The sequence below is a fragment of the Lichenostomus cassidix genome, chromosome 3 (genome assembly GCF_008360975.1).
Source record: "Lichenostomus cassidix isolate B80296 chromosome 3, HeHo_3.0, whole genome shotgun sequence".
In the NCBI taxonomy this organism is placed as follows: domain Eukaryota; kingdom Metazoa; phylum Chordata; class Aves; order Passeriformes; family Meliphagidae; genus Lichenostomus; species Lichenostomus cassidix.
This window is the reverse complement of record NC_139483.1, coordinates 23,728,220-23,800,308: the sequence shown is the minus strand read 5'-3', so window position 1 is coordinate 23,800,308 and position 72,089 is coordinate 23,728,220. Positions and strand designations below refer to the sequence as shown.

Sequence of the window (72,089 nt, the reverse complement as noted above, 5' to 3'; positions counted from 1 at the left end):
CAATGTCTTATAGAGTTTCCTCTAAGCATGACAAATTCAATTATCTTCACACCCATATATATAATTAATTTTGCAGCAGTTGGAGTGAGCACACAAAAATTAGAAAGGTTTTAAGTTTTCAGTTTTCCTCCTTTTCAGATTTCAACAGAACAGAAGAAATAAATTCCATATAAACTTGTAGATCTTGGAAGAGCAACAAAGAAAACCAAATTAAGGAAATTTGGGGCTTATTATTCAGAAGACAGGTAGAAAAGGAGGAGAAATTCTTTTTCCACTCACACATACAGTACCTAAGGGGAAGTCTGAATCAATATTTTGAAGAAATATTAGGATCACTTGCAAAAAAATTATAAAACGTCCAAATATTCTTTGTATCCATTGTTACATGGGAGTATAAATGTTTTTACATTAACCAACTCAGAAAAAAATAAGTAGCAAGGAGGATAATGAGAACAAACAAGATTTCACTTTCAGGATTTTCCTCATTGGAGAAACAATTTTCCTTTTTTCTTTAACTTTTTTGTATTTCAAGTCATTCTATTTTTAAACTGAAAACTTCCTGACTTTACTAGAAGATGAAACTTCAGAATTTACCTAGAATTACATTACTAACTCTGGAGATGTTTAGTATATAAATACAACGCCACTTTAATCAAGTCATCATACACTTGGAATTAATATTGGACAAAATTTATTTAGTTCAATTTAATTACATTCTAAAATAAATCCTATACAGAACAGGGTGATAATAATGCTACAATCCTATAGCATTCTGATACTGCTAAAGCACTGCTTATCTGCAAGTAATCTGTTGTGAAGCTTGGGTAAACCAAAATTGGCGGAACAAATACCTCAATTTATTACCTGTTTGTTTGGGTTTTTTTTCTCTTTTAATTGAATCTTCAAACACAGGAAAGGTAGTAGAAGAAAGAAAAAAAGGTGTCAAATACATGGGAAGAATCTAGGAAACAAATTCTGTCCCCAGGGTATCGTTTCAGGAAGAAAAGGTGAAAAACACTTTTGGTTGGTATCTAAAATAATGAGTTTTGACTTTTTAGATCTATCAGGCCTCGCTGGTCAAAATCAGTGACTGTTGACTTTGTTCACACATAGCAGGCTGCCAAAACAGAGATCTATTTTAACTGTGGACAAATTCAGCAGATGTAAATATGGATGGGGTGGGGGTGAAGGGTAGTCTATCATTGTGACCATGAGTGTTCTGGCCAAAAGGGCTTTGGTCTGGTTTGTCACATTCATGAAATGAACCTCTTTGAGAAACAAGGAACTACAAGAATTTCATAATCACAGAATAGAAATTCTTGACTTGGTTGCAGCACCAGCACCTCCACATTTACTGGAAGCAAGGACAAACCTAAGGATTGAACCACTAAGTTTCAAAAACATGGTGCTTCATGCAAAAACAACAACAACAAAAAATTACTTTTGTCTACCTCAGTTCAAGACTGAGCAGAACTAATTTTCTTTTCCAACCACAAACTCTCTAATCATTTGACCAGCTGCAGTGTTCTCACAGAAAGAATAATACGTGGAATAAGGACTAACATTTATTGGTGTAAAATGATCACAAAAATCTGTTAATACATCTTGATGGTTATTATATCCCCTAAAGTTAATTTGTCCCAAATTTACAACAGTTTGTTTGGATGTTCTTTTTATTAGCTTCTCTTGCATGGAGTTTGTCCAGAAGCCACAGAGGTCTAACAGTGCAATCAAGGTTATAGAATAGAAACCTGTCAAAAATCTGAACTTATGTTCAAGATGTCTTTTTCATTATATTTTCTAGGGCAACGTATTTCTAATATATCTTAACCATCTGTATGAAAACCTTGATAAATGCCCTAAGGAAAAGAAATTTAAAGATGGATTGTGTTGCATTTTCAGAGAGCATGGGGAGACAAGAGATCACAAAGAAGTCTGTAGTAGAGTTTCAAATTTAAGAATTTGCAAAAGTTCATTTAAAAAAGTATCAACTTATCTGAATTGGTGCACCAAAATAAGAAAAAAAAAAAAAAAAAAAAAGACCATTCAGTGCTTGTTGTTAGTTATGAAAGAAAAGCTTCACAAAGGTCCCAAAAACATAATGGCCAAAAAAACCCAAAAAACCAAAATCCCACCACCACCACTCAAGCTGACCCCAGCAAAAACAACAAGAATATACAAAAGCACGGAGAAAAAACAACCAATAAATAGTGGTTCTGCAGCGTCTTTCAATTTGTGGAACTTTCTACAGAGATACAATTCCATACAGACACACAATATAAGCAGAGAAAATCCATGCTGACCAGGCGTGTTTGCACAGCTCAGACAAGACACAGCCAATACTGAGCGTCTGCCCTTGCCTAGCAGAGCACAAACTCCAGCTCTGCCTCAGCACGCCAACAAGCAGAGAGGAGCACTCTCCCAAAACCTGTACTACCAACAAGTACATGCCACCAACCATTATGAGAAACTAAGAAAAAAGTGGTTTTGGCTGGTTTAAGAAGAAAAACTAGTAAATCTGAACACTCGGCACAGTAAAATAGCCTGTGTCATATAATCTGAAGAAATTACATCTGAATCTAGTTTTATTGCCTTTTTTTCAATGAAATATTTGCATATTCAAGCCCATTCCCACAGTTCTTGAAGATAAACAGCTCCTGACATCATTTTGGAGTTCTATTTTCAGAAAACTTTATTTATTTCTAAGTGGTTTAATGTGCATCTGTTTACATAAATATTTAAATATGTGAAAGCACATCCTGCTCAAGCTGCTCTGATAAACAAAAGTCAGCTGTTACTCCTTTTCCACTCCTGACTCCACTTGGAGCTGTGCCTATTCCCTAGCTCTGGTTCATAATGCAGCCATTGTGCTTAGAACCAGGAGTTTATAAACACATGCTTGAAAAATGTAGTCTGGCTTTCCAGCAATGTATTTCAATGGCTCTTTTATCATTCAGTTGCTCTACAGTTGGTGTGTCTCAGTTTACATTTCTCCACAAGGCCTCACATGAGAGATGTATTGACAGTATTAGCAAAGCTGGGAAGTGACAGGAATAGTGAACATTAGAGATGATGGACACATTTTTATTATTTTATGTTTAAGGGTTCTCTCCACAAACTACTTCCACCGATAATAGAAGCAGAGTTTATGGGATATGGGATGAAATACCTAAATCTACCAGTGGCTCATCTGTTTGACTTACAAACTTGTTGTTATTCCTGCTTAACTCATAAGAAAACAGTAGAGGAAGATGAGGAACAGAGAAAGAGTGAATGCTCCTGCAATCTGAAGACTGAACTAGGAGTCAGAAGATCCGGACTAAGCATCCACATTTGCCACACAGGTCTCCTGCGAGTCTGGAAAAGTCTTAGATCCTGGGCCAGTAACATACTTAGCACATCCCACTGACTTCAGTCTCTGGCAAGACCTAAATCATATGTGACATCCTAAATCTACTGAAATTTTTCCTGTTACTCTAGGCACTGAATGAAGATTTCCTTTACTGCAGAAAAGACAATATAGGTGTTCTCACTTTTAAATAAATATATACACGCACACATGCATATATGTATTCTTAATAAGGACTAAGCTTTTTTTACCATGAAGAATTACACTGCACACTTTCTTCATTTTAAATCAGCTCCTGTCCAGAAAAACTTACCAATTCTGTACAAATTCCCTGACATCACTGCTGCATTCATTTGTAACCTTTTGTCAAACATATTCTAGTTAAATTTTTGTATATGCCAAGCTTCTGGAGGTCAGCAGTTTACAACATTTTGCAGTCCAAGAAGTTAATTACAGATAGGATTCTAGAAAACTTTTCTCATACTCTAATTCATTTAAAATTAAGACCACCATGAAACTTTTGCATTAAAAAAACAAAGACACCTGACAATGAGGATAGGCTATAAATACTGTTCATGATTTTGAAAAAGGAATCCTAAATTCCACAGGAAAAGTGAAATTAATATGTATACCGAGCTGCATATTTTCCAAAACTCTTATTTTTAGATCACACTTGTTTACTAGTAATAAAAATCTTCAAAACAAGTAATCAATGACCTAGGCCAGTTGTCACTGAATTCAGTAATGGGCAGTCAGTCTATTTACTTAGATTACATCTCCCAGCTGTCCCTGCATAATGACTATTGATTTGGAGCATGAGAACTGGATCTCTTTCAGCTGAAGTTAAACTAAATACACACTCCAGCCACAGGAGTATGAGCCTATGGAACCCCATGAGCACTAGGCTGAAGTAAATAATCTAAAAATGCTCACACTGTGTCCTCTCTTTTGTTCTGCAGTTCAATCTCTACCAGTCCTCAATATTTCTCAATGAAGACAAGATCTCAATGAGACTTTAAGGCTTTGCTCCAAAAAAATGAGCACACAGCTAAGTTTTGACCTGGTTATTTTTCCCTCTGTTTGGAACAGTTATATATACAATTAAATCAGAACAATTATTGTGGAGAGAAGAAACATTTTCCAGCTCTCTACCTTTTCAACAAACTGTTTTTTTCAATTCACAACCCTTCAAACTTTCATGCTCCTAAAAAACCACCACTAACAATATGTCCAGGCTAATACTATTTTAAAAGAGTTAGAAGACAAGGCAGATTATTTTTTTTTTTAGTAAAATTTTGGGTTTACATAACTATATTCTTCGTTTGTTCCCAGTAAATCCAAAAAGCTGTGTAACAGATATGAGTTATGCAAATGACTATTTAGCTTTCATTTTTTCAATCAAGTATGACAATTCAGCATAAACACATTAAATTAGAGGGGCTTAAAACAAACTGCAGATACTCAACTTCACCAGTTCAAAAATTTGTGGTTTTTTATTAAAAAAAACCCCAAAATAGCAAACCTAAAGCCAAAACTCAACAAACAAAAAAACTCACACAAACTAATACCCAACAATCAGTATCTTCCTGCTGCTTAAAAATATTAGAAACAACCAAAATACACATGTGGAAGCCTCTAAACATAAGTTTTACAGTGAAAGCTAAATCCTGTGACTGGTACTGTCTAGTTTCTGACACTCCAGCAGAACACAGAGGCAGCTGCTAGACCTACAATGTTATCTCCCTCTAAGAAGTATCTCTGAGTAGCAGGAAGTCATCGAAGTATTTGCCTCCCAGTTTCTTTATACAGAGCATGCTGCTGGGGAAAACGATGATGCATAATATTTTTCTTCCTCCAACACTTGCTGAGTGCTCAGCCTGACAGGGAATAATTCACTAAAGGTCTGATGTTGAGCAGCATCAAAATATTTCAGGATGGACCCCTATTTTGTTACAGAAAAAGTCAAAACAAAAGGAAGATAGATTAAAAAGATAACCATACAAGAAGTTTCCACATATGTCATCATACAGTCTTGAAAATTATGCCACTGTGGTCATTCAGAAGTAACTGACTCTAGCAGGGATTAATTTGTCCCATCTTCCAGATGTCGTGAAGCCAGAATGTGCCAGATATCCCCAGAACGGTGTGGTACCAAGCACCAAACTCAGCAGATATCTCCAACAAGTCACAATAAAGACTCAGATCTGAGAGGCCAGAAAGGAGGAAACCTGACAAACTGGAAAGAACAGACAGAACTGGTACTGCTTCTTCTCACTGCTGACCTCTAGATCAACTGTATTCTTACAGAGAAATAGGAGAGGAAAGCCACAATGCAGGACAAGAACATACATTAGGAGAACCAGCCTAAATTGGGAAATTTCAGTGACTGTGTTGAGGCCTAGGTCAGTTTTACCACTTCTTTGAAAAGCAATTAATTTTATGTCAAACTCCATATTTCTACACCAAAATATTTACAGACATCCTAAAATCCAAAAGTTTGTTATTTGGTGACTACAAAAAAGGCGGTATTATTTTAAGTGAGTATTTTATTTCAAAGCATTTATACATGAGCCTGTTGATATTTTACATTTTTAATAGAAAATATTTCCGCCAGTGGATATCATTTGCCAATCAGAGACTTTCTGTCTCCTCGCTTTCTCTTAGCTTTCAGAATCAACATCAAGAGAGATGTGCATCTCACAAAAGAAAGAAATCTCAATCAGCACTTGAAGGGACCACTGGGAATCTTCCAATGAGTTCCAGATGTTTGGCCAGTGATGCACTAGTGCTTGCACATGGAAAATCTTTCCAGGTGTTTGCAGTTTCATACAGTGTTGCACAACACGGATCATAAAGCTATTTCCCTGAAGGAAAGCCATCCTTTATCAAAGGCATGCACGTGACAGAATATCCAGACTAACCACAGCCATGGCAGAAACAAAGAACCATCCCAGCACACCATCACTGCTCCATGTTTGTTCAGAGCATGCTGGACAAGAACCTTGCTGGCCCAGATGCACTGAAGCTCATGCACAGTCCAGGCAGCACAGTTTAAAACTACAGATGAGGAGTCTGGAACAAGCCAACCTTGCCAAAGACAGCATAGTCCAAGATGCTCATTAACCTGAGCTTTATCTCTAATTCAGAGGCAATATTGACTGTAGAGGCAAATGTTAGTTTGAAATACAATGTATTCCACACTTCTGATTTGGTAACCTCAACCATGACTTATGCCATATTTACAATCTAAATGACAGCTTCTGGAACCTCCCTAAGCCGCAGTGACAGATCCAAAATTAAAGGATATTTACATGTTTATATAAATAACATGAAATTTCAAGTTAGTGCCAGAGCTTGAATCAGCATTTCCAATATTTTGACATATTTTGCCAGTTTCCACATACCATCCCTAAAATGCAATGGACACTACACTCATGGTGTTCAGCTCCTTCAGGTTAAAGCCATAAGCTACATATATTATTAGTTAATGTTCTGAAAATTATTTTGTTTTGTCCAAAACATTGAAACGCATGAACAATTAAAAAGTGAATAAGATTATGGTTAAGTTTAGGAACTTTTTTAAAAATGTGTTCAAGAAGCACAAAAGGAAAAAACAACTCACAACTCGGTTTAACTGCTAAAGAAATGTTTTGTTTTTACTGGATATGGTTTTTGGCTTAAAAAACAGATTAAAAATTATGGGGCAGAAGCACCTAGTAAAAGCGAAACCTGTGGAAAAGACTTGAAATTCTGACATCTGCAGCGGTCTCTTATCTAAAATGGAAGTATTTACAGCCACCTAAAATGTTTCAGTCACTTTTTTTTGTTTGTGCTTTCCAAGTGTGCTTGTTTCTGTATTGCTAAGTTATCAATCTTATGAAAATCAGAAGCAGGTTTTTACATTTATACTACAAAGCAGTAAATGCAGCAATAACAAACCAGTAAACTGAAAACTCTTGAAGCTGCATCTAGGATAAACTACATAAAATAATTTAAATAAAGTACCATTCAGCCTAGGCCAATAACTGATCACTCCATGCTGCAATGTACATTCAGTATTTATAAAGCTTGACTGCAGCTCAAATCTCTATAAACATATTTTGAATTCCAAATCTGAGTTTCGCAGCACCAGCACTTACCAGTGTTCATTAGATTTTAACTATGTACTTGACCAAGAATCACCTTGCCTTCTTTCAAATGTCATTTCTGTTTAGGCTCACAAACAGAATTTAAATTTTTTGGGTGTTTATGGTTATCGTGCAAATCCTCTCTCCAAAGTTTTAAGTCAAATTTTGGTTGTGGGTTTGTTTTTGTTTTTTTTTCTAATTTGAGCACCAGGCATGTATTTGATAAGAGAACAAAACACAGCACTCAGTTGTGAAACTACAAAACACAACTGTGTGATTGGATCCTGGTTAGAACGTTGGAAAACAGCTATGGACAGTTCTGAGGGCAAACAGGAGCATCAATGGAATGGAATTGTGTCAAGAGGATGTAGGTGTTTCTATCACAATTAAATAAATTCGAAATGTTTCAAAGGCAGCTAGTAATCCACTTCATGATTATCTCCTAAAGACATGATCTCACACAAACTGCAAGTCATTTGCATTCTCTGAACAACTATTTTAATTACATAAGTTATGAAGTACGGTAAGCATAATTTAGAATGAAAGTATTCTTGAATAATACATCATTCAAGCATGTTTAATTCAAAATAAGAAAGTATGAAAAGAAAGGAAAACATCAAAGATCAGAGGCATAATTTGTTTTGTTTTCCTTACTCTATATTTCTTAGCTTACTCATGACAAATCAGTATAATTTAATGGTACTTCTATTTTAGGACTGTTTGAATCTGTTTGGTTCCTGCTTAAACACAAACAATGGATCTCTCTATTTTCAAAAAGGTAACAATATCAGATTTCTATATTTATCAGTATTGACCTAAAATGACAGTAGTATTTTTCATAATTTAAAGAACCATTAAATTCATAATCACAGGACGATGATACATGTTTCTGACGACATTCAATCAAAGTCATTACCTAAATCCCTTTGGTTCCTTTGAAATAATTTTTAAAAGGTAGATAAATTTTTGTCCTATTGTGCTTTTATGCATAGGAGAGTATGACCATCATATGTAACAAAAGTATCAACATCTAGCAATAAGAGCAAGATCACTAATTCAACATGTGAATGATTCCACTCATTCAAGTCCAGAAAACTCAGTTAATATCTAAAATTTCTCCTGTAAAACCAGCCAGTTTCACTTCAGACACATTACTTCTCCATCCCTGGCCCAGAAATTTCATCCTGGTAAATATCTAAATTTTCAGAAGACAAACAGCAATTTCAAGTGCATCAGTTTTTGTTTGCCCTCTCTGAGACACCTCAGAAAAAGCTCCTTGATTTTTACAGGGTGATGAGCATCTATACTGTAAAACTGAATCCTTTTGCAATAATGAGGATTCCAAACTTCGGACATTTTAAGTTAAATATTTTTTTAAATCTGTGGTAAATTTTCTAAGCAAACATATACATAACCATTTAAGAGAAAAAACTCCTCAATGTCTTTGAATGTAGGTATTTTTTTTTACTCTGTATTTGAGGCTGTAATGTTAACATGAACTGAATCTGTAACAGGATTGACCAATCTCATTATGTTCTGTGAGAAGCATGCCTAATTGTTTTAATTATCCATGCTCTCATGCTCCAAATACACTAAAGCAAATACTCAGTATTTCCCCACTCATTTTCCCCCACCGTATCAGCAACGCCAGTACCGTGGGATGAAACACCATGCCATGTCCCATACTTTTACGGGATTCTAAAGCAGCTTGCCTCTTTTGGTATTGTATATTTGATGAAGTATTACTCATCCTGAGCACACAGAGCACACAAGGACCTGCATCAGCCATATTTGTTAGAGATGGGTTGATTCAGTACCTCCAAAGTACAGATCCAAACCAAACGGCAAATCTCTGATTCACTGTAAGTGTTCAAGAACATTCCAGACTTCTCATTGATACAATACAGTATCAATCAATTCAAACAGCCAGCATTTTAGAAGGTAATATTTTCACAAGAAAGGCACACCAAAATCTTAAGAAAGCATAAATTGTCTTAACAAGTACTGACCATAGAAGAAAATTAAACTAGTCTGCCCCCTGAGACTGATTTCTCTTGTGTTAACTTTTAAAGTGATCAGAAAAATTAATGAATTTTTAACAAATAAGATGTGTAATAATTAGTAGTTTCAGGTATTTATTGATTTTTTTCTTTCACATTGTACATACAAATACATAAATCACATACTGTAATTTCTAATCTGACCAAACATACTCCTTTTATTTTTTTCACATGAAGTTATGGTCACTCCTTCAGCCCAAATTTGCATTAGTAGAACAGTATTCAGTACTTGTTCCCTGTGAAATCCAAGACAAATTGAATTTCCTTCAAAAATCCACAGTGAACTTTAATTAAACTGTCATTTATCTTATTAATTATAATTTGTGACAACTGTTACAAATGATAGCTATTAAAAGATATAGGAAGGAAGAAGCAAATTATTCTAAAGGATGCATTTCATAATGTATGCTGAGCAACCTTCTCTGACAATCTTGCATTAAAAGATTTCTCTTATCCCTTTTTTTTCCATCATTGCTCCACTTTTGTTATTAATTCCTCTCTCCCTCAGTCTCTCCATAACCATTTGACCCTTTGCTTGGCATTTCAGTCAGATAGCCTCATTTATTCAAGGGTGATTTCTTTTTTTTCACAGATGCTATGGTACATTCAGATCACAGATCTAAGCATGTGTTGGTGTCCTGGATGGCATCCTTGATGTGAATTTATTGGCTGTTTTTGTTACTCGTGCACACTGGGGCTGTCCTCCCTCATACATGCCGTTCTCCTGCTGTCAGCCTTGGGGAGATTCCCAAGGCAGCTGTGATAGGTAGGGCTCCATCCTCCCCCAGCGTGTCAGAAGGCAGATTATTGCAACACACCGCTAACCTCCGCTGCCAGGGTTTCTGACAGAGCAGACACAGGGCCAAATTCTTCTGCTCTCATCAAGTACCACCACTGAGCTGATTTACAGCACAAGGCAAAGACCACGAGCTTATGACAGAGATTTCTCCTTGTGATACGGACACGGACTCTAATTCTGTTCTCGCTATTCAAGAACACAAGGAAAGGTTGTGTGTTGAAAACAGAATTAACTGCATTACTGTACTTCATTGTGAAAGCAAAAATTGGCACGTTTGGAAAAAAAAAAGCTGATGCATTACAACAATATCAGCTCATAGCACACAGCCCAAGGACACCTCTAAAATTTCCATTACAAACTTCATCTTACCTCTATATTCAAGTCAGAGAAAACTTTTCAAGAAAGATTAGTCCTGACCTCCTGAGCCCAGTAACATACTTTGACTAGATATGAAAGTTACTCCTTCTTTTTAAAGAGAGAAAAAAAAAAAAGGGGAAAAAACCCCAGCCCACATCTTAGTTTAAGTTTAAGCAATAGGTATACATCTTTATTTAAAAACACTGTAAAGATATATTTAGTTGAAACTACATCTGTGCATCCAAGCTATCCTACTATTCATATCCATATTAGCCTCACAGCATGATACACTTTAGTGATGAAATATAGGTACCTTGCCAAATGTTTGTTCCTTAACCATGTTTAGAGACTATTTACAGATTTGAGGTCTTTTGGTATTACTACATAACAGTTATAAGGTACTGAAAATTATCTTAAAAGTAACATTTTGCAGATGTTCCAATGTATTACCTCCATGCACATTACCTAATGTTTAGCAGCAACACTGAACATTATCCTATCAGTTAACTTATAAAAAAATTTAGAAAAATAAAATATTGGGAAACCCAGAGTATGAGACTGAAGCCAGTAATGCTTCTGAAATTAATAGGGGGTTTATCTTGGAGAGCCAATATTAGCACCTTGCCTGTCCTGAGCTGTGTAAGTGTACTGTGACAGAGCCTGAGACTACCAGCTACTGATGAAGATCTCAGCTTGCTATGTGCTTTACTAATGAAAGACAAAAGGACTGCCAGTTCTGCCAAATAAAAAGTGTCAATGTAAGCTGACAACAGTGTCACACCTTAAAGATATGCTGGCTGATCTGAAAATATTTCCATACATATTTAAAATCAGACCTTCCTAACTTTATCTTAACTATCAACTTTATCTTAACTATCTCCCTAGCCGTTTTCATGGATTTCAAGCTTCTCAACTTCAGCAAAATCTACACTTAATCTTAACTGGATTTTTTTTTTTTTTTTTTTTTGCCCTGTATGAAAGTCTGTTTTGGTTTCTGCTGATGAATAAGCAACTCGAGAAAACTGCTGAAGAGTGAAAAATAAGGAAATTAGGATTTCTGAGGCTAGGGCCAATAATAATTTAACGATTTCATCATGTGCTATATAGATTTTTAAAATGCTGTAAACCTAAAATCATTATCTTATTCCTCTATTTTTGCAATATATGCTTAATATATGTGAGGTCCTCATTTTCTGGTAATTCTTCATAGAAAAACTCTTAATCTCATTTGCCTGCCCAGTCACATAAAAGCTGACAATTCATTTGTGGGGAAAGCTTTATGAGATCTGGAAGAGAGAAAGAAATGTTATTTTTCTCCTACAAAAGATTAAATCTAACTTTTCCCTCTCCAAAAAACCCCCAAAAAACCCCAACCAACCAACCAACGCCAACAAAAACAAAAACAAACAAACAAAAAACACCCCCCTCAAAAAAAAAAAAAAACCATAGAATCATAACTTCCACAAGTTGGGTTTTTTTTTTCCATGGATGAACTATAAGTTATGCATGGCTTTCTTTAAAATATGTCCTTGATATTTTTGTGATACCAGCAATTTGTGATGACTTTGGGTAGTATAACAGATAATTAATGCTGGTTGGAGGAATGCTTGGATAGGAAGGATGATTCTACTAATGAGGAACATTTGAGAAGCATATAATACAAACAGGATGTTATATATTTTCTATAGTTCTGATTACACACAAAAAGTAATTCAGCAATTCCTAAAAATATTAGCTCTTTACATAATAGTACATTAAATGTGCTGCTTTTTTTTCCCCCAGGTGGAATGAACACTTTCCTGCTATTCATTAAACCTTGTTCCCCCACTGTTTGCATAAAACAGCCTCCTACTGTCATACAGAGAATGACTGCATAAATTTAAAGAGGAGGTATCAAAACAAAGGGTATAAGCAGGTCGTCTTCCTTGAAAATGACATATAAATGATAAAACATGGAATATTTAAGTTACACTTTCAAAGGGATAGTACATAACAAATTCAGTGTATTATCAAAATATCAGCAAGTAGCTTTTAAGCCATTAAAAACATAATTGCTTCATTGATTCTAACTGAAGTTACCCAATTACCCTTCTTGCTACCCTCATGTCCTAAAAATTTTACACTTCCAGTGCAAAATATCAATTTATTTTTCCTTTTCAAAATACAGCTCTAGTTCAGTCTAACCTAGGGTATTATAAATATGTGAACTTGGCAGTAAGTTGACTTTTTTAGACAAGTTAAATTATCCCCTACTGCAGCATAATTAAACTATGTCATTCAATAAAAATAAACGTAGCAGGAACTCAACCCAGTAACTGTAATTTGCCCGTTCTCATGTCACCAACACGTCTCAATCTTAACACAAACATACTTTTCGTTATGACTTCTTTAAAGGAGATCAAATCTGAATTTTTAAATAGTGCCAGGCAGTTTCATGTTTGGCTACAACCCAAGGGTTGATTCAGGGTCAAAAGGAGCAGGCTATATATCTATTTTGTCCAGTAATTTAATTCCCTCATTGGCTCTTGAGCCCCTGCTTATTCACACTACAAGCAACACCATTTCCCTCTAAGCTACTTTGTACCACAAGCAAAAAGAAGAAAATCTGGAACTTGCTAATATGGATCACTCAAGATTCCTGACATCTGGGACTGGGTAAGGCATGTTTCAGCCCCGTGCCAGGGTCAGTCTTTCAAAAGTTTCCATGTAGTCTTGTCCCTTCAAACACCTCATGATCTACTCTTGGCACACAACAAAACCAAAATTTCTTCAAGATGGAAGCTATTTTTTCCATTGCAGGCTCTCAGAACCAAAAAGAATTACAGGAACATCTTTGGGAACTACAAGCCTTGATGGAAATACAGGCTGAGTGGAAGGCAGTGAATCTGCACCCAGGGTTATGGGGCAGACCAGCCCCATGGGAGTGGTTGTCACTTTCTGCTCTGTCACATGTACCAGGGGACACCTGCTTTGGCACTACAGCAACTCTGCTTCAAAATGCTATAAAAATTAGGTTCATACAGAGATATTGAGGGCATTTCTTCCAGGGAGTGGAGATGGCTTATTCTAAGTTCGATTGCTGGAATGTTGCACACATTATATGATTTGTGAAAAAAAATTCCCATTGGCTTTGTATGTTTCCATCACATGCTTCATTTTACCTAATTATCCAAGTGTATGCAACTTCATCTGAAACTTTTATAACTCTTTGGTGAAGTCTTAGTTCTGGAACACTTTCAGGGCCTGATCTCCCTGAATAGAGATATTATTTTGAGTAGAAAATGTAACTTTCACTTGACTATAATGCTTTTTGCCCCAAGAGTGCTTGCATTTCAAGGTCAAGTCTAGCCCCCATTGAGAGCACCAGCAAAGCTACCAAGTGTTTCAACAGATTTTGCACCAGACTCTAAATTCAAATGACAATTTCTTTTCCAACTGAATTTACTTCAAAATAATTTTTGTCTGCTATTCAGAGATTTAACTTTAAGTTTACAGATTCATAAGTTTCATTTTTCTGGGAATATAGATTTTTCTTCTGAAGGACCTTAAATATGAGTTAACTAGCTTGAAGATGTACAAAACCATCTGCCAAAAAGTTCAGAACACAAATTTGAAAGTCTGGGAGACATGCAGCTCTGACTGTACAACATTAAGGGAATTGCTGCACTGACCAGAGTGCAAAAGTTGAGATAGTTCTGTTGATTTAAAGACAGAATGCCAAAAGAACACATAATATACTGTTATATCTCTGGCTTAAACTTGAACTCAGCATAAATTATTTCAGGAATGTTTTGCATAGTCTCTTTTTATATCTCCAGCACAAAATCTATTTTGATTGCATGGCCCTGGAATAAGTCTGTTATTTTTCACATTTTATCATTTTTGGAACCAGTATACTACAACACAGTTTTCTTATCTTTCAACCCATGCCCCCCTGCCCCTTAAGTCAAAAATAAAACACACTGCACCACTTGTAAAAGCAGAGAAACAGGCTAGAGTGGAAATCTCCATTCACTGAGGGAAGGTTTTTGCATCTCCAGAGGAAAACAAAACAGAAGTTTAGACTGTGGTTAAGCCACCACATATGCTATAGCAGTATTCCATAGCTCAGCCTCCTTCTTTAATGCAGCAAATATTCAAAAGGCAAAGCTGAGAATTTTTGAAAAAGATCAAGGATTTACAAAAAAGATCATATACACAGCTGACATAGAACAGCAAGAACTTGAGATGAGATTTATGTACTCTAATTCCAGGTCACCAGCATAAACAAAACCACAAAAAAAGATTCACATATATGAAAGAAGGAAAAGCACATTTCATGTAGTAATTTAAATGCTGTATACATGAAGAACAGTAACAAGTAAAGTCAAAAAAAAGCTCAAACTTGGTAGCAGGCAGGAATATCCATTTAATGTGCCCTTTGCTTCTTCATGTTATTTTTCTGTTCACAGAAACAACCCCTAAGGCCCTTCAAACATGAGTCTTTTATTGCACGCTATTAAATAGTCAAACCTAAAGATAACAAAGGAAATGTTTTTTCATTACTTTTTCGATTTCTAAAGCAAGAAATCAGCAAATGCAATGCTTATACCAGGAGAAGGACTAAATATATTTGAATTTCTAAACACCTTGAGAACAGGCCAGATTTAGAATAAGGTTAAGATGAGAGGAAAATAAATGGACCCAAGGAAAGCAATGAAGGATATCACTGGTGGAATTCCTTCATCTTTCAAGTTTTCTAAGGTAGCAATCCCAAAGACCAGGAAAGTGCCCACAAAATACACTGCTGATGCAATATTAGGAGATGCTGAGAGCACACAGGGGGTGAAGGCTACACTAAGAAATAACAGGAATAAATGGATTGATCCAAGATTTATCTTTACTCTGTGAGTGCTCTGTTTATGGAGATACCTGCAATGCTAGCGAACCTCTGCCCACAAGGAATCCCACAGTTAGGAGTGACAAGGAAATGTGGAAATAATATGATTTATTCCATGTGCTTCCAGACCAACTCAAAGCACTCTGCCCATGCTGCTCAGCCCTGTAGGGTACTATGACTGTACACCAGCAATGAACAATAAATTCAGCCTTGAACGCTGCTCTTCTCCACATCTGCTTTTCCTTATCTCTGTGTTGATATATTTCTGTCTTATTTACCCTCACCCTAAACTGTCATACATTTTCTTGAAGGGGCAGACCCTAAACAGCACATCATTCTTCTGACATGTAAGCAGCAAGTCACCTCCTCTGCAATGCAATCAATTGAAAACCTTAAAAAGACAAACAAAACCCAGCATCCCCAGACATATTTATCTGTGGTTTTGCTGATCAAACATCGACATGCATAAACAACATCAGGACCAGCCAAAGAAAATCAGATGCCCTACAGAACTTGGCAGAACTTCATAAAATGTTTGGATTGAACTGTATCATAATTAATTTTAATTCTCTGCTACAATTTCAAATTAGCTCGGTTCAGAATAGTTCTTTCTAGTTTGTAGAATCAAGTCATCTTCGTACTCTGCACTGATTTGCCATCAGTGTGTAAAACTGGATTATTTAGTAAAACTTAAAGAATCCTTTTTTGCCCCTCCCACTATATAATGTCATTACAAAGCTTTAAAGAGATTCAGGTTTTTTTCAATGCTTTAAATTCCCATAGGCTGCAATAGAGATTACCATTGGAAAAACAAGGTTCAACCTTGGAACAATCATTTCACTTCTGAGTCAGTCCTGAAGCCATTCCCTCTGAGGGACTACTAAGGTGAGTACAGGTTAGACAATCAAACCAGTTATTAATCCAATCTATGGGAATACTCTTTATCATGCAATTCAATCATGAGACATGACTCAAGACTTTGGAGCAATATATACATTTGCTATGGCAATTTTGGGAAAGGCAGAATGAAGGTGTTTAACCTTGCTAACTTTGGAATGGATATGTGACATTTTAGCTTATAGACATGCAGCAGCTGAAAGAGGATAGTCTCAGACAGGCAAACATGTCTTCTCCCATTATAAGATTTTTCATAGTTTAGGTAAGTATATCTTTGTCTTATTTTTGCAATTCAGCTCATATTTACAGAAGTTTGTATTTTCTAGGTCTCAGGCCATCCATTCTCTGTCTTTGATTATTTAGGATTAGTAATCAACAAAAGATTACAACAGAGATTGTTTCATTGGCCACCCCCACCGTTGTCCGTCATTCACACACCAATTGCTCCTCCTGAACAAGGACTCTAATCCAGCAAATTTAAAGCTGCTTAAAATCTTCAGAGCAATTAATATATTTGTTCACACTCAAGGAGGAGGTTTAAGGTTTTGAATAGACTAAACACTATGGAAAAATAGTAGATTCTGTTGGTTACTATGCAATGCAAAAATTTCCCAAACATCAGCAACGTAATTTTTACAATAGGGAGCAGTTTTTTAGCATTTGATCAATCAATCAATTTGATCATAGCATTATTTAGCTAATGGAAAGAGAACATTGTTCAAAAATTCCTCTTCTTCCTTGCATATATACATACTAGTCAAGAGTTTTTTGCCCCCTGATTTTTAAAATCTTTCTCTTGATGATGGATGAGCTACCACAGAATACACTGAACCTGATACCTTTTTCCAGACAAGGTAGATAGCAGCTAAATACAGGGTTTGAGTGAATAAACCTGGATATTCACACAAGAATAGAAAAGTATGCACTTAAAACTTGGTTGTTGCCTTAGGGCTTTTATCATCATGTAGCAACTGGTACAAATTTGCAGACTATTTTGGATACCATCTTATTATTCATGAACTTTGGGGGGAGGACGGGACAGGGGACTGTTCGCATTTGCCTCTGAGTGTAAAATACTGAGCATGTTCTATACAATCTAGCTGAAGTTGCCTCATTTTACTTTAACTGGCTAGTCAGAAGTGGCATAGGTGAACAATACTTATTTGTAGTTTCAATGGCTTGTTTCAATTTGAGGTTTGCATGGACATTGAGCATTTTCTGTACTTCAGGGTAGTTACAGCTGTCCTCTACTTAAGGTTTTTCCCTTTCTATGTACACACAATACACATATCATTTGGAACTGTATAATTCCTTAAGCACCACAATAAATCTCACTTATCAAACATTGTGAATGTCTTCCTGAAATCTGATCTGTCTTGACCACAACTACATCCAACATGCTGCAGGAATTTTCAGGAAACAACCACCTTCGAAATAACCAATTGTTGATTTTAGTTTTGTAAGTGGAATACCATTTTTGAGGCATCATTAATACACACGGGAACAAAAAGATCTGTTATAGATGCTACTCCTGGGTTAATGGAGAAAATACCACTGCATGCTTATATAATAGAAATGTATATGGAATTTATATTTTATACACACACACACACATATAAAAACATTAGACTACGGGCATAATGTTGACAGGCTGACAGAGCTGGGGTTGCTCAGCTTGAGAAGTCTCCAGTACTGCAATCAAGTTTACAAAAAATGAGGGAGAGTGACTTTTTACATGAGCACATATTGATAGCACAAGGAAGGATGGTTTTAAATTAAAAGAGAGATTTTTATTAGACGTTAGGAAGGAATTCTTTATTCAGTGGGTCATGAGGCACTGGACCAGGTTGCCCACAGAAGCTGTGGATGCCCCACTCCTGGCAGTCTCCAAGTTCAGGCTAGGTGGGGCTTTCAGTAAAGTGCTCCACTGGAAGATGTCCCTGCCTGTGGCAGGGGGGTTGGAGCTAAATGATCTTTAAGGTCCTTCCAACCCAAATCACCCCATGATTCTATAATGCTGATTTTCTTCCTTCACTCATTAAAACAATTAGTATCCAAAATTATGCGTCCTAGCTCAGGTTTGTCAAATTAGACCTTTAAAAAGTTTAGTATGGAGAACTAGAGAGTGAGAATGTGAGCAGCAAATTCTTTTTTTCAGCTGTCAGCAACAGATATCAGAAGTTTAAGGAGTTCTTCAAAGTGGTGGGGAGAGGTTCAGAAAACTCCCCCAAAGATTGTTCCTTGGCAGACAGCATTATTTGCTGGACTACTGCTCTAAGTGGTTAACACTTACAGTAAAAGCATAATCAGAATAGGGTGTGCCAGCTTTTAATTTCCAGTTAACGCAAAGAAAAGCAAAACACATTCATTTTAAGCCATCAGAGTGCAAGGGAAAAAAAATGTGCTGTGTGTCATCTGCTTAATGTTGGAAATTATTTTTTAATTCTTTTGTAATTAAAAGAAAAGGAAATAAAAAACCAGAGGTTCCTATGATGATAGTTGTTGACTTACACCATCAAAATAGAGCTTAATTGTTACAATGTTACTGCACATCACTATGCAGTTCTAATGGAGCCAGAAAGCACAAATGCATCTCCCTGTCTTCAAAATCACATATTTCATCAGAGCCATTATAAGAAATAGTAACAAAGTCTAACATTTTGGCAAACTCATAGTGAAAAAGATGGTTGACCTTGAATTACACCTGATTACAGGAAAGCTAAGAAAGCATTATAAAATACAGTTAATATGCTTTTTGGCTTTGGAATTTTCAAATACTCCACCTTTGACTATAGACCATTGATATATCTATTCAGGAGCAGACATCTTCACCTGAGCACAGAACCACATGGAAGGATTAAAGCAAGGAGAAAGCTCTTCTTCCTTCCTTTCCCCTCCAGGCTCTACCCCTCCCACATCAAGCACCAAGCCAGCTCTGAAGAGAAACATCTGCTGCTCCTGATGCCAAGAGCCACCCGTTCCACACCAAGCCCACTCCCTGCTCTGCAGCCTCTGCAGCCTCTGCAGGGTGACTTGTCCAACACTGACCCTCAGCTTCAAAGCCTGCTGCTACCCTGTGGGGCACAGATCCCTGGAAGGCAAGAGTGCTCTCTAGATGCTTTGAGATGACTAATAGATATTTTTCTAAGTTCTTTTTGCTTTCAGTTGGAAAAAAAAAACCCAAGGTGGACTTTTTACCTTTTCTAGCTGCAGTTTTGGAAGAATGTTTGAAATCAAGAAATCAAGCCCATTCTATTTTCTGCTTGTACCTTTCCTTTCTTTTTTTTCTTTTTTTCCCCCCAAAGGTAAGCATGCAGTCTGTTGGAGTTCTGTGAAATCAAAAAATGCCAAACAGAAGAGTGTATATATTTGTCTTACATATGAAAAACTAATAAGGTTCTGGGCAAGACAGCCCTTTGACAGGATTCTTCCAGTGCCAGTTCTTCACCAGAAATCTTATTTCTTTCCACAGTTAACCTCTATGGAAACAAAGAGCTTAAATACACCAATGAATAAGACTTATTACCTACAAGTATACAAGTCTGCATAATACTTATACACTTGGATGCTCATATACCTGCTGAAAGAAAATAAAAACACAAAGGATATAAAAATAACTCCACAGTATTCAAGGATTTTTGTAAGGACTACACCCTTGCTGACATTTAAGGAATTTCTGATGATACAGAGTTTTCTGACGTGAAAGCAATTTCTGACTAGGACTTTTCATCAAACCACTGTGGGCTGCAGTTACCACAAAATTGTTTCCTACTCATTGCATGTTATTCCATGGTGATTGGCATGATTGCCAGACAAAGCATTTACATGTGTTAAGTGTACATTGAATAAAATTTCACAGTGGGAACCCAGCTAGTCAATTCTCTAGCACTTCACATGCATACAGAATACACACACGCACAAGCACAAGCACACACTGCAAAACCTGTAACTTCAATTTCTCATCACAGCATGTTAAAGGATGATAATCTGTACAGTTGCAGTTCAAAGTAATTACATGAGCTCCGGAAACAAGCACCACAACAACTGTCATCTCAAGCTTACTTTCTATTACATGCTATGAAAGCAAGCGACCTTCCACCTTAAAAATCTTTCCTCACCCTCGTATGTGGCCAAGCTAGTAACTTTTCCCTTTAAAAGGTGGTAGCAGCAAAGATACAAAAAATAAATATAGCAGGTATTTTAAAATAAAGCTTCATGACAAATTTGGGTTGAAAAATGGCTGCAGAGCCTGGAATCAATTTGATACTGTGCTATTTGAAAATTCCTGTTCCTCACTACGCCATTCCTGGTCTGCAGGAGGTTTGGGTGGGTGGACAAGGGGAAAGTGCTAATTGAAAGCAGTACAGCTCTGCCTGTGAGGAGTCAAATGGAAGGAGCTGTTTGCCTCCCTGACTTTAATGTGAGCAAAACTTAATCCAGACACAATCATTCTGAGGGCCTAAATGCTCACTGCACAGCACCATGTGCAGTGCCAAAATCCTGAAAGTTGACCCTGTATTCCTATGAGTTCAGAGCTCAAGAACTAGACTGAAATTTTAAGCAAGATAGACACTTTTATGTCTTTTGTCTATGGGAATTACGATGTCAAGGCACAATAAGCTTCTGTGCATGTAGAATATGTGCAAATATAGGCAAGTCTAGCTTTATAAACAAGGAGAGGAAATAAGGAGCTTTTTCAGTACCCACAATAATTATTAATGAGCATGTATTAATATGCAATTATCCTCTTGAGAATGCAGGAGCAATTTATGTTATATAACTGGGAGCCAGTTATTTATGACATACTTGCAGATCCTGCCAAAGACAGATTATCAACAAGGGAGCTCTACCCCTGACTGTACTGTGACACATTGAGACATGCAGAAAGCAGAAGGCCACAGCTATGCTGCACATCACTTAATTCCTGCCTTTAAGGTAGAGTGTAGTAATTAAGTGCTAATGCTTACTGGAATTTCCAGTGGAAATTCAGGCAGTCACTCCTTGGCAGAGCCACAGACATGTTTTGGTTCTGCAGCTCCACAAGAGTTCAGTTTGAACTAAAAGGAATACATGTGATGTGAATGGATATTCCTCCTGATGGGATATGTATGGATACTATTCCTGATCATATAATATTTACTTTAATGTTCATGAATCAACATCAGGGATGAAATTTTTTTTATTCTACAATACTCTAATTGCACACCACATCTGACTTGTGAAGTTCAGGCTGCAGTTAAACTGTCCCAGAATGTGCAGGAAAATCAGTTCTGCACTTGCATTCCAGTCTAAGAGCAGAACAGAGAAAACTTGTGACGACACAGAACCCTCTGTTGATAATCAGATTTTCAGAATCACTCAGTGTTATGCTTCAGTGGCTCTGACTGAATCAGTAATTAAGCAACTTTTGAAAAACAAGTTCCCTTAGATTTGAGCACATGATATTCAGTAAACAAACTGCAAACTCCCCAAGTCTGCCATTCATACCTGGTTTTACCCATTTCATTTTTGCAGTAACAGCAGCTCCAGCTTGAACAGCATTTGCACTGACTTGAATTTCCAATCTCACTCTCTTAAATGGTGTCAAGAAACTGAGGTTACTCATCTGCATAATCCATTTTTAACTGGTAGCACTGGGCCTATGATAACAAGCTCATTCCCTAGTCTATACTCTTTGTCCTTGTTTCTGGGCAGGTCACAGCAGAGTTAGATTGGCAAGAAATAAATTTAAAAAATAATAATAAAAAAAGATCCCTGGCCAGACTTCTGTACTTGTATTCATTTTCCTTCTGTCATACCCTGTTTTGGTAGCATGGAATTTGCTTCCTAGTACAGGAACATGCAAATTTTCTGCGTAGCTTTTTTCTACAGCTGAGTGAAGAATGGTTTGCTAATGCATGTTATCAGTGCATAGGTTTTTTTCATCTGCTTTACACCCCTTCTGTGTAGTATATTTTTTGTACATGGGAGTGCATTTGGCCTTCAGCATTTGCTGACAAAATATAAGCAAGCAGAGCAGCATAATAATGACAACTATGGTCATTAAAACACATGCAATTTTTCATTTTTTCAGTGTCAGATGTTGAAACTAAAAAAAATCCAGTTTTCTTTCCCTGAGGTGTAATGAAAAGCTAACTCTCCAAATAAAGTTAAAAATTCTTATTAAAAAAAACCCCAAACTTGATCAAAACAGTGTTTTTTCATTAAAAAAATATTTTCTTGTGAAAAATTTCAATACATCTCAATGTTTCTTGGATGCTAAGTATAGAAAGGATGTTGTGGCATTTTACAAGAAAAATGAATAAGAGACTTGTTATCAAAACCTCAGCATTTTTAATCCAGATGTTTTTAATTCAGGCATAACAAGCAAGAGAGAAAAATGGGAAGGGGAAGGAGAGAAAGCTTTAAGTTAGTAAGAGCAAATGGATCTTCTAGAAAACAAGTTGAAAATAATTGAAATTAGATGGGATAATCAGTTTGGTGAAAACATAAACCAGGGCTATGTATAAATTAAAGACTCAATTCCTTATGAACGTTTGTACATCCATGAAAACATGGAACATCAACTACATTAAAGAATTATATTGCTTGGTGGATCTTATATTTCATTCAGACTAATGCATTTTATTCTGCTTTAGCTATTTAAAGATTTTTCAACATATCTACAGAACATATCAAAAACTCAAAGGCTGTTTCAAGACAAATGTAACTGGACATTTTCTGTGAACAGCTTTAAAGGAAGGGTCTATTGAAAGTTACTACTGAAGCATAGTGTCAGGAATACATTAAAATCCTCTGAAGAAATCCAGATCTTCTCAGTTACTACACAAGTAGATAAGCAATTGTTGCAATTTATTTTTATTTTTTTAATCACCACCTTGGTTTCCACTTACATTGCAAAATAAATGAGTTACTAAATCTCTCTCAGTGCCAATATAATTTTTTTAGATCAGTCTGTATGTTGGATTTAGCTTTCCCTGAGCTTTTCCTGAGCAGGGCAAACTAGAGCCATACAGTCAATTTTGTGTAAAAGGCAGGGAACTAGTGACAAGAAATTAAAGCTGTGTCTAGAAAAGGAGAACATATAGCTTGTGTCACTCATGAAGCTATTGTCATGTTACTCTGGCACACAGAAAGCAGAGTATCCTCTGTTAAAACAAGATATGAAGACAGGTTAGAAGGAATAAAATTCTCATATATAATTATGGCTGCATCCAGTACAACATAGGAAACTCACCAGTTCAGATTTGGCCTTCCAAATGTCCCTGGCTGCTTAGTCCTCTTTCCAGAGCCAAACCAGGGCATTCTTGGCTTCAGTTAAATTTGTGTTAGCCCAGCACACCCCAGCCTTCAGTTCCCTCGACACTGAGTTGCCTTTGTAAAGCGAGGAAAACAGGATATCTGCAAATAAAAAAAAATTACAGCATTTTATTGTGAGCTTGAAATACATGTGTCATTTCTATATGGACACAATCCAACACGTTTACTTATTTTCCAAATTTAAGTAATAAAAGCAAGTCAGTCACTTGGTCAGAAGAAGAAGTTACCAGCTATATATGAAAATTTATTTTAATCTTCATCAGCTTGGCTAATAAGGAAGCTATTTGGAACCACATTGCAAAATTTTCAGGAGATGAGCTTCTTAAAATGCTTTGTAATCAAACATGTGCATTGTGGTCCTACAACATGCATGATAACACTTATGAAATTTCCTGCAGCCATTCCTGTAAAATTATTGCATCCCTCTAATGACAATTATATACAAATTATAAAGATCTTGTATACAGATTTCCCAGAAGCAAGTGCTGTCATGCTTCCCATCACCAGCAGGAAATAAATCCATGATACTATGAACACAGAAAGTAGAATTACTAAATCCGGTTAATAAGAATGTCTTGAAATTGAGAGCTTTTCCTGTCTTACACAATCATCATTTTATGAAATGAGCTGTTCTCTGGAGTTGCCTATCCTTAAACCAATTCAAGAAAAAGCCCAGCCAACTTGAACTATACCCATTAGCTTTCTAGAAAGCTAAATTAAGTCCGTCAGCCCTTTGCAAAGTCTCATTCATTCCAAAACAGAGCATAACCAGAGCTGCAAAGAATTGCAGAACCAGCTAAGCTAAGATGCTGCTTAGCTCTCCATCTCCATTACAGAACACATGCACATGATTTGTGTTAAGTCTGAGGGAGACAACATGACCCTCTGGGAACTGAATCCTGATATATGAGACATCCATTGTCTTAAATGGAGCAAGGAGAGGAGAACATAACTTGATTTTGCAGGACTGAAACTTTAAAAGCTCTGTTAGGACTACTTACCATATTTAAAGTCAAACTACAAAGTTCAAACTACTAAGTTACATCCAGTATTATTTGGAAGTGCTAACTTAAATACCCATCGGCTTCACTGGAAACATAAATCTATCTCAGCACACCAACATCTAGGACAAAGTTAGTCTGCAAAGTCAGCTCAGGCTGATTTCAGAGAACACAGATATTTTCCAAATTTGGGATAAAATACTTAATTCTACTGCATAAAGGAAAGTTTGTAGAATCAATGGCAACAACATAAAGGATTGAAAAAGCATCAGACAGTTACATCCTGTTCCTTATACACACTATACTTGAATAAATTCCTCACTGTTAACTTTTCCAGCACTCAGTTTTCTTTGAAGATGAGACAAATGGCACAATTTTAAGAGGAGTACAGCCCAAGATACACTTTGTAGCTTTGCTCTCCAGTTAAATTGAGTACACACCAACTCTGCAGTCACAAACCATGTTATTGCTTTGAGAGTATCTATACCACTTCCCCTGTTTCTAGAGTAGCAGTAGGATGAAAACACCTCTTGATCATCTTGCATTATTCATATGAAGAATTATTAGGCTTGTCGCCCCCAGTGTAGTGCATAGGCAAGATGAGTAATGAACAATTAAAGGTAATTCGAGGGGGAATGACAAAACCCCCTCATGCATAAAAATCTGCTTAGCTACAGACAGGATGTTTTCATGCTGTCCCCATGTTGCCCATATCTAGATATGGAATACATATCTAGATTTCTCTAGACTCTCTACATTTCTCATTTCCTCTTGTATTAAGAAGTGTTTACTGATAGAAGGCCTTATGATATGTTTCAAGTTTAGCTGCAACATCTGTAAAATCTTGTAATTAATTTTAAAAAATCACACTGAGAAAGACTTCATTGCAGTGTTTTTTCCTCCCAGCCTGTTGAGTTTTCCTTATGTATTAAATGTGTCAACAGGACTGGCTCTCCAGAACAGATTGATAGATATTAACATAGATATGTTCCTGAGCCTAGCTTCATGCATGCATGCATCCCAGGAGAAGTAGTTGTACTTGAACTATTTATTGGAGTCAGGGAAGAAGGAGCAGAAGACTTTATTTGAGGCACAGATTACTTCAGAATTTGCCCTTTGCTCAGACAAAGGGCACCCCATAAAAGGTTTTCAATTATAGGATTGTGTTAATAGGTTTCACTTAAATTTCAGTTCAGTATTCTGAGCTATTGAAATGGTTTTCTTAAATCATATCCTGATCAGAAAAATTCAGCTTAGATATCTTACATGCTATTGCATTATGGTAACACCATAGTGGCAGTATTTTGCAATAACAAGAGAAAAACACGTCTTTGGACTGTTCTTTTCCAGAGTAGGTCTCATAGAGCTAACAGAGTACAGAGGAGGAGTACCTACGAAACCAGCTACAGGAACAACTTGCCTACAAGAAATGATTGCATAGACTTGCACTCTCTTTTTCACCCTGAGAAAAATTTATAAACACGTATAACATTACTAGCACAGTCAATATTAACAGAGAATGAACAATGATTATACTTCCCATTACGAGAGCTACTGAAGAACAGCCAAAAATAGCAGTGGCTAGGCTAAAGCCTTCCAGGGCATAAGAACAGTCTGTTTACTCCAGAGCTGCATCTTAGACATAAGAGGATAAACCAATTATATTGTGACAGCTCTGACCCTGCAGTTTAAACAAAAGCTGATTTTACATACAGAATTAGTGTGACTTCCCAAAATGTTAACAGAGCATTTTTAGCCACACAAATTGTGTAGATTCAATTAATCAAATCTACCAGATTCAGAAAAGTTTTCATTTTCAATCTAAGCTCTCCAGGGCATAAAAATACTCTGTTTACTACAGAGCATCTTAGACACAAGAGGATAAACCAATTATGTTATGACGAATCCTACCCTGCAGTTCAAAGAAGGGTCAGACAGTAGTGTTTAACCTATATTTATTGGATTTAGCCCCAGCATTCAACCTTTGTTTAGGTAGTTATTAAGCCTGCACAGAGGCAATTCTACCTAGAGTGCTGTGTTTCAGAATCCATCTCATTGAATCAACTCCCGATTTTTTCCTCCATGGAAACCCAGTCAAAAAAAGACACACTTTGTATCTGCAGGATTCTCCACAGCTCCAAAGAGGTGAACCTACTTGTCAGTTTGTCTCCTTTTATGGCACTGCCACATTACAGGAACTGGTAAAGATTGCAGCTTCTGGAGGAAAGTGCCAGGGCAGTCTTTGTGATTCAGAAGATTTCTAGAAAGAGAGCCTTTAAAATTGATACTCTTAAGTTCATAATTATCAAGATTTTTAGGGCCAAAATTCAGATAAAAAAAGAAAATCAGTGTTTCCTTGTTGGAGTATCCATGAACTAGTCTACAATACTGATTATGAGGTATTTGTATTGTGGTAGGCCAACCTTTTGCTGTTGTGCTGTGTATTACTTGGAGGTAGCAAGGGGGTACTTCACTCTGAGAAGCTTTCTGGGTAAATAAATGCAAGATGTCAGCTGTAAATAGAGTACAGAGATGGTTCATTAATACGTATCTGGCAGAGCTGGAGTCAAGATATTCTACTTCCAGAAAATCATGTGAATATAGTACTACTTGAACCACAAAATAAAACTCACTCTTTTGGTACCAAACAATGTGTTTATATATAATACATTGCTAGGCATATTGAGTAATGATGAAAATGACCAGTTTTCTAAAACCACTTCCCACTAATTCCATCAAATACAACTGTGCCAGGATCCAAACCCACAAGGTCTGGGACAAGAAAGCTCTTTGCTTTTTTCTTTATCGTCTAAAAGATTCTTTCATGCCTACTTTCTTATGCCACAGGGCTCTGCCTTCCAGCCTACAAAGGCACAAAATAAACTACAGGAACTATAAATCTCTCCCTCATGTATGCAGAAAACTAATTTCCTATATTACTTGTTCCAATCAACTTTCTGCCTTTCATTAAGCACAGCACATAATTAAAAAATACATTTGGGATAGAAGTCTCAGAACTTTCTAAGAAAGACCCTCAGGTGGCTGAAGAGTAAGCCAAGCAGGGAGATTTCCAAGAGCTACTTGACGTCAAACTATTAAATTGGTTCAATCATTTGAGTTCAAGCTCAGTTGCAACTGTTAATCTCCAGATTCAGAATATATGTGCAGCACTAGATTTTGAAAACCAGTTAAGGGTATTTGAATAAAGTTAATTCCTAATCTCTTTGCTTCCCAATGGCCACAGATACCTTTACACTAGAACCTATTTCTTTAAAACCAGTTTACCCCTCTATTTCTTTAAGTGCATGTCAAAATATTTCTAGTTCATCACTGATTTTTGCAGTTCAGCACCCAAGAACCCCATCACCAAGCAGGGCAGCTTTGAACAATACTGGCTAGGACAGTTCATGTTCCCAAGAGCTCAAGTGCAGAGAAAACAAATCTTCTAACATAGCATCTGCTACATAAATGAAATATGGTCCTAATTTAAGCAGTTTGGATTTTAAAAATCCGTTACACTTACTTGTTTGCAAATAGTGTTGGCTGAGGAATGGCATCTGTACAATTGACAAATGCTAATATGACATTATTTCTGCATGTGTTTGACAAACTGTTAGACAGTGAAGCTAAAAATGGGACGTTATTTATTTGGAGAACTGGACAGAGAACAGTTCTTTTAAGTTGTCTTTAAAGCCTTTACAGCTTGATCTACATTTGCATTCACAATTAGGGCAGGGGGATGGATTGGGGGAAGAAATCTTCCAAATTTTTTTGGCAAAACAGCTTGGTCAAAGTGCCTTTTTTTCATTAAAAAGAGGGAGAAACAAATCAGGTGTTTGCTTTACATAGAATATATCAATCCAAATCTGTGATTCAAAAATATTTCCTTTCCTTTCTTGCAAGACTTTGTAGCACTTAATTTCCTCTCACACATTTCTATGCTGGTCAACCAATAATTATTATATTTTTTATTTAAGATGCTAAACAATAAATTAAAGCCTATTAGCCTGGACCCAATTCATACAGAATTTAGGTAGCATGCAGTTAAATTTAGGTAGCATACATGTTAAATTTAGGTAGCATACATGTTAAAACAGTATCTTCTAGGCTGTGCCTTCTCTGTATTGCAGATCTTATACTTTAAAGCCATCTTTTGTCTATTGCAGAAAGTTTCCAGTACAGTTCCTGTCTTTAAGAAAACCACCTGGAGTCTAGCAGCATTTGCTGGGGCCATTTTTTTTACCTACCTATAAATATTAATTAAATTCATTCAAAGTTTTATATTTGTAGGAATACAAAGCAATAAATTGATTTTTAAATCCTGCTGGTACACAGCTCCCATGTGCTGCATGATTTTGATTAAGGTGGCTGAGTATTAAGAAAGAGATCCCTGAGCAGAAAAAAACCCCAGAATTCATGGTTAGCTAAACCCTTTAAATTTAGTTGAATACAGTAAAAATAATTAAACATATCAATGGTCAGCAAAATATTAGAGGTTCCCAGCAGATACATTTTGAACATTCTGTAAAACCCCAGAATGGTTTTAAAACACTGTAGTCTTTATTAGCAGACACTGTTCTCCAGTTCATGAATACAAAGTAGACCAAAAAAAAAAAAAAAAAGAAAAGTGAGAGGTAAGTTTTGCTACCACATAATCTTTTTCAGATTGTGAAAAACAAGGGATAGGCAAGGGCTTATAATAAAACTAACCATGCCCCCTTAAAGTGTGCACACTGATGAAGCTTTGTAGCTGATATGCCACACACAGTTACAGTTCCGAAGATCTGAAACTTCTTTATTTCAAATACAATTTTTTCCTCCTGTTCTTTTGGTTTACATTCTAGGGTTGACAGAGCTGCCAAACCACAGCTTATTCAACAACTTACAGAAATAAATTTTCTTTACAAAATTGGGCAAAAAAATTTCTTATTTAGAATCAAATTTGGAGTGTTTTGACCTGTTGTGTACAGGTATACTCAGACATACCAGAGGTGTTTTCCATAAAATTATTCAAAATGAATGCCTTTCAGATAAAAGCGTTTCTTTATGACTTTCTAACTACTTTTAAAAAATAATAATAATAAAAACTATGGCTGCAGATGGTACATACACTGCCTTCCACTGAACATTGAAGTCTCTTATTACAATTGGACAGGGAAACTGCAAGTTTTCTTTTAACATAAATTCCTTCCCTTGGCAGTTTTTTCTGTCTCTGTGTTCATGTTATTTTAAAACACTTTCATTTGATCATTCAGTATTTTCCACCACTGACTAGGTGATGAATAGGCTTGCCACCTGGCTCAGCTTCCCATCCCCTCTCCCAGTCTGAATATTTCTTTAGACACGAAAGCCAAAGGAAATGGAAAAACTGCCAGAGGTATTTTTTAATGCCTTCAACAAACAAAAATAAAAAAAAAAGATTTTGTACGGACATGAAAGTCAAGACCCTCTCTGGGTCCATCTGTCACCTCCTCCCTTGCAAAAAGTAATTCCTACATTTAAGCTGAAATTAATCTCAGCAGAATTTTAAGGAAAAATATTGATTCAGTCTCAAACCATTCAGTTGCTTCTTCAGGAATCTATTTCTATCTCACTGAATCCTTTTCACATATTTTAGTGCTGTCTCAGCTTCCTGCATGCCGCTTTTCCTTTCCTACTTTTCTGCTTGACTTTTTTCTTTTAATATCATTGCTGAAATAATATTTTTTTTCTCCTCTTCCCACCTTTCAGGATGCTGCACTGCCTCTCTCCTGCAGCTCCACCTCTGCTTCATCTCATCCTCTATAACTTCCAACTCTCCTTTGACATTTCTATGTCTCTCTACCACATACGTATTCAAGATAACCCAACAATAAGTGATCCCCATGGATAACACCCTTTTCTAATTCATCTCCCTCTTTAGCACCTGGAAAAATTGATTAATTTATCAGTAGTTCTAGGATACACCCCAGGGTAGGTATCACCCACCACCCAATAACCTATAAATGTACTACCAACCACTAAAAATCTACGTGATGGTGGTCTACACCATGTACTCAAGATTGACAGAATTCCCACAGCTCCTTGGAGAAGAGTCTGAGCTTCCTGAGGATGCTTCTCCAGTGTAACTACAGCATCTCACTCAGTCAGGAGTCACAGTTATTAGTTGCTATTCAGCTCCCAGTGGGACCTCTAGGAATAAATCTCCTCAACAAAGTACAAGTGGAAGCCTTGGAGTGCACCCCTCATAAACCTATGCAAAACAACTGTGTAGTGCAATTGGATCATCCTCCACAAAGTCTTTGCACTGTTACATCGCAGCAAACTCAAAGCAAAGCTTTATTATATTAACTAGAACAAATCCAGACTTGTTCCAAAGGAAATTTGAATCCAAAGGAAAATTTTCCATGGATTGTAGCTGGAACAGGACAACTTTCAAATTGAGTTTTCTGTGGAAAACTTCATAGGTTATATGCTTCCTCATACCATATCTCCCTCTAAAAAAAAAATCCAAAAAACAAGCAAACAAACAAAAAAAAAGCCCCCTGACATTATTAATTAATGAACCAAAACTATAAGTATCCCAACTCCAACTTCTAGATCTTGAAGCCTCCATGGAAGCTCTTACTGAAGCTCTTACCTGGTGACATCAGACCATTAGCTTCCTCAAAAGGCATTAATTTACTGTGATAGCTCTGCAGAGAGGATGACTGTGCTTCATTTTAAGAGACTTATTCCAGCTGACGATCATGCCCACAAATAAAAGAATGATGACATAAAAAAATCCATATTACAGTACTTAACAGTCATATTGCTGAATGTACTAATCAAAACACATTTTCAAAGGTGAGCAGGCAAGCACAAAACATGGGTTTTGGATAACATTTGGTTTATTCCCGCCACCACAACCATTGGAAGGTTTCTGTGTGGAGAAAAGACTTTCTAGTTTGCTTAGAGAAACTGGTCCCCACCTTCAGCTGCACCTTAACAGCTTTTTCATTGTGCCACAAGTATAGTCAGGCCATGAGAAGGAGCTTGTGGTCTCCTGAGAACATTGCAAAAGTTATACTCAACTCATACCAAACTGTTTCAGACCTCCTGCAAACTTCATACAAAAGCTGCAGGGAAAGGCATGCGAAAGAGGTTCTAGTTAAAGCGTCTCTCAGATTTTCAGATCTCTGCCTGCTTATTCCAAGTCTCTAAGGTTGAAATAGTTGGTATGAACTGAAAGAACGTTTAGTTTGCTCCAAATCAGAGCTGCTGAGTGCCCAACCTTGACAAAGATTGCCTGTATCTTGGCCCAAACAGACACTCAAGATACCAAACAGCCAAGATTTTACCTTTACTGCTTTGTTTACTTCTCCACAACTCTGTTACACCTGAATCACAGAATCATTTAGGTTGGAAAAGGCCTCCAAGGCCATCGAGTCCAGCTGTTTACCCAGCACTGCCAAATCCACCACGAAACCACATCCCTAAGCACCACATCCACTCATCTCTTAAATACCTCTGGCAATGGGGACTCAATCCCTTCCCTGGGCAACCTGTTCCAGCCAATGCAGGTCTGCCCCAACTTCTGAAATACTTCTAGACAATGAAAACTCAAACTTTAGTTGTACAGTTTTTTTCCCAGTGAGAGGTTAACACAGTTTATGTGCTACATAGTCTCCAACATGAGAAAATCTCTCCTACGATAGCAAGACAGAGAGTATTCTGGTTTTCATTCTTCATCACAATTCTGCTTCTAGTTTTCTAAGGGGTCTCCCTTATCTTCAAAGTAACAAGTCCTGAGTTGAAAGCTCTAGTATGAAAGGTACCCTTCAATAAAATTTAGGGGGAAAAAAATTCAAAATCATGTTTCAGCAAGGAAACAGATTTTTACCTAGTTAATTTATGTTTTTTAAAAAAGGTAGGACTTTGAAATTTGGCATAGTCAGTCAGCTAGGGTTGCACTAAGTGGAGATTGTAACCATTTTCCATGTCCATGAAGCAGAAGTAATTTTATGACAACTTTTGGGGGTTATTCAGATCTTGCACTTATCTTTTGTAACAGTCATTCTACTAAATAAAACGTGTTCTGCAAGCTGGTTACCTCACTCATGTGCTGATTAAATCATAACATCAGATGTTCCCACAGACCTGGGTGGCAAACATTGATCAACACCAAGGTGGTAAGCATAGATTATCCAGGTGTAACTGTCTGTGAGGATTGCTAGAAAATAGGCTGTGCTTGCATTTCTATAGAAAAGCTTCCTGAAAATTCAACTCCAGCTTGCATTTATTACTTGCATATGCCTCCTTTGTCACTGGTACTAGACAATAATGGAAAGCACTGAATCCATTTTACAGAGATAACTTAGAGGGCAGTTAAAGCCAGGGAATCAAAGAAGGTCATAAACCTCAGAAAGTCAGTGCTCAAACCAGCAATGTTGTGTCTACCTGCAAAAAATTTCCCATTCCAGTGTCTGGCACACCCTGAATTTCAGGTTTCTCCTGCTTGTTAACAGAAGAGCCTCCTGCTTTTCTGCAAGGACTTCATAACTGACCTCAAAAGCAGCAACTACAGCTGCACTGTCCAGTAGCAATGGTCCTGTACAAGAGCCCCAAGTTATGCTTCGGCCCTCCTTAGCATCATTCACCTCTGGGCTGTCTCTCCATCATTTCTTGCTCAGGACAACCGTGTCTTTGCTGGTTTGTCTTGGCCAAGTATTTACAAGAAGATCAGCTATTCATATGGAGCTGGAGATACACCTTGCAATCAGAGATATGCTGCCAGCAAAAAGTGAGTATGATGTTTCCTCCAAACCTCCAAGCTACTCAGATGGATATTTTGGCGAAAGAGATCCATAACCCTGACTACATTTAGTGCAGTTTCCTCTCTAGGGCATCTCCATGTTTACATACATTTGTGTCTTGCTCTGGAAAACGAGGCCTGCACGGTTTAGTCATAAATCACAACGTGCAATTCCCAAAGTTGTGGAAGAGCAAACATAAACACTATCATTAAAATACAATTTCTCCCAAAGCTGAATTTTGTTCTTTCATTCTTCATCCAGTTTCCAAGTTTTGAACACAGTGCAAACTTTTAATGAACTAAGCATTTTTACATATGCTTATATTCAAACGTACAAATATAAGGAGTCAAAAATTTATAGAAATACAAGTCACAAAGAGAAGACAGAGGGATAAGGAAAAAGAGGAATAAAACTGAAAAGCCTCAAGGCAACTTCTAATCTAAAGTTATAAAAATTCTTTGTAGTTTTATTAATTCCACTGCTTAAGAAAGATCTGCAGTCTGTTTTCAGTAAAAGCTATATGGTACTTAATAATATATCAGACAGCAATTAAGTCAGCAAATGTGCCTACAGCATTTTGCATTAGAGACATGTTCTGAGAACTGCAATGTGCCAGATGAACACAGATCTACAAACCAGCCTCACCTCACATGCTCGAAATGTTCCTACAGAGTAAACAACATGTTTAGCACAGGGAATTTTCAAGGCTAAGCAAAAGCCTTATGAGCACATTAGATTGGGTCACATACCAAATAAACTACACACCCACATAGCAGCGAGAAGAGGGCAAATATCCTCTTTAGCCACTACAGCACACAATGAATGTTATCCCCTAAATGAAGAGCTCCCTGTTTTCATACAGAAATTACTGCCCTTAACAGTTTTAAGCCAGAGTTGAGGTTGCAAGAGGGACAGAAAGAAAGGAGAGAACAAACTCCTGCCATTGGAAACAAGAGACACATGTGTTTGTCTGTTTTGGCAGTCATTAACACAGCAGCTATTTACCAAGAGAGAACAAACATACCACCTAGGCAGAAAAATGTTTGTTTACACTGCATGACAAATGTGGAGAGTTTAATTTCTCCATTTTTACAGGAATGGGCTTTGCAAACACAGCTTTAATGTCAGTTTGAGAAACTAGGTCAAAAATGCATGATGCCTAGCATCATAATGAAAATTAACTAGCACTTGTGCATAGATCTAGTATGTAAATGGAAGTAGACTAGCTGATTTCCAGAGAATCAAGAGATGATTGTATTGGAAAAAAAAGTCTTTCAAGAAGAGAAATGTGAGACAAATGTGTAGAAAATTCAGAAGCAATATTTGTCAGAAAAAAATGGCCACAGTGAATTTTGTAGATGAAGAAAGGCAATATTGAACAGTAGCAGAGATATAACTTACAATCAAAACCCTAAGAAAATGTCACATTTTTCATTTTTGTTACATTTATTTCACAGTCCAGTTTTGCAAAGCCATTCCTAAAGTAGCATGCACACTGAAAGTATTTAGTTTATAACGAAACATATTATTATTACACTCAAAGGATATTAAAATCCCAGAAAGAAACTCCTCTAACTCCTCTCAATAACACTTATTGTTAAAACCTCACATAGCTGTTTCTGATACATTGCTGCAGCACCTCACTTCATTTCAGTTCTAGTAAAGTAATCCCAGTAGAAGAAAGCCTACACACTTCAACCCTAAGAGGGGTTTGAAGTGGTTTGGGAATTTCCTTATGTTCCTGCAGAGTACTTAAACCAAAACAACAAAAATCCCCATATGTTTCAATTCCAATGTCTTTAGCACTCACACAAGTATGTGCAAACAGTAGAGGGAAAGACAGGAAATTATTTCTATGACAAAACCCCAAACATTCTCTGAAGAAAAATTAAGATTACTAAAAGAAAAATATTTCAGGAGACTATAATCACAGTCTCATGCAAAGTGATAACTTATGTGCAAGCCTGTGTGCTTCACAAATCAGTATATGACAGCACTGATTTTGATTTACAGAACAGTTCTCTGCCAGCCTACAGGGCACAGATTGATTATGGGTATCTGGCAAGAACACCAACAACTGTATCCAGAGCTTTAGCACACACTCACAACAGGTGAATTCCTAGGGTTCTACACATGGATTGTTTAAATATCCAGCTAAATGTATGATATCAAGCACTTCCCCACCAAGAAATAAAAAGCTTTCTTAAAATTCCACTTAGTGAGCCTGTTCAATAAACAGTAAAAATGCACACAAAGTATATTCAAAGTATACAGTGTTTCACTGTATGCTTCAGAGAGGCAGGGTAAAAACATAATCTGATTTGTATACCACACATTAAAGATACAGTGGGGGGAAAACGCCACAAAGAAAGCATTACAGGCACAAATATCAGCCATTTTAGCTACACAAGTAACACACTTTGATCACATTGATGTCATATGCTTAGGCTTATCTTAATATTCATTTCTTGTACTAGAAGGAAGCTGGAATCATTGAAAATATTAGCCATAGGTCAAAAATTATCAGGGAACTCTGACTACACTAGTCCAGAGCATTAGTGCTGCAAGAAAAGAGGAAGATTTAAAGAAGCTTTTACAAATTAAGATCTTCTCTCCCATGCTTGGGCAGCCCAATAAAGGCAAACAGGCAGCTGAGGCTGCATGTAACTGCAGCTGCTTGGGGCTACTGCTCAAACACCATCTCTTCAGGTATTTAAATGCTCTGCTAGCTGCTCTCCAGCATAATGCTGCCATGGACTTCAGTACCAGACATACTGAGTCAAACCCCCTGAAGTGCAGTATTTTTCTTGCACAGAGAAAATTTCTCTAGTTGAGTCCCATTCCTTTGACTTGTTTTGCACATCTGGGTCAGCTCTTTCAAGCAATGGCCAGAGGCAGACCACTTCTGTGGAGAGAGGCCACACCAAGACATCAAAAGTCATGTGCCATAAGCACAGACATCCCCATCTGGGTGGCTTGGGTTCCACAAATTTGGGAGACTGAAAACAAAGCTGCAAAACTGTAACTAATTTCCTAATTTTTGCTTCCAATAAAGGAAACAAATTAATCTTTCTTCTTCCTTAGAGTTTGTTGGATCCTCTGTCAGAGGGCAATCCTGAAGAGCTGAGATGGTGGAAGCCTGTACCAAGTGGAATAAAACAGTCTAGACCTGTCTAACGAAAGCGGCACAAGCATTTCCCGTTCAGCTTGCTGGCTCCTTGGATGCCTGACTCTCCATGTCTGGGGAAAATTGGTGCCTAATTAGAGAAGAGCATTCACAGGCTCCACTCCAGCAGCAGGCTGCCCCTGAGGCCCAGAGAAGTCTTCTTAAGAGTGGGTCACCCCATCCTCACTTCATCCTTTTCCATTAAATGAAAAAATGAGAGTTCCAAAACCTTTTGACAACTTCTATCTACTTTTTCCAGTACATAAAATGCAGCTACAGCTTCTCTGGTTTTCAAGTTACCCATCAGAATTACAGAAGTAGTTTCCCTCCTCTTCTCCTGAAGTTCTTAGATGTGAGTCTGGCAGCCCCACAGCATATTTGATGAGATGTTTTTATAGCCACTCATACAATAGGACATCCATTTTAGGGAGATGTCATGTCATAACCAACTCTGACAAAGGTGTCATCTCTAGATATCACTGATGTAAAATAGGATTTGATGGCAAAAAGCCTTACCTCTAGTCTCACCATCACTTGCATTATTAAAATGTTTCTCAAAAATTAAGTGTTTTTAGTAACTTGGTAGTTAATTCTGAAGACTAGCTAATGATGCACAGTTCATGTGAAAAATCTGTGATCCCAGAATTGACAATGCAGAAATAAACAAGACCTCATTAATAACTGAGACTTTGGATTCCTCCAAAGTTCTGCCCATTTCCTTATGAGTAATTAATACCAAAAAAAGGTCTTTGCACAGGTAAACAAGCCCTGTTGGCATGGAAATTGGACAGAACTACAACTTCTTTCCACAATTCCTGGCAAACACATGAATTCTCACGCAACCCTTAACCACACACACCTTGGGAACTAGAGCTACACTTCTAATGCAGCTCACTGATGTGGTATTTATTCTAAGTGCTAAAACACAGCAAAATTACATTCCAGGAACATTGCAGGAAATCCCTATCCCAGACTACAAAAATTCTTGCCTCAGAATACAAAAGTTACTGATACTCCACAATGTTCTACTTAGAACTTTTTAAGTTTTTCTGCATTTTACTCAATTTCTGAACTAATTTTACACTTTCTCAGTGCAACAACAAAGGAAATAAGTTCCTTAAAAATGAAGGTCAAAACAATAGTTACGTATGGAAATAAAAAGCCAGTAGTAATCTAGCTCAAGCTGGAACACAGCAGGAGGGAAGCCTCATTCTCATTGTTTTAACTTGTATCAGGAACAGTTATGGAGGTTTCTCTGATAGAAACCTCTGCATCAGGACAAACTTCACTTTTCCCTTTTTGATCTTATGAAACGGGTCTGCATGTTACCTCAAAAGACATGGAGAACAATATTCTCCCAACTTTCCCAGCAGTAGGAATTCCCACACTTGAACAGACTGCTTTTGCATGGGACCATCTGGATATTCTGCACATGGTGCATTCCAAAATTATTGCAGGTAGAAATGAGTGAGTGGTGGCTGAGGAAACCAACGGCAGTAGCCATTTCTAGGGGCATTTCCTGCACGGTGTTTCTGTGTTTTCAAGTTGCTATTTGTTTTATAACAACTGCCAGATCTAAGTGACCTAGCATTACCATTCCTTATTTAGAGAGGTTTGGAAATTCCCTCAATACCCAAGAAGTTAAGACAACTGAGGTTTGTATCCACATCTTATTCAAGGTCACATAACAAAATCAGTGGTGATTACTTTGTCTCCAGTCCTCTCCCTTTTTGCATAGTCACTCATACTAGTCAAGTAGCTACTGCCAAGAGTCCATCTAGTCCATCCATGCAAAACTACCAGTGCTGAAGTGCAGGAATAAGAAGAACCTACCTAACCCAGATCTTTTATTTAAGCAGAATACTAATCCATCCCTGGCAATTTGTTTAGTCTTAATCCCTTCCAAGTTTCAGTATTTCCTTGCAGCTCGTGTTTTCCGATGTGTTCATTACTGCAGCTCCTCTCTGAACTCTTGTCAATTGTTCTACATTTCTGAAAGCATAATTTTCAGATGAGATTCCATAGGCACCACCAGAAGAGGAGGGGAAATCAGTTTCTCATCTCATTTTTTTGTGTCACGTGTATTTCCCATGTTTTAGCATCCAGCATAAATCCCAGGTCTTTTTTGCAATTATGTTGCTTCGTGGCACTCTTATTACTGTTATTCTGTGTCTCCTAATTCTTATCTTGCACTCACTCTCATTCTAAGCAGAAAACTTTCAGCTCCATCTTCTGATTTCAGCTCACTGCTCTGATTTGTCTAGATCTTTCTCATTTTGCCTTCCCAAGAACTGCACTTCCTTTGAAATAACCTTATCAAGTCTCATAGTACCTACTTTGTTCCAGCACCCTAAATAATTGAAATCAGCAGGCAGTTCAGAATGGATCTGGGTATGACCTCACCTAGCATTCTCTCTTGTGTTGATAGCTTAATCACAAAAAGCTATATTTTTTCCAACCAGAGTACACCACCATCCATATTTCCTTAATTTGGTTAGGAGAACTCTGTCTTTTAGGAGAGTAATTAAAGCCTTGGCAAATTCGTAGTGGTGTTTCACAGTGGCTTTACTTTGTGCATTAGATATACATGCTATTCTAGGGGAAGAGGGGTGAGGAACAAACCAGAAAACCCCACATCAGATTTGTCCAAAAATTATACCAAACTCATGTAATGTATTTTTAATATTATTTTCCAAATACAAACAATTTGTTCCCACAAGCATTTGCAAGTCACAGTTGCACTGATCTGCCTCAGTCTTCTTTCTCTCCCCATATTCACACTGCTCCTGCTGCTTCTTTGAGGGAAAAAATAAAATTGCCTTTTGTCTTTGTCCAGTTCTTTGGCCTGTCCATGCTCCACATATCCCCACTACTACCCACTCAGAGATTCCTTCACATACTGAGCACTTAGCTACAAGCAAGCAAGCAGCTCTTTCTTCCAGCCTTAAGTGAAATTAAGTGATAGTAGCCAAATCTCATCTCTCATTTAGCCCTTTTTTGTTAAAGCCATAATAAAAATAAAAATTCATTGTGTTGGCAGTATTCTGTCCATATGTTTGTCCTTTCTTGGCTTTCTTCAAGGAAAAACTTTGAGTCGTGAAGCCTACTGTGATTAATTTTTTTTACACTACAAATTTGAATTACTGTAGTCATGTGCCAATCTTGTCCACTTTTTGTATAACTGCTATAGCAATGCCCCTATACTTCATAAGATATTTTCATGTCATCAGTTTTAATACTTAATTTGTTTTCTACATTGGTTGGTGCAATAAAACATATATTCGAACAGTTCTACCAGAATTCTAATACTGAATATAGCCAGATTATCAGCCTGTTCTTGTTTTCCTGCTGTCACTTATGACTTAAGTGGAAAATATTCACCTCCTTGCTTCTGTGAATGGAACAAAACACTGATCTAATTTCTGAAGCACAATCTGTGCATTTGCAAAAGGAGTAGCTTCAATTACTAGATGCAATTACCAGTCTAGCTATTTGTAAAGCACATCCTTTTATCTCATCAGCTGAAGTGGAGTAATGTTTACAGCTTTCCCAAAGTTTACATGTCAGTGCAAGTGCTACTCTGCCTTGCTACAGAATGGACTTTGAAAACAGGAAAATGTCCACCATAAAGGAGAACCTTTTAGGGGTAAACCTGAGAATTCTACAAAACGCATTTTTGCAGAGATGATTAAGAACTACTTTCATGCATTTGCAATCTTTGTCCACTTCTCTTAATGCCATTTACCTATTAGTCCTCACAGGATGCCTAAAGTTTAAGTTATCAGTACTTTACACAACTCTGAATAAATACAAATGTTTGTAATCTTCGCTTAAAAACCTTCTGGCCATAAGGACAGTATGAGAAAAGGGCAAAGATGTTTGCATTTTTGGACATGATATGAAACCTTTCTACACCAAGATGTTAAAGATAGATTTTTCCATACTGAACTCTGGCTTCTGGCAAACCATCAAGACTTCAAGCAAGTCATTTTTCTTATCTTGTCTTTTGACAAAAATAGGAATCTATGCATACCCTCATCTTTTAAGCCCTGCTTCAATCTTTGACTACAGTGTAAACATAAATGTGAATAAACATAAATGAGAATTTAAAAAAAAAGTTTTCTGATGAAAGTCACGACTACACACCTGTGACCCTCACATTAGGCGACGAGTAATAAATAAAATGAAAACATTCAAGCATATTTTAGTATCAGAATGTACAGAGAGAAGTTACAAAGCACGGCCTTCATTCCAGTGCCTGCTAATTCAGAGAAATTCAGAGAAAAGCTGCCATAATTTCTGTGAAGACAACTTCCCTTGAAAACCTACTGAAGCTTACTGCAAGGGTTATTACATAGCTGATAAAATGAAGAACTCAAATTTTCATTGTCAACGTATAGTTCCAAAAGACATTTAATAAGATCCTATAGAATGTCTTTTGAAAAAATTGGAAAAAGTGTAAAAGTATGACCAAAGAAAAGACTGAAGAAAAGAAAAAGCCCAGAAGCATCAGAGGACTCTGTTTTAGGGACTGTGCTGTTGAACATACTCTTAAGTGACCTGGAAAAGGGATTAACCAATGAGGTGAACAGATTTGCTGATGAAACAAAGGTATTTAAATAGGTAAGGGGGAATGGCAAACTAACTACAAAAAGACTTTAGGTGTCTAGACAAAAAAATGGCACCAGAAGTGTAAATAAAAGTGTTTTGCACGGAATAAAATAATCCATAGATACACTCATCAGACAGACTCCAGAACTCTGGGGTTATAGAAGCTATTTGGACTTTAACATTAACTCAATACTTACAGCAGCAATCAAAACAGAGAATGAAATAATTTACAGAATCAGAGAATCGCAGAATAGTTAGTGCTGGAGGAAAACTAGAGATCATCGAGTCCAACCCTTCAGCCCAGGGCAGGGTCACCCAGAGCAGGTTACACAGGAAAGCATTCAGCTGGGTTGGGAGTGTCTCCAGAAAGGAGACTCCACAACTTCCCTGGACAACCTGCTCCAGTCCTCTGCCACCCTTGATATAAAACGTTATTCTTTATGTTAGGCTTGAACATCTTGTGTTTTAGGAAACTTAGAACATTTGAGGAAGGACTAGAGGAAAAAAATACTTAAAATCTCATTTTCACGGTATGATATAAATCTACAGTTTGCCCACAACTGGCATGATGAGCAGCTTCAGTCAACTCAAAATACACAACTGGGAAAGGTTCAGAGAAGGGCAACAAGATTGAAACCAGCTCCACAGAGAAGCAAACAAGTAGGCTGGGCTTCTGTAGCCTGGAACAGATGTAAGTAACAGAGAGATGTGATAGAGGGCCATAAAATTATGAGTGTAATAAGAAGGATTTAAAAAAAAAGGTTTTGAGAGTACTTTTGTACTGGTATGTGAACTGGGGATTGTAAAATGAAGCCAAACAGGTATCAGAGTAAGAAACACAAGTAGTTGTATAGTCCACAAGTGACAGACTTCAAGAGCTCCTTGCCAAAAGCTCCTATGTGCAGTTTACACAGGTTAAAGGACAGGCTGCACAGATTCATGAGAGAGACTATGGATTCACTAAAAGATAAAACAGATCAGGTATAGAAAAAGAAACTAAAAACTAAGTGAAAATAGTTGAAGGCCAAAAAGACTACTTTAAAATAAAATATATACACTCAGCTTGTCCCTACTTTCCAGGGAATCCATTTCTAGGAAATGTAGGTTACAATGAATGTGGGACAGGCAGCTCTCTGGTCTGAATTATGTTGTGAGATAGACAAAAAAAACTTAAGACTTACTTCTGCTAGGACTGCACCATATTATTGTTTCACGTATCAATTCCTGACAAATACTGAGCAGAAGCACCAAAGAAGGCTTATTAGTCTAAAATACCAGATATCTTTGTTACAATAGCTAAGCTAGTTCAGCATTTTTTTAAGATTAATATCTGTTATTTTGGCAGGTGAATAGACATGGTATGTACTTCTACTAATTCACCATGCAAGGTGACCTCAGTACAGGTGAAACCAGGAACTTGAAAGGGACCTCAAAAGTATAACAGCAGGCATTTTTTGCACTCTCCAGAAAACACAGTCCATTTTCATAGCTAACCTCTCTGGTTTACAGTATTTTAAGCTTAGAGCTGGAGGGAGAGTGGTGGAAGGGAAAAGGAAAATTCATGAACAGAAATCAAGGAAAAGTTCATTTGACATAATGGGTTCTGATACTCTATCACCATTAACAAACAGATTATATACTGTAGACAGGTTCTTTCAAAGGCACTGGTACATTTTTTGCCCTTTTGCCTTTTTCCTGTAAAGGAGGTATGATTATTCCATGCTTTGTCCATCCTTCAGTGGATCTGTTCAGCTGTTTGGATCTGTAAAACAAGGTATATCTGCCCATAGCTGTCCATATGTTAGAGACGTATTTTGTTCCCAATAATCAAGATGTTGGAGTAACTTTCTGATGCCAACCATGTTCCTACCTTTTTCAAAACAGCAGAGCTCTACTTCTGCCACTAGGTAGGTTTATTCTTTAGAGAAGAGGGGAAAAAAAGCAAAAAAGACAAAGGTACAAAAGTACAGATCTGTACATATATATCTTTCCAAAAAACAAAAGCCAGTTTTCTATTTTCAGAGCACACTTAAGCAGTACCTAGATATAAAGCTACTAACTAATGCAAGGGGGGAAAAAAAATACCACCAAATCACAATGAACTATTCCACAACTTCACTAAAACACTTATTCCATCAGTCAGCCCTGCAGAAAAAAGCATTCCAGAAACCACATCCTCACTCTTAGCATAACTCAAATCTCAGCCTGTTCAGAAAGAATCAGCTCACGTGCAAAGAAAAGAATTTAGGTCAACATGGCTCCTGTACTTCATGTTTCTCCAGTTGGTGCATGGAAACAGCATTTCTCTCTACTCCACACTTGAAACACACATCTGGTTGTGAGTTACACACCAGATTATATGCTTTTTTCCTTCCAGGCTCTCCTAAGCTTTCCCTTGTATATGCTCTAGGCAGTTTTAAATGTCTAATAAGTTGCCAAGAGCTGCACAGTACAAAAATCTGTAAAAACGTTGAAAAGCTTCACCAAGGAACTGCACATGGAAGCAGAGCAGGCAGGCAAATTATCTGATTAGCTTCAGCCTCAGACAGTAGGTACAGCTCATTTACAAGGCACAGCAGAGAACTGCAATGAGGTACCAGAGCAGATGTTTACAGTTGAAACAGGACCAAAAGCAAATTATCAAACTCATTTAGATTCTGCATTCCTGCAGCAGATTCAAAACTATGCCTGCATGCACATTCCCAAATTTTGCATCCCCTATCCACATGCAAATCTCTATTTACGGATTTGTGGCACTGAGTTGTGGAAGATAACATTCCAGGCAGAAACCTGAAACAAGATCTTGAACTATCTGGGGATGCCAAGTGGATAAGGGATCTTTGAAATGCCTGTGAGCCTACAATGCTTTGATGATATTTTTCTGCACAAATCCAGTCCATGGGCAGAATGTTTCAGTACTAGGAAAGTGCTGGCAGCACAAAATGTAATGTATAAAGGCACAGAAAGGTGGAGATTCCCTCACTTAAGAGTCCCAAAGCCTCATACTACAATCTTCTAGAAAGCTTCATAGGTCCATGATAAGATAAGAACATCTCCAGATTCTGAGCAAAATGTTCTGGGACACTGCTAAACTGTAGATGCCAAAATCAGATTTTTCAGGGCTGCTTAAGAACATTTGCAGACTAAACCAGATCTTATAGCTGCTAAACTTTCTTTGATCCTTGTGGTGGTTACGCATTTACTTTTTATGTAGATTCGCTATTTTCTGAATGCTTATACCAACGTGTCATGGATATCAGCCACAGACACCATACCTACCAATAGAATAACTGCTTATTATTCCCAAAAAAGCTTTCCTGTAGAAAAAAAAAAAAAAAAAAGAATGCTTTAAAAAGAAAATATGACAAAGAAAATCTGCTCTTGAGTTGACATTTATTAGGACAAGTTTCAACTAGGAGGAGAATTTAAAAGCTGATTTATAAAATACACAATGGGTGGAGCAGGTTACAATAGAGGTGTTGGCACAAAGCTATCCAAGGAATTATGAGCACAATGCTAAAATAATAGGATCTCTTGAATGAGAAGCCACAACCTCTGAATTTGAAAGACTTAGGTTTACTTTCATGTGCAGACTTGCTGGTAGCACTGTTAAATGGAAACATCAGAGCACTTTCCATATTTCATAATGTGCTGCAATCTTGAATATAAACACAGAGACAAAAAGCCAGCACTAAACACACAAAAACCTCAGAGAATAATGGTTTAAAAAGGTGGCAGATGAGGCAATGCTATTGCTGCACAAATGATGACCATGAAATGTTCTGAGGCTGCACTAAAATGACTTATAAAAAATACCATTTTTTTTAATCCATGCTGCAATGCTCAACTTAGCGTGCTTTTGTTAATTTCTCTTAAGAGCAATTTTATGCCGATAAAACTAAAGGTCACTCTTGAGACTGACTATGCAGAAAGAAAGTGTTACAAAATCTTGAGAAGGAGAGAAATATGATCACTGGAAAGTACACATATATTTAAAATATGCTTCCATGGTACAATTCCAGAAACATACTTTGCCTTTTGAAAAATTAATTCTGTTGTCTTTGGGAGTTTAGAGAGGAAAGAAAGAAGGGTTGGCTATTGGATTTATTTTTCCATATTCACTTCAAAGATTTTGAAACCTGCAGCTTTAACAATTTTTTTGATAGACTAGAAAAAAACCCACTGTATGATGAAATAAATGAGAAGTTTTAGAATATTGTAAAATACACTATTGTTTAATTTTTTTTAAAATGTGATTTATATAAAATTCAAGAAAGCCAGATCTCTAAAAGCAAATTCTGATATAACTCTAAGTTTCATGTTTGTTGCACAGCCCTTTCTAAAATTATAGCCTCTGCAGTACCACATTTAAGAGTGTTCTGTTGCAGCTTTTGTCTCTGTAAAACATACACTGCTTGGCATAAAGTTTTACAGTGCTCACTAAGGGAGGAATAACTCCTCCAAAGCCATAGAAAATACAACATAAACCTGATACAATTTAAACCCCCTATACTCCCTCCCTGGCACAGCTTTCAATCTGCAAGAAACAAAAGCAAACACTGTTTTCAGAGTTCCTTCCTCATATGACAGCAGGAACAGGAACCATAGTCCAGAGTGCATCACTGGAATGACTACAGTGATGTTTGTGATGCTGTTGCATCCTGGAGTTCCTGGGTTTCTTCAATGAAACTAACTAAAACAACTAAACAACTAAAACAAGATGGGATTTAGCAGTAATCCCATTTTCAGGGGGCCTGGCAAGGTTTTGCAGTTCACATCATTACATTGCTAATTCAGTCCTGCAAAGCTATGGATAGGAATTCAGGCAGTTTCAATTCTTTCTAATGACAAAATAATGTGGACACAACCTTAAGAGAGGGCAAAGTGACAATGGGACACAGACATGCAGGTGGCAGAACTAATTGGGGATTGGAACTGAATGATCTTTAAGGTCCCTTTTGACCCAAATCATTCTATGATCCTATGACTCCAGATAGCTAGAAGTGAAGTTACCAGTGCCTGACTCTTCAAAGGGACAGGAACAGGCAGCAAAACATAAAAAAACCCAAACATGGGAAAAATAAAAAGAAAAAAATTTGACATTTCAGCAGTGAGAGCAGTTCTTCCAGATTTTCTTCTTCTAAGCCAAACTCAATCATCTTTATGAGATGCATCTGCACCAAAAAATGCTTCTAGAAGCAGTTAAAACAGATTAATGCATGAAAAAATAATACAAAGAAAATCTGGTCAAATTCCATGCTGCTAGAGAGCACTACATCTACAACAAAGAGTGAATTCCCTGCTCTGTTACTAAACCAGTGTAAAAACCAGAAGGTGCATTGTCACTGTTTTGACACACAGAATACTCCTCATGAAGAAATAGCAAAAAATTATTCTAAATGTAAAGATACTTAGAACTATAGAATCACTTAGGTTAAAAAAAGACCTTTAAGACCATCAAGCCAAATAATCAGCCCAAGTCTGCTACTAGACTGTGTCGCTAAGTCCCACATCTACATGTCTTCAATCCTTCCAGAGATGATGATTCCACACTTCCCTGGTCTGCCTGCTGCAATGCTTGATGTTATACAATGACAGAAGTTAAAAAACCTTATGTTTCAAGATTCAGAAAATTAAGAAAATGCAGATTTTGGAGGAAAGGGCCTCAGACAGCAGAACAATTCAACAACAGAGCAATTTCTTGAGTCAAATTTTGTTTACATTTACAATTGTTATCACATGCACCAGGGACTACTCTATGCATTTAATTTTCTGTATTAGATTACATGTACAGCCAAGATACTGATTGTACAAGGAGCAGCTCTCAAGCTTTTCCAAGCTCCCTCTCCTCTTACCCTCTTTTCTTTCCCCCTCCCATTTTCTACATGCCACAGAAAGTGTCCACCGGAAGACAGAAAGCATTCCCTAAAGTTTTGACAAAGTTATAAAGCACTAGAAAGAATGTCTGTGGTAGAAGAGCATTTAATCCATCATTAGTCCTGCCACCACCCATATTTAAATATTTATCTTTTAAATGTTTAACACACTTTTCCATTAAAATTTCATATCAATCAGTCCCACTTTTTCTCATGGTTTTCTCTATTTATTGTCTTAATTTACATCTGGAAGTTCTTGAGTATCAGAGGATGTTGTAAAAATGCTTCCACCACCAAGTCAGCATTCCCTCTAAAGAGGAACAGCCCGGTGTCTGAACCCTGATCAGCCAACAGAAACACAGAGGAAATCACTCCATCCACAGCAACAGAGCTTCAGTCATTTGGAAGCCTGTGAAAATAGGAAATTCTGTAATTTATCTACTTATAAAAACAACCCTGTGATTTTAGTTGTGTAGAGCAACGGGAGCATTCCTCTTCATAGTTTACGGGTAAGCAGACAATGTTTAAAACTTCATCTGTGCTGGCTTCTATGCTTGTATAACAATTATTGTAAGCAAGGGTTCTTAGTTTGGCTTTTAAGTCAGAGCAAAAGACTGGAGTGTACCAAGCCATTCAATCCAGTCAAATTCCTTCCATCAGCCATGTTCCCTTCATCATAAAACCATTTAAAAACAAAAAAACAAACCAAAAACCAACCAAACAACAACAACAACAACAAAAAAAAAAAACCACCAAAAAAACCACCAAAACCATCCCAAACAAGCACAAAAAATTCCCAAAAAACTGAACCAACAACAACAACAAAAAAAAAAAACAAAACAAAAACACACAAAAAAAAAACCCAACAAAGGCATCCTTTCTTTGTGTTCAGTTTCTTCTTTTTTCAGAAAATTGCTACAACCCCTAAAATTTTTGTGGAATAATGCATTTGGAAAAGTTCTTTAGCTTGATTATGAATAGGCAAGGTAAAAGCACGAGTTCTAGCAAAGATAGGAGGGTGACTCAAGCATTGCTCAGCAAATATTTATGTATCACTTCACACATTTTATGGTGTGTTTTTTTTTTTGTTCCCGTGTCCAGTGTGTGGATGCAAGCATGGAACACAGGCATCTATAGCAGGAGTCCCAGTCCTTACTTTGCCCATAACAATTTCCAGCAGTAGGACACAGGATTTACATTTTCAAGACTCTGTCTATGGCTGACAGGAATTACCTAGGTCCCCAAAACCCTTTTGTTTCAGCCACTCAGGATCAGCTGAAGGCCCCTAAGAGCTTGTACATTTATCATACCCAGACACCTCTTGAAACATCTCACATGCCAGCCAGTACCAAAAGTTGGTGAATCTCCTCATTTCCTCAGGCTGTACCTCTTAGGAGCCATAGCTCATCATAACACAGCTACACTCAGTACAGCTGACTAGTGCCAGACTGTGCCAAGCAGATAGAGCTCCCTGAAAATGGTGTAACATCAAGTGAGGTGAAGGAGCAGCACAAAATATGTGCCAGTGTGCTTAAGCTTATATCAGAAGTCTTCTTTTAATGGATCAGTTAGCATCAACTTGGATAGCACAACTTGAGATCAAGCTGAACCAGCATGATTGGTTCACACTAGTAAACTATGATTTTTAGACCATTTCTCCCTCAGCTATCAGGCTTAACAAGCAAACATGAGTAAACAAACTCCAGTTGTGAAGAGTTATCAGTGTTTGCAGTGTAACAAAAGAAAATGATCACTTCAACACAGCAGCACTATCAAAAAGCACCAGAGATGTAGGCTTTTACTCCTTCATGTTCACATTAGGGCTCTCTTTTCTACGCAAAAAAGTTTGAGACATTATGAGAACATCTCCCTGGATGTGCACGTAAATCTAGCTGCAACAACCATAAACCAAACATGTATGTTCACAGGCTGTAATAAGTAACCTATTATAAAACTGAGTAGCAAACGTTTTGGAAAGAAACAGGCCTTAAAAGCAATTGAGAGTTGAGACATTCTAATAATAAATGGGGATGGAGAGTACAACAGCTTTCTATACTATCTTTTGCTCTTTCCCCTCTCCCCTCTTCCTCGTTTAAAAAGCTGTCAATGTAATGAGCCAAAATGAAGTAAATGGTAGCAGACATAGAAATAGGAGCCGTAATGGCATGCTCAGCAGAGGCTTGATTGCTGGCAAACAAAGATCTGTCCACTCAACATCTGGCTCATTTTGATCATTCGAGTTTAGCTGCCAAATGACTATGTCATTTGGACTCAGGAGATGGAGGCATGAGGGAGACCTGATATCATCCTCTCAAATAGTCTGGGTCTTGCCCTGTGCTTAAAGCAGGCTTTTAACATCAGCAAGAGTAAAAGAATCTGTGCTGCTCCAAGGAAAATCTGACTTCATAAAATGATCCACAAGACAAAAGCTGAAACTCTTAGTGGTATACTGGGAGGTGGAAGAAAACATGGATGTGTGGTATGCTCACAAGCTTGTTATAAATTTCTATAACTGTGCATATCAACAATGTTGACCACTTCTAGTCCTCTACTTTCATGGTTGCAGCTTCCAGCTTTAAGCCTGTAACAATAAATCTGTCTGCTTAGAGAGAAATTTTAAAGTCTTTCTGGTTAAGCCCTCTCAAAAAGTTTAGGTTTAGCAAACATTCTCCTCCCTGCTATATTTTTATTAATTATTAGCTTAAGCAAGAGGTCTGAAAAATCCTGTATCAGTTACTGAATGTACATATTTATATGATTTGAAGAGTGTCATGGAGTAGACTTAGCTTTACTTTAACTGTAAGGAGGGTGCCCCTTTATATGCTCTGCAACACACAGCTTAAATATTGAATTCCTTGTGGAAGACATTCCAAAAATGGCAGGAGAGTGGGAGGACACTGGTGGAAGGGTCCCCAGAAAAGCCAAAGAATTTTGTAAAGCCAGTTGTACTCATGGAGATATAAACCCACTTATCAAGCACACACTAGGGCTCTATAAATATCCATAACAGAATAAATACAACTTTCTCCAAAAGGCTTGTTTACCTGGGTCATTACCCATGGAGCTGTGTGGTGGAAACTCCTCTCCTGGCCAACCTCATTTCTTGCCCTGCCTTGTCAAGTGTAGTGCTGTGCCAGATGGATCAGTTGAGTCCTCGAGTCCTCCTTTAGAAGGGTGGGAATAAACCCACCCTGCTTCTTATCACTTTGCAAATCCATGCTTTCCATTTGGTTTTCTAAATTACCTGTAACTTCAGCTGTATGCTTGCAGGACAACTCAATCCAAAGAATTTGACATTGTTCTAACACGGTGATCAGGTAGCAAAAACCCTATTTGTATAAGCAGTTTGTGGTCAGTCAATTTTACAGACTTAAAAATCATTATATTAACTACTTTAAAGCCCTATTAAAAACGCTCTAGTAGAAGATATAACTTATATTGACATCTTCAGACTTTAGTACAATTAATTCCTATTTAAATTTCTTAAATTCCTTATTGAGCCATGAGACTTTTTAAAGAAGCCAATTTCAAACACATCAACTATTCATTAAAAAAAAAAGCCAAACAAAAATACCAAAACAAAAAACCAAAGCCAGCCAAACCAACAATCAGTAAGTGTGGAGATGAGGATATTACTCAAGAACTACTGAATTAGACTTTAAAATAAAGGTCCAGACTTAACTATGCTGAGTTATTCTTTCTCCCTCTGAAAGTATTTTAGAAAATTTAGCAGCAACAGAAACTTTTATTTCCTCAATAAACAACTCAGTTACAACAACAGCTATAAAAAGAGGTTATTTCATATTTCACATTGTCTACAAAGCTTATAGACGAAATAAAACATGGTCTCTCTATGGTCCAACAATACAGAAAGAATAACAACAAAAAACAAGTGACTGAATCTTGCAAAAGATAATTGTTGGAAACTTTAACCTCTTATTTGCAAGAGATAAATTTGAGGAAGATATTTGTTTATGTCAGAAAAAAACATGCCTTAATTTTTCAATTTTAATAATTTTAAATTAATATCTTGAGATCCATTGTCTTAGTATTTTGAGATCCACAGATAGTGAAATGAAACTCTCAGGTTAATACTCAAATTATCATTCATTAGTAGGTCCTCTCAATCTGTCCTAACTAGCTTCTCCTATACTACTTTTAATTCATTTCTCAGGAAGACAACTGTCTATATATACCAAATGAAGTAACACAGAAGGTAAACATTAAGACTGGTAGCTGAAAGTGTCTGAAGCACAATTCTTTTCTCTATTTTATCCTAGTGGAGTCACCACCCAGCCAATCGATACAGTCAGCACTCTCTCCCAATGTGAGCTCCAACTCCTGCACAAAAATTTCATTTCAAACAAGACATTTTCATGGGATGTTTTTTCAATGAAGGAAAAACATCCTTTCAGTTGAAAAAAGAGTGCTTTATTTTTGTTTTTTATTTCAACATCAGCTTTTAATATCAAACTGATAAACTGAACCCAGAGCTTTGAATTATTTTTCAATTACTACTTACTCATCACAGTGATAAATTTATTTCTAACTTTAATGGTGGCACAGAGAAACTAAACCTTAGGCTTCAAATATATGCCTCCAGATTACAGCCTTTTTAAAAAAAAATAAATAAAAGACAATCCCCTATCATCTGTAGTATTTGGCAGTGGGGGGATGTACTGTTATATCACCATGCCTTAATTTTTCACATGAAACACACAGACTCATTAATATATCAGCTTGTATTTCATCCTAAATGTAACCATATAGAAGGGCCTGGTTTCAGTGAAACACTGGTGTCCAGTTTTGCAGTCAAGGGGATTTATATCTGTGCTACATTCTGGTCCCACTAGAGATAAAACATAGGATTTAAAATAAAAGACTTGATTTCTCCCCAGTTTAGTCTGGACAAGCATTGAGCAAAAGCATCATCCCCAAATGCCCAAGCTGCCACATTCATATTTAAGTCTCAAGGATACATGTGCATACTGCATATATTCCTAAGATGAATTCCTGGGATATCTTAAGTCAACAAAAGCTCCACCTTACAACTTTACATGGGTGAACCATTATAATTTATGCTTCTGAAGCCTTTAAATGTAGCTTTTCAGCTTTGCTATTGGAAAAGTATAGTTTAGGTACCCAAAGGAGAATGCAAACAATTTGGCCCAAAAATTACTTATATTTCCTACTCTTTGTGGCTTTTAGAAATACCCTTCAGATAATAAAATCAGTCTTAAAGATTAATTCGAACAAATTCAAAGTAAGATTTTTTCATCCCTAGTTTTCCAACTTCCAGATGTAATACAAAGGTGAACTTGGGTATCCAGCAATAGACATGTGAAATTAATAAAAATACACACAATTACTTTTTTTCATGGGGAGAGGGGGGTGAGGGTGCTACAGGAAAGGAGGAGAATGGAACAAGCAGGAGGGAAAAAACCCAAAATATGGAGTTTATGATCAAGGTGGTAAGGGACAGCACCAAAAGCTGAAAACTGGTTTCAAACCAGATTTCAGGGTGTTGTTTACATGCTGCCCAAAATTGTATTTGGCACACATATTCTAATAACTTGGGCATTCTTAAACATTTTCATTTAAACTCCATAAATGAGCTGCTTTTTCCTTGGTAATAAAAATATATTTTTTCAAGCTAAATCACTTGAAAAAGCTTGTTGGTTGGTTTTTTGGGTTTTTTTTTATTCTCAGTTAAGTGATTCCATTTCCTCCTCATTTAGAAAATTCTAGATTTTGAATCAGTGAAAATGAAGTTAATCATTGCATTATCAAGACACTAGCTAAATCACAGTTAAATCTCAGCCCTTGGAAGAACATGAGCTAAATAAAGAACTTGTATTTTTATATATTTCTGGGGGCAGAAAGCACACTTTTTACCAGGAGAAATGTTCAATTAAGGGCTGCTTCTAAAGCCAGCTTTTAGAAAGCCCAAATGGCAACTTTTCAGTCATGGCTACATATATGATGAACTCAGCCTGTCTTTTGAATATAACTGTTTATTTTAAGCTAGACAAAAGAGTAACAGCGTAACTTGAGTTTGATTTCCCACCCCAGACACTATTCTTTCTTTGCTAGAAGTACCTCCTCCAGATGAGACAATTTCAAGATTAGCAGAATGATTTATTGATGGCTTATGGAGTAACTCAGCACTCCCTATTCGACCTTCTGCCTCGTTAATGGATTCAGAGCCCTCAGCTCTGGCCCAGGCCACAAAACATGTTGTGTTCACTGAAGCACTGTTAAAAAACCCTCCAGACTTGGTACCTCCAAACTAGATTCTCTTAGGTCAGAGCTGAAGTTCAGTGCACTCGTGAAATATAAAGGCACAACTTTGAACGCCAGTAGGGATGTCTGGGGGCTTAGCACAGTCCCTTGGGAGTCCATTTGAGGCCAACAGCACAGAAATAGTTTCATAGAGCTACAAAATAATAAAATAATTATATTTTAAAAAACCCAGCCAACAAAACATACACCACTCACGGTCTCTACTCAATCTCTTTATCAATCTAGAAAGCTCATTAGCATGTCACCCACATTTGCACTGGCAATTCTTTATGAATCAGGAAAAATGGCTCCTGTTCCCTTGACAATTGATTGTTTTGAGGAAGGAGGAGAAAACCAAGAACATTTTCATCCTGTGCAGGATGTTGTGTCCAAACATCCTAAATATGTCTAATATGTATAGCTGGCCTTCAAAAATGGAAATATTTAGCTGATTTCATTATTGAAAAATATTCCCATAATATGGAGCACTTCTACAGATTTTTTTGTCTAGGCTGAAACAAGGCAAATTAAACAAATTAAAATCTGAGCATATCTTAGGTCTTAGCAGTCCTAAGGCTGTAGCCATATTCTAGCTCCTTTTGGATTAAAGTAAATGCCAAAAACTTGAAAACTGCCACTCACCACAACAGATTAGCCTTGAGAGAAAACATAACTACTCTTGAATCCAATAACAAAAAGTAGCAGCCTATCCACAATTCCTGTGATGTTGTGCAGTGTGGTCATCCTTCTCCAAGTTCTTAACCTGGTCATCCTTCTCCAAGTTCTTAACCTGAAATACAGTGTCTTATCTTTTATTTTCTACCCACTCCTTCCCTTTTTCTCAATAGAGCAGCAGATGAAGCATACAGACAAAGGGGCTTAGCAGAAACACTCGGTTTGAGGAAGACAAGTTGATGTCTCAGCTTTACTTCTTTATTACTTAATCAGACAGATTTCTGCCCTTGGCCAAAGTTTTTCTCCTGCAAAGCAAAATTAAACCTGGCCTTGTAGAAATCTTCAAGACAAGGTGTGCACAGAGTGGTGGGTCAGATTTGGTGTAAGGGTTTTTTACAGCAGACACAGAATTATGTAAGAGTGTTCACCCATGCAAGGTGGACTCAACTGAAATCAACTGTTTTCTGCAATAAACATGATCACATCAATTTTCTACACAAATTTAAATAAACAACAAGAAATAAAAAAAGAGGACAATATTCATTTAGCTACGACAAAGCAGTAAATTACTGGGCAGAAATTCAAATTACTGCTAAGAAAGATCTGAACCATTCCCAGCATGGCTTATGCATTGTTTGCTTGCTTTCTTCACTTCTGCTAAAGAGCACAACATGAGATGCTTTGTTTAACATCTTCCTAAGAAATAAAATTATTCTCCTACTTCCCACAAATTTCCTAAGGGGTACTCAAAGATGAATCAAACTGTAAACAGAAGTACTATGGCACAATAAACTACCAGCTGAAGCTTCATTTATATTAGTCCCAGTACAACCATTTACTACTTGATTTTCAGCTATATAAAATGCCTCTAGGCATTTTCTTGCATAGAAAATTCATGCTTCCTTCAACACTATAGCTTTTATCCCTCCAGAAAATTTGTCCTCATCTTTTTTTTTCTTTACTGCTTATCTTCAGTGGCTGCCAGTGTCAATTTTGCAACACAATGATCCCTCCCTGTTCAGTTTGTCTTACGTAATAAATTCCTGCATTTATGTATTTCTTTGTGATTTATAGCTCAGAAGCCCTTTCACATTTCACTTGTTTCCCAAAGCACCACGAACACACTGCAAGGGTACATTTCAAAATAAAAAGAGATAATATCCTTTTTTCTTAAGATGGATGTCCAGCTCAAACCCAATATGACCCAGATGAAAAGCCAGATGTCTCAATATTAGTACACAGCAGAAGCATGTGGAATGTGTGCCCATGGTTCTTTAAGGCAAAGGGAAGTATCACTCCCCATACTGGTATGAAAACATGGACAATTAAAGCAAGGTTCAACATCAAGCAGCAGCAGTAATGAAGGTACCTCTGTTTCTGGTGAAGTTTTTTTCCCTTGCAAAACTGTGAGGCCAAGCTACAAGATATCTGAGGACACTGATCTGTCTAAAAAAGTGAAAAATAAGCAAGTCTTTTCACAGCCAAATCAGTTTTCTTATTTTCTTTCACTGTATGACCGCAATATTGTACCAGCATTTCTGTGGAGAAAGAAGTCAGCTGGGAATTCATATGTATTAATTTTCTATCTGCTAATGATATTAAAGTTTTCCTAAATGAAAGAACATTTTAACGTGTGTGACACATTTCTACTCAGAGCATTATTTACTATTGGCATTCATTCCTAAAATCATATTCGAGAATGCCTTAGTTTGTTTATACTCTCTTTTGCCTCACAACTCATCTGCCTAATTGCTACTTAACGGCAACATTTGTGAAAAACAAACACAAATGAAAAAACAAGGAATAATTAATTGAAATTCATCAGGGAATTAAATCACTTTTTTTCCTGTAACAGGACTCAATATTAGTCATTCTTTTCCACTAAAAACAGTCATGTCTTCTGTGCTGTTTCTTACTGTGTCAGCCATAAGGGCTTTGGACACGTGTTTGATGAGATCAGCTTTGGGACCTTCTTTAAATGCAAAAGAGAAATGGAACTTGACAAGTATCTTGACCAAAAAGCTACAGATTTTTTCCAAAGCCTAGACTGAACTCCTGATGAAATATTTCTTCCTTGGCCAGTAAGTCAGTCTTCACTTAGCCAGCAGCAATCTGAGAACAAACGTCAGGGAATATGTCTGATCGCACTTCAGAAACAAAAGCTGTTTGAATGTTTGATTTTGAGTACAAACCAAGAAAAGAGCAGAATTTTATATCTGTAGTTATCTGGGGCTTTGTTTCCGTTTCTAAATGAACAATTTTTTTCGTTGTTCCACTACTCTAATGCATATATTTGATCAGAATTTGAATACTTTCTATTGTAAAGAACCTTCATAGAGAACTGACATAAACAAAGAACAAATGTAGATACACAGTGACTGAGGAAGGGATTGACCTCAGCATCCTTCTTGACAAGAGTAGCTGAAGATTCATTAACTTTCCCATAAGCTGAGGTTGAAAACAAGAAAAAAAACTATCATATACAATGACTGATTTATTTTCTTTAAATACAGAAGAGTGGTTGTTCTGTATTCTGTAGATTCACTCACTACAATAAGGCAAAGTTAAAAATTGGTAGAAGGACATTTCTACCTAGCAATTAGATAGAAAAAGGCCAATTTCATGCTCACTATGAAACAATCTGTAACTTTCAGTTCATGCTTGCTACAGTACCCTATTTATTACTACAGACAAATATAAGCTACAACTTATATTTTTGCAGAGAAATGTCCTTTCTTCCTTTGTCTTCATCTGAAAATGACTAAGGGCCTCTAGACATTTGTGAGTCATCTACATATATATATATATATATGGCCTATAGGGCATTCAGAAGCAACTAAGTAATTAACTGCACTGTACTTGAAATTAGTGTCTGCTTCCTAGGGCAGTGGGAAGACAGACAATGGAGATGGTTTTGAATAAATAAAAAGGCTATGTCCTGGTTCCAGCCAGGACACGCTTAATTTTTGCAGTAGTCAGGAGAGGGTATGGCTAGGACCTGGAGTTTAATCAATACCACCTCACAGCATGTCCCAGGGATGGGGAAAGGGTCTCTTCTGGATCAGGTGATGTGATGGAACAAGCAGTCAGGTGTCGTCAGCAGTGACAACTCATGTACCAATCATTTGTTTCTCATGCCCTCTGTCATTTGAATTTTTCCTGTTACTGTTTTTGTTGTACCTCACTGCTGTTTCCAGTAAAATGTTCTTAGTTCAAGCCATGATCTTTACCTTTTGTGCCTTTAATTCTCCTTTCCACCTTGTTGCAGGGAGAAGGAGAGGGGGCACAAGAGTGGCACGTAGTTTGGAGAGACTCTGGGAGCACTAAACTGGGGAGTACCATTCCCAAACTATGACAGGAAAAAATAAAACCCAAAACACATGGAGTGAAATCATTTTTCCCTCCGTTATTTGAGGTAATTGACTGAGGTAATCCACGCATTATTTTTTATAATCTGTTGGATACAGGCTTGAAATTCCAGTGGAGGGCCTTGTTATTTATTCATAGGTAAAGGTTTTCAGTATACAGGTCCTGGTAATGCTACCCTGTACATTTCCTCATCTTGGAAGAATAAAAACAAATTGCTCATGACACAAATTGATAACCTATACCATTCATAGATTTAGGTCTCAAACTTCAGAGAACTTGCTTTACTTAACTAAACTGCTCCTTCATCAACCAAACACCTCCTGAAGGCTGCCAGACCACTCTGCTCTGTTTCCAGTCCATGGCCCTATGCTCCTAAGCTTCTGCAAATGGGAGAAAGAGGAGAGAAGGTTTTTATTTCTTATCTGAAATGGGACAAAGCAACTGCTGATGATTTAGGATTCACAGTTATCTGAAGATTTCCCTTAAGCACTCAACCGAGAGAAAATCAAAACTGAAGTCTACCTCTCCAGAGACATGGCAGCTAAAAGGAGCTTTTGGTGTGACTAATTTCAAGAAGTGGAATTTTTTTTAACTTAGTCCATACAATTTTTTTTCTTTCCTTAAGAGTACAGCATTTTCTGGATCATGCATATTAAGTTGACAAAGAATCAAAGGAACACATAGCACAAAAAACCACTTTAGTATATCTAATTTTCTTTAGGGACTTTCTTAGTATGTGGCTTCCAGGGATTTATATTTTTTTTTAAACCCAACCTTCATTCTCTATTATCAAATGATCTCACAGCCAGCTTTGTTAGATTGTGATCAGTCTTGCACCCACTGATCTACTATCCAGCTAGCCCCTAGGCTAATGAAATCAGTTCTTCTGGCTGATACTATTTTAACACACAGACAGACTTAAGCAATTGTCACAGCATGTTGATAAACAGCTCCTTAAACTCCAACTAACAGCACCACAAAAGTGCATCCTTGACACAAGTTATATGAAGGAGGAAAGAACAGGAAAGTCATGGTTTAACAAAAAATATGGGCTGTAGCAATTCCAGTAAGAGGAATTCCAACAAAAGACATCCTAGTAGCACTCTGCTCACATGAGCTCAGTGCAGTAATGCACAGTGAGACTAAAGCTTACTCATATCAAAAAGTTAGTGAGATTAGATATTGTGTTTCTTCCCATAATTAACAAAAAAGGCAATGGGAATTAATTGCTTGCTTAAACCCAGTCAGACTAGCCTGTACTGTTAGGTGGTTTGATATTACCCAAACCTTAGGAATACAGACAGTAAAACCAGGATACAGACTTTCCACTATTTTTTTTTTTTTGTCTTTCTTTCCATTGCATTTTAACTTCTTTTTCACATATATTCAGAATCACATGGTTTGAAGATTAGCACAGCACCGTTGCTGCTATCTTTTTATCATCACTTGCTTTGGTTTAAGGATGACTCTTCACATTTGCCCTAGACAATAAGACAAACAACTTTAGCGCAGAATAACAGCCCCAAGACAAGGGGCAGGAGCAGCTCAGGTCACGTGTGACTTCAAATTGCCCACCTTTGCAACATGGTTTGAAGCACCAGCTTCAAAAGGATGCTGCCTTTGAACAGATCTAGCTGTCGGCACTTCAAGATTAATTGACTGGCTTAATTACCCTCTCCTTAGCAACTGGGGTGTTGTTTCAACAAAGTCAACCCTTGTAATATGCTGCTCCCAGGCTCTGGCAGGCTGTCTCACTCCAGCGCCAGGTGATCATGGCAGTTGTGCAAGCTGCAGCTTGGTGGGAGCTTCCCTTTCTGACAGGGCTGTGTTTTGGTTCTTGACACAGGCAGGATCTCATGCAAGGCATGATCACATCTTGTAGACTAACCAAACTGCCTGGGGTTGCAGTACAAGTGTTAACTTGCACATGCTATGGGCATGATAAAGGTGAAGAAAGGTTTGCTTGGTTCTCTTCTCAAAAGTACAAAAAGTACACAATGAAGGAGGGTTTTTCAATGAGAAATACCAGTGGAGCCTGAAATAAAGCACTTTAATGCATTTTTTCTTTTCTTTCTTCCTCTTCCATGTTTGCACTTCAGATAGTCAAATGCCATTTCCTTGATCAGTTTGCCTTCACTAGTGTAATTATCTTCTCAGTAATCACACTAGTCATGTTCTCCCTTAGAAAAGGTTATTTCCATATATTTTAGTAGTCACAGTAAAGTAAGAAGAAATGTTCTTCAAGCAGAGAAAAGGAGGAACAGGAGCATGAGGTAAACTATTCTGCTTAATCTCCAGAACGGGTTTTGGTTTCTTAACGGCAAGAACACGCTTCCTCTGCTTCCACTTTTGTGGCTCCACACTTCAAAATGTGAAAGCTGACCCATTCCCAACAGCCCATTAATTACCACTGTTCATGGAATCCCACTCCAGCAGCACTCAGAAAGGGAGGCTCCTGGAGGTCTGTTATCCAACATCCTCAGTTCCCAAAATGTTTGAACTGGCATCAGAGCCAACACAGGAAGACCCAGCCCTGCTGGCTCATTGCTTTTGCTTTCTTTTTAACCCAAACAAGTTTTATGGCACAGACACAGAAATAGCTGAGCTGAGAGCGACAGGAGCTGAAGCAAATCATCTGGAGGAGGACAGACCGAAGACAGAAATATCTGTGCTGTCAGGGATTAGGCTCACAGGTACTGAGCATATTTTGTAAATCACACCCTTTCAAGAAAAGAAGGCATGCTGCCTCTCAGATGAAGTAATGGCGAAAATATGTAAAAACTAATACTCTATTTCTCTAGTACAGTATTTGTATTATGAGCTAAGCCAACAACCTGGGAAGGACATGGTTACACTCAAAAAGTCAAAGGAAAATGTTTTTAATTAGAAATGCATTCATCAAACTGATGCTTAAATTCACATCCGCAGGCAGCACAGAAATTTGAGAATGCAGAAGACACTTTGCAGTATGTTCTTATAACGTGTACCTGAACTCTTAATTGGCTACTTAGGACACTGTTTTACCTCCATAACTCTAACACAAACTTTTAGTTCTTTTCATTAAGGCAAGAAAGAATTAACACAGCAGCGACATGTGCTGCAGTAAATCACCCAATCACCTTCCAAGTGAAAAATAGTGAGCTCGTTATTAGAATAGCTACCTGAAGTTCGGGGAGGGAAAACAATAAATAATTAAAAAGTCTGTTCTTCCAATTCTCAGGATAGATCTAATCAAGATTAGATAATTTCACTTCTAAGAAGTGCTACAGTAGAATTAGCAGTATTTTTTTTTTATGCATTAACAGCTAGCTAGCACATCCTGGGCAACCATTAAAGCAGGAAATTCTTCTCTGAATGCAGTATAAACACTATTCTTTTTCTCCACATACGATTTTCTATGGCAGGCAAAATAAGTAAGCAGAGCCTTGCGACACTATAAATACTTCTGGAAATAAATGAAGAACTGGATTTACTAGGACTAAAACAGACAGAGAGGCCTTTTGGTTAACTATACTCAGAAAATATTTACTGTTACTGCACCTGGCACTGACTACCCAAGAAAATGGCAATTTCCAAAGAGGAGATTTTATAGGGAAGCACCAGTATCGCATTACAATAAACTACAAAGCACTGTATTTGGTAACAGCTTTTTAAATACACAGTTCCAGTCCTTTTACCAGAGGCTTTATGAAGGCATCTTGAACGATGTCAGACAGGGCTGGCAAGATGAATAGAGGCTTTAATTTAATTAGTGTAGCAGCACCTGACCAAACAAAGGTGTGTCCAGGCTGAATCAACTTAAAATACTGAACCAGATGCTTTTCCTAATTTTAAAATGTGTAAAGCTGGTATTTAGATATATCAAACCACCAAATTAAAAGGTCTGTGAATGCAACTTGAGAGATTTCTGTTAAACCTTCAAAGAGAATTAAGGTTGGGCCTTGTCTCATTCTGTTCATATATGGCAGTCATTAGGAAGATTTAGGGGTGAATTTTTAGGCTTCGTTTTGTTTGTGGTTTATTTTAATTCCAGTGCTGAATATGATACAAGAAAATAACATAAAATGGTACATCAGCACCAGAGTAATTAGAAATTCATTAGCTAACTCTTCACTATCAGGAGCAGAGTCTAACAACTGGAAGGAAAACTTCAAGGTGTTAACACAAAACTGCAACTTAATTCCACATTGCTCCTTGAAGGAAGGGAAAGAGGTTGAAACTAGTGAAGGTGAATACAATAAAATGGGTCAAGAAGAAATCCTGTGTAAGAATAAAGAAAAGGATGGGCAATATGGGACCTTCCTTTTACAGCTGAACTTGATGACCTTAAAGGTTCTTTTCGAGTCTAAATTATTCTGTTTCTACAATGAGACACATTGTACCCATCTCTGTAAAGGGACAAAAGGAGGACTCTGGGGACAACTGACATGTCAGCCTCACTTCTGTGCCTGGAAAGGTCATGGAACAGATCCTCCTAGCAGCTATGCCAAAGCACATGGAGATGAGGTAGCTGATTTGGGACAGCCAGAATGGCTTCATCAAAGGCAAGACCTGCCTGACCAACCTTGTAGCCTTTGATGATGGAGTGATTACATCAGTGGACAGACAAGGGGAGGGCTACAGATCTAATATCTGGACTTCTGTAAAGCCTTTGACATGGTCCCCCACAATATGCTTTCCCATAAATTGGACAAGCAGTGTCCCTCAGGAGTCCATACTGGGACCAGTTTTGTTTAATATCTTCAGCAACAAAACAGATGCAAAGACAGAGTGTACCCTCAGCAAATTTGCTGATGACAGCAAGCCAAATGCTTGACACACCTGAAGGACAGGATGCCATCCAGAGGGACCTGGACGAGCAAGAGAAGTGAGTCCATGAGAATCTCATGAGGTTTAATAAGACCAAGTGCAAGGTGCAGCACCCAGGACAACTTCCATATCAACACAGGCTGGGGGATGAACAGATTCAGAGCAGCCCTGGGGAGAAGGACTTGGGGGTGCAGGTGGAGGAGAGGCTGGACATGACCCAGCAATGAGCACTCACAGCCCAGAAAGCCAAATGTGTCCTGAGCTGCATCCAAAGCAGTGTGGGCAGCAGGGAAGGGAGGAGATTCTGCCCCTCTGCTCTGCTCTGGTGAGACCCACCTGGAGCTCTGCATCCAGCTCTGGGGTCCCTGCATAGGAGAGACATGGATCTGTCAGAGGGAGTCCAGAGGAGGCTATGAAGATGGTTAAAGGAATGGAACACCTCTCCTGTGAGGAAATGCTGAGTGAATTGGGATTGTTCAGCCTGGAAAAGGCTTCTAGGGTGACCTAATTGTGGCCTTCAGTACCTGAAGGGAGCCTACAAGAAAGATGGAGAGAGACTTTTTATAAGAGCATATAGTGACAGGAAAAGGGAGAATGGCTTCAAACTGAAAGAAAGTTGGTTTAGATTAGATACTAGTAAGAAATTCTTTACTGTGAGGTTGATGAGGCACTGGAACAGATTGCCCAGAGAACTTGCAGATGTGCCATCCACATAAGTGTTTAAAGTCAGGCTGGATGGAGCTCTCAGCAACCTTTTCTAGTGGAAGGTGTCCCTGCCCGTGGCAGGGGGTTTCAAACTAGATGATCTCTAAGGTCCTTTGCAACCCAAATCATTCTATAATTCCTGCACTCCAAGAGCTTGAGACTCATAGACTGCTTGAGAATAAAGTCTTGCTCAACAACAAGTGTTTGAGTTGAATTGCTATAAACAATTCAGATTAAAAAGATAGTATCTGTGTGCCTTAATATTTAATTAATCTAAAAAAGAATGCGCATTATTAAAACTATAAAGAAAGAAAAAAGCTCAAGAATAGAGCCCTAGACAGAGCTAAAATGTTTGCCATAACATAATCAAGTTATGCTAAAGTTATTTCTAGAGTCTCATCTTTGTCAGATGATGTTGGATCTTAAATGTAAGGAAAAGTAAAAAGAATGGTGGGAGAAAGATATGTCTACTAACACCAGGAGTAAAGGAGTTAAAGAAATATACCTTATGTTGTCTTCACTTGCTCTGCATTATTTAAATATATTTTACTTCTTGTTAATTTTTCTAGAGGTAATTACCAGAAAAACATTGAAAATATCAGAGACATTATCAGAACGGACATTCACATCTACCCCTCAGAGACATCAGCTCTTTCCTTGAGCTTTCTTGAAATGAAAGCTGCAGACAAGGTAAAACTTCCCAACATTATATGAAATGCACAGTAATTTCTACCCCACTATAGAAAGGTGTTTTTTTAACATGTCCTTTTTACCTGCAGCAAAAATATATTTAGGGGGAAGAAAAGGTAAACAAAGAAATCCTAATTTTCTGCTTTATCCCAAAGACACAAACAAAACCACTGGTTCCACTCCTTCCCCACAAAAAAAAACAACAAAACAACCCACCCAAAACACCACGCACCTTCACTTTTGAAGAAAAGCAAGTCTAAACAGCAAATTAGAATTTGGAAAAAAAAAAAAAAAAATTAAGTGCCTTCTGTGATGACACCAAACCAGGCTTTGGGCACTTCACTTATAGTAGCAACAGGATGACGTTGGAAATACATCTTAATTTCTAAACTAAGTATATATTGGAAATCTGCACCCAAACAAATCAGAATAAACTCAAGCCTAATTTAACAAAAAATCTCACACTGTGGAAGAGAAGGAAGCTCTCTGTGTTCCATTTCAATACCATTTTTTCCTAGATTTCCAGTGGCTTTTTTTTTTTTAATGAAATCATTTACTGAAAGGCAGAGTTAGTGCAAAAATACTACAAATAAACCTCTGCGTTCTATTAAAACAAGTGCACATGAAATTGTGATTTAACAAAATATTAGGTCATAAATCTCCTGTTAACCAAATAAAATCTATAGCATCTGTTTAGTCTAATTTATTCTTCCACTTAAATGGGCATTGGAAGAGAAACAGGTTCATCTTTTTATGTAATTATTCTGTTGACCTGAAAGTTAGAAGCTAATTGTGCAAAGTGTTGCAGTAATTACTTAGGATTAACAGAGGCTTCAATCCATCTGAGATACATTATGAAATAAATACTTGAATTGGCATTAAAAATCAGTAATTTTATTGCCTTACAGTAGGCTATCAGCTTAAATCTTTCCTAAGAAACCTGCAGAGATGGTCCTCTTTCTTCAAACAGAAATGTAAATTTTAAAAATGCTATTTAAAAAGACAGTTTCACATCAAACGAAATTTAAGTAGCCAGCCTTCAAAAGGAGAAAGCTGCAAAGGAGTTCTGCCCCATTAGATGACTTTGAACCACAGAATGCATTTGCAATTCACACCTAATTTTTATATTTGAGCTTGTTTCTCAGAAAGACAGCAGTACAGCAGGGGAGAAGCAGAAACAAAAACCTGTCAGAACCTCCAGCGTTGAACTGGTAACCAAAACAGGATGCAACAATGCAAGAGCAACCCTGAAACCACAGCAGCTTCCTAAGCACCACCAGTTGCTTGGCTGGCTTGTGTCTTCTCAATGGAAAGATTCTCTCTTTTTTCTATACTGTTTTTCTAGTATCTGTAAAATGAAAAATGTTGCACACACAGCATAAGACAGTGTGCTAAACTGAGGGGTTCCAGATGAGTTAAAGAAAAGATAATGGTTCATAAGTGGTTTGTCTTGGCAGTTCTTTTAGGTATCTTGGTTAAAGTTCACCACTTCAAGGACTTAGTAGGAAGTAAAGACACTGAAAGACTTGGCAGAAGTTTAATATAAATGCTAATAGACTTAAAAATACTTTAAAAACTCAATGAATTAAATATTTATACAATTTCATAGAGCACTGCCAGTGTTACAATGGTGTCATTAGCTCAAGTAAAATAAAAAAAACAAACAAAAAAAACCCACCACAAACCAAATAACAACCTGTAAACAAACAGAGTAATTTCAGGAAAAATGCTTTGGAGAATTAGAAAAAAAGGAAATAATTCAATACTAAACCACTCCCCCTTACAGGAGAATGTATTAGAGAATTTTACAGTCTCAAAACGACCCTGAGCACAAAAGCCAGGTTTTGATTTCACATGCCCTGTGCTGCAGCAAGAATTGATCCTGATATCAAAGTAGATGTTTAGTGTTTACATGAGCCAATAAAGCAGCAAACTTTCTAATATGCATTAGAGCATAAGCTCATCTAAACAAAAGGGATTTACATAACTGGACACTGCTTAAAAGCTGATTATTCAGTGTATGGCCTAAGATATACACATAGTTGCATTACAAGTTTGAAATTATTTGGAAATACTTCTGGCATTTAAAACTAAGCAACAAGGGGATTCCTGGACATCCTCAGCCATTGCTGCTCACAGAGCAAATGTGCTTTGGCACGCAAGTGACATGGCTGCAGCAGCATCTTGCACTTCACTGCTTGCACTCAGTTATCAAAACTTCCAGAATGCATGGAGATAGAAGGAATGAAATCTCAGTTATCTCCCAGAGTTGTTTACAACCACCTGAAAATAAAAGATTTGCTGATGCAATCTATAGCACACAACAGTTGTGTCAGGACAGCTGAAGGGATAACAAATCATGACATTTTAGGAAGAACTCCTCAATCAACAAAGGAAACCACCTATCCCAGACATTACATCCCTAGGCATGTTCAGTTGTGGGAAATGACTTTTTATATTACCATTAACGATTGCGAAGAGATGAATTTCAAAGCTTAACATTCAACCTCTTGCTTAGCTTTACTGGGTATCTAAAGGCAATATCAATTTGGTTTGGCCCCCAGAAGAGTAGCTTTTGCATTTCTGCAAAGCTTAAGCTTTCATAAAATATGCCAGGCTTTACTAAGCTTGTCAGGGTCAAAGATGACATGATATCCTTACTAGAAAAATTATGAACAGGCCTATTTATTAGCTCAGTACATTATTAATGCAGAAATGGAACCCCAATTGTCAAACATCACTTTCCATTTCAAAATTACGCAATTTAATAAAAGGCACAGCACCGCTGGTAGGCTATGGCCAAACACAGCCTTTCCATTCTTTTCAGTCTGCTCCTTAAGACAAAGGAACAATTTTATCATAAGCAAACCCAGAGATGCTCATTAGAGACTTGTTTGCCCTTCTCTGGACACACTCCAGCATCTCAACACCTTTCCTAATTGGAGAGGCCCAGAACTGGACACAGAACTCAAGGTGTGACCTCACCAGTGCCAAGTACAGGGGAAGAACCACTGCCCTGCTCCTGCTGGCCACAGTATTCCTGATACAGGCCAGGATGCCATCAGCCTTCTTGGCCATCTGGGCACATGCTAGCTCATGTTCAGCCATAAAATCCATGTACACCAATGCCAGTAAGATTATTGAGAACCAAGAAGCAATGTATTCATGTGAAACCTGTAGCGTTGGGCTAAAGGAGTCAGGAGCAATGTGGGACAATATTCTCAGGGATAACATATCCAAATGTGCAACCCTTCAGTGCTGTGGGTGGTGCTGCATTCAATGTAGGTGTCTGTAAGTAGACTCCACAAGGAATAAAACACGTCACCTCCTATTTTGATATGAATGAAATTATATGATAGGCGAATTACTGAAAAAGCTCAAGATACTGGATATTGGCACTATTTGAAGCAACCCAAGCTTTCATTGTTTAATGAAAGGGTGCAGGGAAAAAGGAAAAGGAGAAACAGCAATCCTGGCTCCAGCTGGAATTGATTCACATTTCAAGGCTCCACACGTGCATGCAAATGATTTGCAGCTCATAGTCTGCCATCCCAAACTGTCATATCACAGATGATATGAGTAAGATGCCTTTCTCAACTACATCTACAGCTAACAGCAAAATCAGCTGTCCCCTGGTGCCTTGGGTTGTTTCAGGAGAGCAGATTATGGGGCTGTGTTACAATTAACACAGCTGAATCTGAGTAAGAGAAAGCAATTGCAAATGTTTTAAAAACATTACTTGGCTGTTCTTGCAGGCAACATACTGAGGAGACTTGAGAGAGTCATTCAGTCAAACTTTAGCACATTTAGATCACCAGCTCTTTAACAGAGCTTGGTTTTCTTTCACTGGGAATACAGACACATCTCTGCTACTCCTTTCCAGATCTGATTTTTCACAGTCAGAGTTCACAGTGATGGAATTCTGCTGCTGAGGCTCGACAGACAATGTGACTGTACTAGAGGCACAGTAGACAGCGATGGTAACAGCAGAACCGGAAATGGTCAGCTTAGATAAAAACTGGAGAAAACCTCCCCAGTTCCTATGCTGGAAAAGTGAAACAATCCAGCGTTTGGTTTGTCAGGGGATAGGGAGTTCTGACCCAAGAGCATCAGGCTCTTACTCTGGGGCTCTAAGCTGGAAAGGGACTGCTGTCCAGTACTGGAATTTTGTGAGGTTGCATCTCATCCAAGCTAGTGTTTGAATCACACAAGCTTGAACCATTTCTAAAGGCTTCATCATGGACACTCCATGCAGGTTATACAGATGGTCAGACCGTCTTACTTGGACACACAGACATAAATGATATTAGAATTTGTTTTCTTTGCTGTATCTCCCATTCTATGAAGTCTACAATCCAGCCTCTTCCTCAGTGCAGAAGCACCAAGCAGCAGAGCTGATGTAGGGGAAGAGCATTGCAGGCAATTCTGTGACATCACAGTGCTTGATGTCTGCCAGGCACCAAGTGCCTTCTGTTCTTATTCAAAGTGAAACCACTGAGAAGGCAGTTATGTGTGTATATGAATTTTACAACTACCACTGGCATTAAGAAGAAGAGAGACCAAACTCTTGATGCCATTTTCCCTTCCGTCAGATATATTGCACAGTTGACTTGCAAGCCCATGATGTGGAAACTTGCAGTGACACTTCATTCATGGATTCCAGTGTTTTCAGTTAAAATAAGGCCTATGCAAGAACACTTTCTCTTTTGTGACTGAAATTACTCAGGCAACTTCCTGTTGAATGCTCCAGATCACAGAATGAGTAAATGCTAGCTTGAAAACATGTTTGACCAACAGTTTGCTGCTCTGACATGCACATGGCAATCTCTTCAACTATATTAAACAAATAGAAAGAAAATATACAGCTAAAAAAAAGAAAAGAAAAAAAAGGGAAAAAAAAAGCACCTGGGGGACCATATCCCTGTAAAAAGCTGAAAAGAAATTGCAACAAAACAGTCACAAGATGATGAGCTAACAAAGATAAAAGAACACACTATAGGAAAAGAGCCTTACTGAACATAGCCATATGTGGTCACGCAACAATTTTCAAATTACAACACCAATTGTTATAAGATTAATGGTATATATAAGTTTAAAGATTTGCTTCAAGAAATGCAATCTCCTTCTAGACAGAAAACGCATAAAAATCTGGTGAGATTAAAAGTACACATTTTGTATTGTGGTAGTGCTGATACCACCACTGTTGGATTATGGTCTCACTGTGATCAGCAGTTAAACAGCTGACTCAAAGAGAAAACTGTCTTGCTGTTGGAGCTTGTATGCAAAAAAGCACATTATCCTCTTCCATCCTCATCCTGGGAGAATTCCTTATAAGAGAGTGTAACACTTTTAGTGCTGAAAACAGACATAAGAAATCTGCCTCCTGTGATGTTAGTCACAATTGAGGAAAAAAGTAAATTTTTCCTTAAAAATTCTAAACAACAGCCATGGCAGAGTTTATTAGACATTTTGTACTCCTCACTGAAACTCTGCCATTTCCTTGGTGATCTCTAACTGCTTTACAGTATCTAGCACCAGAACAAGAGAGAGCACATCTACTAAAGATTTCCATTTCATAGTTGCTCCTCTGTGCCAGTACTGCTACCCAGGATGTACAGTAGGATCTACAAAATCTTAATATTTACATTCTGTTCTTTACTTTAAATTTCTTTTTTTTCCCCTAGATTGCATGGCAAACAGCTTTCCTACAGAGAATTTCTGCCACAAATCTGTTTTATTGAACACACACCAGGAATTGTCCCAGCATAAGCATAAAATACCAAAGCAGGATGTGTCTGTCAAAGATATTTTTACCATTTCAAAAAGGTTCAAGTTTGCACAACACAGGCTTATAAATTTTATGTAAAACATCAGACTTAAAAATAAGGAGCAGCACAAACAATACGTACAGCAGATTTTTCACATTACCAAGCTGGAATAAAGCAAGCTATTTGTCCAAATAGGGGATAAAGTATTCCTGCCCAGCTTCCTCCAAGAGCATCACACCTGCAGAAATCCCAGCCTTCCCTCAATTTTCCAGCAGTTGCAGTGAGTGCATGTTATGTAACCACATATGTCCATCCACATTCAAGAGGAAAAATGGGGATAAAAAGCGGTTTCAACTGTTTCATTCCTCCCAACATGTACTTTTATAAGCAAAAACTTGTTCTCCCTCAGATATTTGCTAGAATCAAAGCAAGCCACTCAGGCCAAGAGGTTTAAATTTGGAAGGCATCTGGAATTGGAATGCGTATCTTTATATACTCATGAAATGCTTAGGATGCTGAAAGAGGGTACCAAGAGCTGGGAAGGAATATAGTACTTTTTTTTTTCTTTTTTCTTTTGTTTTTTCAAATAAATAATCCTGGAGATGTGGGAAAGAAACGGAGAGGACAATAAGTGCAATAGGAAATAAGGTCGAATGCAGAAACCACAAGAGGCTTTTTTCAGTGACAAACACCATTGATAAATCTTGGGAGAAGGTGAACTAAGGAACCACGTGGAATGCTCAGCTTGAGTAGGAAAACTGATGATGTTTTTTCAAACTCAACTATGCATTTTTTTTTCTTCTCAAATTATACCACAAGTACCTTTTAAAGAGTAAATCAATGTGAGAGGAATTATAATTATCCTGGAAGAGAACTATTGTGTCCTTGGCTCTGCAATAAGCAGGGGGCAATTTTATACTCAGTGTATTTACACTACACTTTTGACTGGACATATGACACTGTACTTCTGTTGCTGTTCCCAATTAAGTTAGTTATAAAGCTCACACTGTGTTGTGTGGGTTAATACCACTATCATAGACACTTTCTCAGAGAATATTATTTGAAGATTTTGAGCAACTCTGGCATAGTCTGAAACATCTCTGAGCAGCTACTGGCTCAGTTGCAATTCTGTGTTGCAGTCCATGCTCCCACACTTTGCAGTAAGCAGCTGAGGGCCTTATTTAGATATATCAGATATGAGTAAGCTTACACTGTGCATAATTAGCTAGATTCACTTTGATGCAGCCAATCCAAGAGAAATAAATTACTCTTTACAAATCATAGTACCATAGTCTCATTCTCTGAGTCTGCCTTCTGTAGAGATCCTCATGAAGCCAGGAAAAAAATGAGACTACTCATAAAAAAACCACATAAATCTCTAGCCCAGATGAGCATACAGCTTTAACTCATAATTTGAAGTACATTTTTTATGCCCAGCCTGCTATTCATAAGGCTAAAAAGGTTAGTTGCACCCTCTTGCCTTAGACTCCTTATCTCCTCCCCTCCAGCTCCCAGGTAAACAAGAGAGGCTTTGCAAGAGGCTGAAGCACCAGAGGTACAGAACAGGGCATTGCTCAGAAAAATGCTCTCTTGACCTTGCAGAAGCAGCTCCTGGGACCCACTCTGCAAATATTTGAAGAGAAAGAGGGCTGCGTTTTCAAAACTAAACAATAGTGCAGTGCAAACTATAAAGTTAAACAACTATAAAATATGCTACAAAAGTAAGCAGTGAGGATTCTTAAGATATCAGTTAACTAACACTGCTCTGTCTGAACCCTTATGAAGAAAATTCTTCTCCCATTAGACAGAACCACAGTGAGCTTCCGCCATTATTTGAGTCTTCTCACAAATAGGCACAATCAGGGCAAAATAAGCTAAGATTAAGCGCAGAATCTAAAAATCACTGAGTTTCTATTAAAGAAACTACTGTCACTTTTCACCACATAGATAAAAGCCAAGGTATAAAATTAATGTAAAGTCAGTGCTGGCATTACCCAGGCTCAGATGCAAGGGGAATAAGCCCAGTTGCAGAATGCTGATTTTAAAGATATTTATATCTGTTACCATTTGAGCACATTTGTTATTGAAATAAAAAGGTTATTTTCTTGTTGCAGTTACATATTGCAAAATTACAATCCAATACAATTACAATACCAAAATTAAATAGTCTGGTTGTTTTGCATAGAAATACAGCCTTAGTGGAGTCAGCAGGGGTCTTACATGGATTGATGTTTTAGATATTTCTGGATTTTTTTCTCTTTTTAAATACAAACTAAAGCTCTTGAAAAAAGCTTTAGATTAATAAAATCTCCCAGACAGCTAGGCTTTACAAAAGCTAAATAAAATACTGGACAGAGACATATCTAAACACAGAAACCCATCACGAATATTTCATAAACAATGAAAGTAACTTACATTGTAGATCTGCTATATCTGGTAAAGTTACTGCTGTAGTGAATTTAGCTGATGCCAACAATTATATTACCAAGTGGCATGGCTAAAATATGAACTTAGTGGGACACTGTTAGCTTGACCAGTTTGAGACCAGTTGTAATCCATAGCTCTTCTAAGTGTA

The 72,089-nt window shown here is 37.4% G+C and overlaps 1 long non-coding RNA gene across 1 annotated transcript; it reads right to left on the bottom strand.

The window, feature by feature from the left end:
• Positions 1–19,790: 19,790 nt before the first annotated feature.
• On the bottom strand, positions 19,791–31,530 carry LOC146439292 (uncharacterized). Its single transcript, XR_014851238.1, has 3 exons — positions 31,409–31,530; positions 23,706–23,869; positions 19,791–19,947 (listed from the first exon to the last, which is right to left on the bottom strand). It is a non-coding gene; the product is annotated as an uncharacterized LOC146439292 (long non-coding RNA).
• Positions 31,531–72,089: the final 40,559 nt, after the last annotated feature.